Source organism: Cupressus sempervirens, chromosome 1 (genome assembly GCF_028749045.1).
Source record: "Cupressus sempervirens isolate cs-2001-9-10 chromosome 1, ASM2874904v1, whole genome shotgun sequence".
NCBI lineage: Eukaryota > Viridiplantae > Streptophyta > Pinopsida > Cupressales > Cupressaceae > Cupressus > Cupressus sempervirens.
The window spans coordinates 874,983,981-875,056,069 of record NC_143118.1 but is presented as its reverse complement, the minus strand read 5'-3'; the positions used below and the strand labels follow the sequence as shown (position 1 = coordinate 875,056,069).

General features: G+C 34.5%; 1 protein-coding gene across 9 annotated transcripts; it reads left to right on the top strand.

Annotated features, from left to right (window-relative positions):
- Positions 1-17,358: 17,358 nt before the first annotated feature.
- On the top strand, positions 17,359-29,625 carry LOC149580611 (BTB/POZ domain-containing protein). Of its 9 annotated transcripts, none has more exons than XM_089792301.1 (5): positions 17,359-17,478; positions 19,293-19,476; positions 21,067-21,218; positions 28,519-28,637; positions 28,832-29,625. In XM_089792301.1, exons 2-5 carry the CDS (start codon positions 19,358-19,360, stop codon positions 29,432-29,434), a joined length of 993 nt encoding a protein of 330 aa, XP_089648427.1. In that variant the 5' UTR covers positions 17,359-17,478; positions 19,293-19,357; the 3' UTR covers positions 29,435-29,625. The 9 variants fall into 9 exon arrangements, with proteins under 9 accessions (XP_089648427.1, XP_089648452.1, XP_089648437.1 ...); XM_089792326.1 differs by having other exon boundaries at positions 17,362-17,478; positions 21,067-21,212; positions 28,522-28,637; XM_089792311.1 differs by having other exon boundaries at positions 17,383-17,478; positions 19,341-19,476.
- The last annotated feature ends 42,464 nt before the right edge of the window (positions 29,626-72,089 follow it).

Below are 72,089 nucleotides of genomic sequence, written 5' to 3'. Positions count from 1 at the left end.
TTTATTCACTCACGCCCATGCAAGTAGAATCCCTTGCAATGCCCACATCCCACGCTGAAGGAGGTAGCGTATTGAAGATGTGAGCCCACGTGTTTTAAAAGGATCTCACAGCTTCAGTAGGTAATTTTCAGAGTAGACCACGCAATATAGAGAGGAATCCATCTGAAGAATATTGAGGCGGCATGTTGAGGAAGAATTCCATGCTAAGACAAAGAACCAGCATATGCAAGGAAGCCGTGGGCAACAATGGAGGCAGGAGATTCTTAACCGCAGTCAAAATCTGAGTAGAACGCCTTAAGTGAATAAAAATATATCAAAAAAGAAGATAAAACAATCCATGCATTAAAACAAAGCACCCACGCAAGCTAATTGAAAATGCAGAGAGGGAACTCAATGCAAAGGATATAGACTGCAGGTGAACTATTTTATTGTTGAGAAGACGCCAAAGTCAAAGTAACAACTAGCAGATAAGAAACCAAATGCAAATGGAGGCAGCGGTAGAAGTATAAAGGCTACCCATGCATAAAATAAAGAGGCGTATCTAGCGAAGTAGCAAGCCACCATCATACAAAAAGATCATTCACGCAGAGAATGGAGGGGAAAACAACGATAAACATTATTCCCACATTTACTGTGGAAGAGGACAATATAGTTTTTAAATACCATGCAACACATTATTCAATATGAATTCAAGTAAAGGCCTTTTGTAAAGGCAACTGCATGGTATGGGTCCCATTCATCCAGCCAGTAGGAAGATAAGTATAATTTTAAACAAATCCGCAGTCTAAGTTGGTGATGTCAGCATGATTTGAGGCATCGAAAAACCAAAAATCCGGCTAGTTCGCCAACTCGCTAGCCAGAAAATCTTGGTAACTCCGGCTAGCGAAGTAGCGAGGTCGCCGAAAAACCATAAAAATCTGGCAAGATCCAAAATGTTACGTGGGTCCCATTGTAGTGCCGTCAGCAAATCAGATCGTGACAAGTGGCGGATGGTTGAGCGAGCAGGAGGTGATATGCGTGATCAGATCGGTTGCAATGAGATTGTGCCACGTGGCACATCCAGCGGTCCTCGCTTACTCGCCAAGTAGAAGATGCATGAGGTTTAATATAGCGAGGTAGCGACGATGACATGGCGTGAGTGACTGGGCAATGACTGTACATTGAAGGAGCAAATCAAAAAGTGCCACGTGTCATCAGCTTGGTCAACAGGTTTGACCCCGGATTCAAAGGATAGGAGAAAATTTGAAGAATGTAAAAAATAGTTTTTAATTATTTTATAAAAAGGTTTGCACATGAATGAGTTTTAAAATCAAAGGGGATTTTTAATAGATGTCTGAAACCTTAGAATATTGTTAAATTTTTTAAAATTTAAAATCAAAGTTGCAAACCTGAATATTTTCTACCAGGGGAGCATTTTTCAAATTGAGATTCTGGGTGTTTTCGAGAGGCTAGATATGCCTTATCATATACCACCGGAATCATGAGAATCCAAATTTTCCATTTTTGAAGTCATTTTTTGCACAGGTGCTTCCTGGTTTGAGCTATAGCCAGAAACGTGAATTTTGGGGTTTCCTCAATGGAATGGGTAAAAAATTGAAAATCCAGTTAAGGGATCAGTAAAACTTGGAAAGAATGCAGTTGGAGTTCACTTTTCTCGCATTCACCCAATTTAACCCGATTTTTGCCAGGCATTTCAATGGGTAAATTAGATATTTTGGTGACTCAACAAGGTTTCATCATTTCAGCAGAGATATTGTGCAAGTCAATAACAGAAATGATGAAACAAGATCAAATCAGAATGGGAGATGGAAGAAAGAAGTTTTTCAGTTACAGAGGATTGGATTTCAAGTGGACACCTGGCAATTGCATATCAGATCCAGGAATTCATTTCTTGCTACATCTTTCTTTCTTTCTTCATTTATTAGGGGTTCCAGTTTTTGTCACTGAGAAACCAGTTGGTTCCAGTTTCTGGGAAGAAAAAGTTCATTGCTGTGATACCATTAGGGATTCTAGTTTTTGCACTATGAGACCATTGGTTCCAGTATTTTGACATGTTTCCATGACTGTGACACCATTTTCTTCAGCAGAACTCTCATGTGAATAGCATTGTAGAGATAATATAGATAGTTCTGAGATATTAGGTTGTTTCATGTTTTAATCTTATGCATCTGAATGTATAGTTTCAAGGAAAGGAATACATATGAGCAACAATTTCACTAGTTTTGTTCTGGTTCTTGTCTCCTGTCTCAGCAATCTGTAAGTCTTATGTGGTTTTGGAACAAAGATTTGAGACCCATTTGCATCCCTTTTAGGTTGTATGTTTGATGTATTTTGCTGTTGGACCAAAGGGCCAAGTAAATGCTCAATATGTTTAAACAAGGTTATTGGTTGTTTGAGAAGGATATTTTGTGAGAATGAGACCTGAATGAACACTGATGTCTGAATCACAAGGTGGTTGGATAGATCTGATGTCTGGGTATATAAGATATGCCCTGATGTCACAGATGTATGTTTTGAATTCATGGAATTGTCCAATGGATTAGGCACTGATTAGTTATAGGATCACTGGTTATACTGTTGCATTTTTGAGGTTTTGTTGAATCAACATCTTTAATCAAATGAATTTCCCTTTCATGTTGAAGAGCTATAAACAGAATGCCCTCACTCAGCTTATGAATTTCATTGTTTTGCATTTAGCTACTGCAGATATACGTTATTTCATAAGTTATTAGGAGAAATAAGGGTTTCTATTTGCTTTGTATTAGATTCAGTGTATGCTTTGACAACTGGTACCATATAAGGAATCTAGAGGTTCACCCGCCTAGGTTTTGCAGAGCCTGAAGTGCAGAAGGAGTATAGCCTTATAGTTGGCCTGGTGTCTGAATGGATGTGTTGATAATGGGAGTTAGCTGCCCCTAGATGCATCTTGTTCTCATCAGGGTAATTGGAAATGGGTAATGTTTTCAAACACCAACAGACATCATTCCCTTGGGGTTTGGCCTTTGGAATTCATTGCTATGTATTTGATTTTAGTAGTTTAAGAACTGATATTATTTCAGCAGTGGTTCAATCTTCAGTTTGCATAAATTCCTTCTTGTTCATGTTATGTGGTTTTAAATCTATGCAAAGACATTAAAATCTCTATTAGCAGTTGGTTCAATTCTTGGGCATTTCCAGGGTGCCCATTACAGCTGTAATTTACCCATCCTTTTAGCAACTTAGTGGAGTTTTTAGCCTTTATGTTCTCTAAAGGCTAGGTGGAGAAATAAGCATAAATTGATTAAATTAATTTTTTATAAAGTCATTAAATAAATTAAAATTAAAAGGTGACTTTATATTTAATTAATTTAATTTTCTAGAAGCACAATTAATTATTGTATTGCAAGGGAGAAGTTTCTAGACAGTGCATTAATTATTGGAAAGGGTGAAGCCTCTAGTAATTTAATTTTTTAGAAGCACAATTAATTATTTTATTGCAAGGGAGAAGTTTCTAGAGAGTGCATTAATTATTGGAAGGGGGAAGCTTCTAGTAAATGCAATTAATTAATATTTTATTTCCTTCTAGAAGGGTGAAAGAAAAGTATAAATAGAGGTGAGAGCCTCATTGTTTAGCATCAGATTATGGTGAATTGCATTTGATAAGAACTTAGATGTGTGAGTTACAGATTTGTTCTTGGCATTAAAGGATGTCTATCTTCTCTTGTGAAATTCTATATGTCATTTCCTTAGGGTTTAGCCTTTAGAATTCATTGCTATGTATTTGATTTTATTAGTTTGAGAACTGATATTATTTCAGTAGTGCTTCAATCTTTAGTTTCCATAAATTCCTTCTTGTTCATGTTATGTGGTTTTAAATCTATACAAATACATTAAAATCTCTATCAGTAGTTGGTTCAGTTCTTGGGCATTTCTAGGGTGCCCATTACAGTGGTATCAAAGCTTTCTTGCAAACTGTTTGACAAAATATCAAACAACTGAAGTATAAAAGATTTTGGGGTTTGAAGAAGTTATAACCTGTTAGGGTTATTACAATGGTGCCCATTACAGTGGTATCAAAGCAGTTTCTTGCCATCCTATGGGGTAGAAAATTTATATTATTGTAAGATTTTCTATTGCATTTGGAGTGACCATTACTCTAGTATTTTCTAGTCATGGACAGACATAAGAGGACTGACAATTCTAGAAGTCAGTGGAGTAATGATGAAATTAGCACGATGATAAATGCTTTACAAGAGGGTATGGAGAAACTTGAGCTTTATCAACAAAAATTGAGGGAGAGCTTTTCATATCCAAAGACAATTGAAAGTGAAGTGACACATATGGTTTCTACTTTTAGAAGGTGAAGATCAAGGTTGCAGGGAAGGACATTTGAGTTTTCTGCAATAGAAATCCCTGATGCAAATGAACCTATATTTAATATGACACTTGCTAGTCCTATCTGTAGTGTTGATGATGGACTTACTCTTGGAAATGATTGAAAAGATCATGAATGAAGAAAAATAGAATTGGTAAAGAATGTTTCAATCATTGTTTTGTCATTGAAGTCAAACTTGCTACTTGCAGGAATAACAATTTCTTAAGTGATTCAAATACTATCAATTGGTTAATTGATAAGGAGGTGGCAATCAATAAGATGTAACTAGAGTACCTAGAGAAAGGTTGAAGTTATGATGTTTTAATGAAGTATAAGGATCAGCTAAGCCATTGATGAAATAGTGTATTGATGACATACTCTAAGATATAGAGGATGGACACACTGAGAGATATCAAAGATGTAAGGATTAATTAAGTTCATTGGAGAGATCCGAGCAGATTCTCAGTTGAAGCCGAGCACGTTCAACTTTAGTGTGTGTCGAGTGATCTTCAGGTGCCGAGCAGCCTTCAAGTGCCGAGTGAAGATCAAGTGTCGAGTGACTTTAGGTGCCGAGCAAGATACAGGAGCCGAGTGATATTTAAGTGCCGAGTAATATTTAAGTGCCGAGGAAAGAAAAAATACTATAGGTACCGAGCGCCAGTAAAATAATAGTAGGATCCGAGTAACACAAAAGGAGCCAAGCATCAGTAAATCAATGATGCCGAGTTGCGGCATTATTTGTTAAAGTCAAAGATTCGCTAGATCAGTAGCGATAAGATTGTTACATCGAATTTTGTGAATTAGTTGGATGATAAGGATGATGAGTAGATGTCACAGAATGTTATGTAAACCATGCAAACTAATTCAAGGCAAATGCTAATAGATTTATCATGAAGTTTCTAGAAGCAGCAAATTGGAGGGAAAACAATGTCATTTTCTCAAAAGATTTGAGTGGGAAATCGAGAACTAAACTTCTTTATAAGGAGTTACAGGTTAGAGATCAATCGTGCATGCATGAGAGGGAGTTGGTCATAAGTGTGATCATGTGAAGAAGCCAAGAGGAGTAAGAACAGAGTATCAAGACTTTGAGTTGATCAAGCGACCATAGAATGCATTGGCATAACAAGTGAAAGAACTCGAGGAGATAGATCTTGAAGGGTAAACAAGCTGTCACCACTGCAAAGGAGGAAAGCCAAGCAAAGAAGAGAACTGAAGAAGTGATCTGAAATCTGCACAGTTAGGGTTGCAATCTGTATCAGGTCAAATCCCTTCTAATATTTTCTTACCATTGTATTAGATATTGAAATCCTTATTGCTAGGTTAGCTTAAAAGCTAGGTGGATAAGCCTCAGGAAAAGGATAAAGAGATCCCCATGAGAAGGACAAAGAGATCCTTAGGAGGAGGATAGGAGATCCTTAGAGAGGGATGAAAGATTCTTTTGAGAAGGTAACTGTAAATCCTATAGACTTGGTTGAGCCTACTAGCTCTATGTAAATCCTTTAACAGGGTGACATTCCAAGTTGAATGTTCTTAAATCCTTTAACAAGGTCACATTTAACAATGTGTTGTAGCCTTTAACAGGGCAGGCCTTTAACAGGGAAGACTATCAGAAGTGGTTGAAATCAATTGTGTAGTTATTTTTTGGGTATCACCCCCACCCCAGTTTTACCTTCTTATTCCTGGAGGGTTTATGGGTTATCAAACCCTTAGTGTTATGGTGTGATGCATGTTTACTTTTCATAATTTCTTAATGTTTAATTGCATGCATGACGATTTCAGTTATGTGCCATTAAGGATTTATAGAAAAAGTTGTATTAGACATCCTTGGACCTTGAATAACTGATTCACCCCTCCCCTCTCAGTTATTCTAAAGAATTCTAACAATTGGTATCAGAGCTCACTGCTGATTTGTTTCAAGGTACTAGCAGCAGGAAGATCAAAATGTCCAAGAGAGAAGTTCTCAAGCTAAACAAAGACAATTTTGTTGCATGGAAATTTTTGAAGAAGCTACACCTCAGATCAATAGGTGACTATGCATAGACCTCAATCACAATTGAGCATGTAGACCCTGCAGGACCCTTCACTGCAGATGACATGAGCAAGAAGAAGGAGCACAATCAAGCAATGTTAGATATTGCTTCAGCACTAAGCTATGCCGAGTATGATGATATCAAAGGATGTGATACTTCACATCAGATGTGGGAAACATTATCAAGAATCTATGGAGGAGATGATAATGTCAAGAGAGCCAAAAGAGAGAGCTTAAGAGGAAAATTTGATGATATGAAAATGGAAGAAGGAGAAAATGCTGCTCAATGTGGTGCAAGAATGAAGGAAGTAGTTAATTTCATAAGAAGCCTAGGATGATATTTAGCACAAGAAACAGTATGTAGCAAATACTTGAGAACTTTGCTTCCCATCTATGCTATAAGAGTATGAGCCATCCAAGAGCTAAGGTGTGTACTAGGAAACACATTATCATTTGAAGGAATAATTTGAAGACTCATTGCCTTTGAGCTATCCAACTTTGATAACTACAAGCCAGAAAACTTTGAATCTGGATTCAAAGCCAAGATGACATTAAAAGACAATGAGGAGATGCAAACAAAGAAAAAGAGTGGAAAAGGAAAGTATGTATCTAGTGACAACAACATTGATGAAGATGAAGTGGATCAATTGGAGGCATTACTAGCAAGAAGATTTCACAGAGGAAGAGGCAAATTCAAAGGTAAGCTACCAATCATTTGTTTCAATTGTAGTGAAGTTGGTCACATTGCAACCATATACACACAGAAGAAAAACTACATTGATGGAGGCAACTTCAAGAACAAGAAAGAGGACAACAAGGACTACAGAGGTAAAGGCAAAAGATGCTACATTGTTGAAGAATACTCTGACGAGAATGATGATGAAGTAGTCTATGTGGCTATGAAAGATGAATCAGATGAAGATGAAGCAACTGCCCTGGTAACCTACATGAACAAAAATGACAAATGGATCATAGATAGTGGATGCTCTCATCACATGACTAGAGACAAAAGTAAGTTCATTACCTTTACTCAATATGAAGGAAATAGTGTTAGATTTGGTAACAATGCACCATGCCAGATCAAAGGGAAAGGTAGTATCAAGCTTACTAAAAAGATATCATGTGATAATGCATACTATGTTGAAGGCCTGAATTATAACTTGTTAAGTGTCTCACAGTTAGGCAATATAGGATGTAAGGCTGAATTTGAAAAAGGAGTTGCTAAGATTTATGATTATCAAGGAAGTCTAATAGGAAAAGGTGATCAGACTAAGAGTAATTTTTTTTACCTTGACATGGAAGATGCTTCTTGTCTCATTGTTCAAACTGATGATGTATGGTTGTGGTACAAGAGGCTATGTCTTGTAAATTTTGACAATCTGATAAGCATCAGCAAAATGAAGAAAGTCAAAGGTCTACCAAAGTTGAAGAAACCCAGGATAACATCATGTGCAAACAATGCCAACTAGGGAAGATGACCAAGTCAACTTTCAAAAGCAAGACTTATACTTCTAATGAAATATTAGAGTTAATTCATACTGACTTGTGTGGTCCTATTGAAACACAAAGCTACAAAGATGACAGATACATAATGCTATTTGTAGATGACTATTCAAGAATGATGACAGTCATGTTCCTGAAAAAAAAATTAGATGCATTTCAAATGTTCAAATGGTACTTGGCTAGAGTAGAGAAAGAGACTGAAAAGAGCCTAAAATGTCTCAGATCTGATAGAGGAGGTGAATTCACATCAAGAGAATTTGAAGAGTTCTACAATGAAAGAGGAATCAAAAGGCAGACATCAACACCCAAAACTCCACCTCAGAATGGTATAGCAGAGAGAACGAATAGATCAGTTATTGACTGTGCCAAGACTTTAATGATGGAGAAAAATGTTGCACTCAAGTACTGCAGAGAAGCTGTAAGTATTGCAGTCTACACACTCAATAGAGTTCAAGTCAAGAAAGGTATAGATGCAACACCTTTTGAATTATGGTATGGGCATTCTCCTAATGTAAAACATTTCAAAATATTTGGATGAAAATGCTATATATATATAAAGAGTCTAGAAATGGAAAGTTTGATGCAAAGAGTGAGGAAGGCACATTTCTTGGTTATTCTACTAGAAGCAAAGTTTATAAGTGCTTGAATGTTAACACTAACAAAGTAGTAGAAAGCACAAATGTGTAATTTGATGAGCTTGCAGAAGTTCAAAGTGTTGAGAACACCAAGAAAGTAGAAGAATACAATACCTTTGTATACTTTTATGAAGGTATACCTAATAATGGTGAAGTTGCAACTCAGAATGACAATCAACAACATAATCTAGTATCTACCTAGTCATAAACAGTGAATGCCAAACAACAGACACATTTAGAAGCTGAGCTGCAGAATATAGAAAATTTTCATTTAGATTTTGAGAATAGCCAACATGAAGGAAATGAACAAATACCTAATGAAGATATACATGAAGATTCAGATTCTAAAAGAGACAATATGCAAACAAGGAAAGAACCAGTATTGGCAAAGTATGTAAGAAGAAATCATCCTACAGATCAAATTATTGGAAATAAAGAGGCAGGACCAATGACAAGGGAAACATGTCTGCTCAGCAAAATGAAACCAAAAATAGTAAGTGAAGCCATAACAGATGATGACTTGTATAATGCTATGAAAGAAGAAATAGAACAAATTGAGAAGAACAAGACATGGACCTTAGTCTCAAGACCAGTTGATAAGAATGTGATTGGAACCAAGTGGGTGTTCAGAAACAAGTTAGATGAGAATGGTGAAATAACAAGGAACAAGGCAAGACTAGTTTGTAAAGGGTATGCACAAGAAGAAGGACTAGACTATGGAGAAACTTTTTCTTTAGTTGCCAGAATGGAAGGAGTAAGGACCTTACTGGCATATGCAGGCTTCAAAGGATTTAAAGTCTATCAGATGGATGTAAAGTCTTCATTTCTGAATGGTATACTTGAAGAGGAAGTCTACATAGAGCAACCAAAAGATTTTTTTGATGAAAAGAAAAGAAAAGAAGTTATGTAAACTGCATAAGGCTCTATATGGATTGAAGCAAGCCCCTAAAGCTTGGTATGAGAGACTTCACAAGTATCTAGTGCAAATAGGATTTGAAAGAACTGATGATAACAACAACATGTACATCAAATCAGAAGAAGGTAAAGATATTCTTGTATCTAAAATATTTGTGGATGATATAGTCTTTGGAGGAAAGGAAGCACTGTGCAAAAGTTTTGCTGACAAAATGAAACATGAGTTTGAAATGTCTATGTTTGGAGAAATCAAGTTCTTTGTAGGATTGCAAGTACATCAACTAAAACATGGCATATTTGTGACACAATCAAAATACATCAAGGAAATACTCAAGAAGTTTGGATTAGAAGACTCCAAACTTGTTAGCACACCAATGGCAACATGACATAAGCTATCTAAAAATGATGAATCAGCTGAAGTCAATCAAACAAGGTACAGATCCATGATTGGAAAACTACAATATGTTGTACATAGCAGACCAGACATAACACTAGCAGTTGGAATAGTGGCTAGATTCTCTGCTAATCCTAGAGAAAATCATCTCACGGCAATAAAAAAGATAATGAGGTATCTCAAAGGAACTGATGATTTTGGCCTATATTACAAAAAGAATGAGAAGTTTGAGCTCAATGCATACACAGATGCAAATTGGGGAGGAAACATTGATGATAGGAAAACCACAAGTGGAGGAGCATTATTCTTAGGTAAGAGGTTAGTTACTTGGACTAGCAAGAAACAAACATGCACATCTCAGTCCACTACAGAAGCAGAATATGTGGCAACAACAATCAATTGTACAAACATTGTGTGGCTCAAACATCTATTGAAAAGAATGAAAGAAGAAGTAACCAAACCTGTGATACTGTATTGTGATAATACAAGTGCTATAAACATATCTAAGAATCCAGCGATGCGTGCAAAAACCAAGCATATTGCAATCAAGTATCACTATGTCAGAGAATTGGTGGAAGAAAAACAAGTGAAGATGAAGTACATTCACACAAAGGAACAAACTGCAGATATCTTCACCAAACCATTGCCCAAGGATTCTTATGAATATCTTAGAGGAAAGTTGGGGGTAATGCCCCTAACTCAAGCAGTCTAAAGCAACATAGAAGCTACCCTGCATCAACAGGAGTAGATCATTGAAATATTAGAAAAATGATGCAGAGGATGACAATAGGAGCAGAAACTCTAGATCAGTCACAAGCATGGTTTCTAAGGGAGAAAAACATGAAGATGCAAAGCCTCTATGTAGCATGTTAAAGATGCTACATCATTGTCATTTATGTCAAAGAGGGAGATATATGAGAAACTGATCAATACAAAGTAAGAGGAGATATATATGAAGGATCAGGAGTACAAAGTAAGGATGCAGCAGTCCAGAGGGAGAAGCAAAACAAAGGATTCAAATTTTGGTGGTAACTAAGTTGATCAACTTAATCATTTGATCAGTTTGGTTTGCCATCAATGCCAAAGAGGGAGATTGTTGGAAATGATTGAAAAGATCACGAATGAAGAAAAATGGAACTGGTAAATAATGTTTCAATCATTGTTTTGTCATTGATGTCAAACTTGCTACTTGTAGGAATGACAATTGCTTAAGTGATCCAAATACTATCAATTGGTTGATTGACAAGGAGGTGGCAATCAATAAGATGTAACTAGAGTACCTAGAGAAAGGTTGAAGTTATGATGTTGTAATGAAGTATAAGGATCAACTAAGCCATTGATGAAATAGTGTATTGATGACATACTCTAAGATACAGAGGATGGACACACTGAGAGATATCAAAGATGTAAGGATTAATTAAGTTCATTGGAGAGAGCCGAGCAGATTCTCAGTTGAAGCCGAGCAAGTTCAACTTTAGTGTGTGCCGAGTGATCTTTAGGTGCTGAGCAGCCTTTAGGTGCCTAGTGAAGATCAAGTGCCGAGTGACTTTAGGTGCCGAGCAAGATATAGGAGCCGAGTGATATTTAAGTGCCAAGTAATATTTAAGTGCCGAGGAAAGCAAAAATACGATAGGTACCGAGCGCCAGTAAAATAACAGTAGGAGGCGAGTAACACAGAAGGAGCCAAGCATTAGTAAATCAATGATGCCGAGTTGCTGCATTATTTGTTAAAGTCAAAGATTTGCTAGATCAGCAACGATAAGTTTGTTACATCGAATTTTGTGAATTAGTTAGATGATAAGGATGATGAGTAGATGTCACCGAATTTAATGTAAACCATGCAAACCAATTCAAGGCGAATGCTAATAGATTTATCATGAAGTTTCTAGAAGAAGCAAATTGGAGGGAAAACAATGTCATTTTCTTGAAAGATTTGAGCGAGAAATCGAGAACTAAACTTCTTTATAAGGAGTTATAAGTCAAAGATCAATCACGCATGCATGACAAGGAGTTGGTCATAAGTGTGATCATGCAAAGAAGCCAAGAGGAGTAAGAACAGACTATCAAGACTCTGAGTTGATCAAGCAACCATAGAATGCATTGGCATAACGAGTGAAAGAACTCAAGGAGATAGATCTTGAAGGGTAAACAAGCTGTCACCACTGCAAAGGAGGAAAGCCAAGCAAAGAAGAGAACTGAAGAAGTGATCTGAAATCTGCACAGTTAGGGTTGCAATTTGTATTAGGTCAAACCCCTTCTAATATTTTCTTACCATTGTATTAGATATTGAAATCCTACATTGCTAGGTTAGCTTAACAGCTAGGTGGACAAGCCTCAAGAAAAGGATAAAGAGATCCCCAAGAGAAGGACAAAGAGATCCTAAGGAGAAGGATAAGAGATCCTTAGGAGGAGGATAGGAGATCCTTAGAGAGGGATGAAAGATTCTTTTGAGAAGGTGACTATAAATCCCATTAACTTGGGTGAGCCTAACAACTCTATGTAAATCCTTTAACAGGGTGACATTCCAAGTTGAATGTTCTTAAATCCTTTAACAAGGTCACATTTAACAATGTGTTGTAGCCTTTAACAGGGTAGACCATCAGAAGTGGTTGAAATCAATTGTGTAGTTATTTTGTGTGTATCACCCCCACTCTAGTTTTACCTTCTTATTCCTGGAGGGTTTTTGGGTTATCAAACCCTTAGTGTTATGGTGTGATGCATGCTTACTTTTCATAATTGCTTAACGTTTAATTGCATGCATGATGATTTCAGTTATGTGCCATTAAGAATTTATAGAAAAAGTTGTATTGGACATCATTGGACCTTGAATAACTGATTCACCCCTCCCCTCTCAGTTATTCTAAAGAATTCTAACACTTACTTCACAAGGACATGCAGTTGTGTCAGTGACAGCAGAGGATATTGACACCAATCTTTAGTATGAAGCAATTTCTTCCTCAGGTTGGATCAAGACATGTATAGAGCCACCCAACTATGATGTTGATGATGTGGGTGTTTCAACAGAGTCAGTAGATGTGGGTTTATGCTCTAGTATTATTGATTCACAATCTGGCATTGAGTCATGTGTGTAGAGATAGGAGTCCACATATGAGGCTTTGTTAGGGGATGACAATGCAACAATAGTGGAATTAGGAGCATGCGAGGATACTATCATATTAGTAGCCACTTCTGTGTCATTTGAACCATCCAACGAGGAGTTTAGCAGTATGCATGCAGTTGTTGATGTGTGTTCTAATGATGGTGCACATGTTGATGATTATGAGTTTTCATCAACTACAGATTCAGTTTAGTTTTCACCATCAATAAAGATTTAGTTTTGTGTTGCAACAGTTGGTAATGTTCCTATGTCCATATATTTTGATGTGGCTACACCTATTGCTGATACAGTTGGCATGAGTGCATATGGTTTTCTTGTAGCTACATATTTTCCAATGCATGTTGGTGATGATCAGGATTCTAGTCCAATATATATTATGTTGGTGGATACAAGGAAGAAGAGGTTATATAGATCTTCTATGGAGTTGCCTTCTGGTGACATTTTGGCTTCTACATCATAAGCACAAGTTTTGGGTGCTAGGCTGCAAGACATGTGGTTGATCCTGATGATGTTGGTTTGTAGTTGGTTTAGTGTCCATAGTAATGTCACATACTACTTCATTTGGGATCTAGGTGGAAGTTGGCATTCATTGTGTTCCTAGATTACTTGAGGACAAGAAATTTCAAGGAGGTTGGACTGTAATGTCCCCATCTTTTTAGCAACTCAGTGGAGTTCTTAGCCTTTACATTCTCCAAAGGCTAAGTGGAGAAATAAGAAATTGATTAAATTAATTTCTTATGAAGTCATTGAATACATTAAAATTAGAAGGTGGCTATATATTTAATTAATTTAGTTAATCAATGTATTGCAAGGAGAAGCTTCTAGACAGTGCATTAATTATTGGAAAGAGGGAAGCCTCTAGTAATTTAATTTTGTAGAAGCATAATTAATTATTGTATTACAAGGGAGAAGTTTCTAAAGAGTGCATTAATTATTGGAAGGGGGAAGCTTCTAGTAAATGTAATTAATTAATATTTTATTTCCTTCTAGAAGGGTGAAGGAAAAGTATAAATAGAGGTGGGAGCTTCATTGTTTAGCATCGAATTATTGTGAATTGCATTTGATAAGATCTTGGAGGTGTGAGTTATAGATTTGTTCTTGGCATTAGAGGATGTCTATCCTCTCTTGTAACATTCTAGACATCATTCCCTTGGGGTTTGGCCTTTGGAATTCATTACTATGTATTTGAGAACTAATATTATTTTAGCAGTGGTTCAGTCTTCATGTTAAATTCCTTCTTGTTAATGTTATATGGTTTCAAAATATATGCAAAGACATTAAAATCTCTTTCAGCAGTTGGTTTAGTTCTTGGGCATTTCCAAGGTGCTCATTACATCTTGTGGGTATCTTCCCCACCTAGGTTGTTTCTGTAATAGGGTTTTCCTTGAGAATAAAACCTTGTGTCTTATTATGTTGGTTTATATCTTGCTCATCTTGTTATGCATTGTGTATTCTTCATTGATGATATAGAACAAAACCAATTCTCACACCCCCCCTCTCCCCTCAGTTGTGTTGTGTGGATTTTTATTGTTGAGTACAAGAACAAAACTAGGTCCAAATCATACTTTGAGAGTTTTGCAAATGGGGTTGCAAGAAGAGTGGGTTTAACCATGGAGGAAACTTTGTAATTAAGCATGCTCGAGCTAGAGTAGTATTGGGATGGGTAACCTCTTAGAAAGTATTGATGCTTCATCTTTGTGGGCATCACTTAGATAGAATGAGTAGTAAGTGTTCCATTCATTCTCGTGAGAGATGGGTTCATGTGAACCACTACTCATGAAATATGGGTCAATGAGTTTGACTATAAAACTACACATTTGAATTGTGATAGTAATATCACAAGGTTATCACCTCATTAGTAGTTGGAGGTAAAATGCTTAATAAATGTTCTCTCTTTACAATTCTAGACCACATTGTTTGTACTTGGAAACATGAATAAGACACAGGGTCTTGCTATATTGGGTTGAATTGAAAATTATTTTTTTGAATGGAGGACTTTCAATTACATAAACTTTATATGACAAAGTCTTATTGTTTTTAATTAAGAAAATAGGTTTGAAAGGGACCCTAAAACCTAAACACAAAACATATGTAAACTAAACACTTGCAGAACAAATCTGAAAGATAATCATTAAGCTCAATAAAAAGACATAAGATTTATACACAACAAAGCTAAAATAGAATAGGGGTTTCCAAACAAATCAGAAACCCCACAAAACAAGTTGGTGGTCAAGATAAGAATAAGCTTTATAATCAAACCATCCAGTCAAAGTTTAAGATTTTCCCAATACCCCCTTGTTGAGGAAATTAGGAGAAGAGTGAGGGGGAACCTCTTTGAATATTTTCCTTTAACCATGATCCAACCCCCCTCAATCTTGGTGGCCAAAGAATGCTAGACCAACGAATAAACATACCTATCAACACCAACATGCCCAACATTAGCTCTGATAGGCATAGTATTAGAAACACCAAAAACACAAGTATCACCCCTTTCAGAGGCCAATCAAACACGGTCCACTTCCTTTGTCTTATTTGTAGGAGTCACAATGAAGCCACTTCCAACCAAACCAACATGTCGGGTTGGACTAACAGTGTCATGCAGAATCTGATTAGTTGCAACATTAGAAATTTCATTGCAAAGCCAATCACATGGGGAATTTCATCAACATCCTTAAGGACAACCACACCAATCTAAGTAGAATAGGGAACAACATTAGCATCTTGATGAGACTAGGGAGCAATTTTAGACATTTGGACCATCGTATATTGTTACTTCAAAGCCCCCATCCACCAAGAGGGTTTCTTAGATTTGATATTTTCAACCTCACACTTTTCCACAACATGCTCAATACTAAAACACTTCCTTCATCTAAATGGGAGTCCCTCATAATCTAAAGGTTGAATCCAAGAGCCAATCGAGCTACAAAGCTTAATCTCCATTAGAAGGCCTTTAGTAGCATCAATATCAACCAATATCCTTGCATAGGTAGAATGCATTATATCAGAGGATTCAAAATCCATTGTTAAGAAATCACCTAAAGCCTCCCCAACATCCTCTAGTATAGAGTCGTGCCATTGATGAAGAGGGAGATTAGGAAGTTGAACCCATATAGCCATTTTACAAAAAGATTCAGTGCCAAGGTTAAAGTCCTTATGCCAAGAGTTAACCATCAAAGGGAAATTGCTTTCCCAAGAGAAGAAACGATCACATAGAATTGCTTTCCTATCATTCACATCATCAAATCCAACAATAGAAAAACCTGTTACCAAAGGCAAAAATCTAGACAAAATTAGTAAGATATGGGCTCCAATGCTTTAAGATCTAGGAATGGAGATCTTTAAGAGAGGGCCAAAAGCCCCTGAATCGACAAAAGAGTGAGTCCACCTAAAGAGCCTCAGTTCATTGCTCAATCTTTGAAATAGAATCCTTTTTCAAATTAACTGAAATAGGGTTACAAGAGGGAAACGGTTTATATATAGGTGACTTAGAAGTGACACCCAAGCCTCCACCATACCGCACATAATGAACGTAAAAAGGCCCATTCGTACCCCCATAACCTCCTTCCACATCCCAACTTCTTACAATATAGCAATATCAGTAGAGGGCAACCCATATCCCCCACCCAAAGCCACAACCTTAGGGACCAAGGGAACAAAAACAACCCATCATTGTTTAGCCATCCCACCATCAAGTTCATAAGCTACCAACATAGGGGAAGATGACCCTACAATCACTGCACCATGAAAGCCCACACTATTAGCGGACACAACCACAAAAACACAAGCACCAACATTCCCACACACCTAATATTTTTCGAGCCTAGGTTTAGGAAAACATGCATCCGTGCCATTAACACTTCCTCTTGTCGCAAAAAAAGCAGCGGTCATTTGACCGAGAGCAAGATCAGATCGAGGAGTGAGAGCCATTCAAAAATCTCAAGCGCCTAAATAGTCAACCGAGTCTTAATGTTATACATATTATATTACATTCTTTTTGTTCTCAATCTTGAAAAATATGACCCCTTTAAGTGATTAAATGCACAATACCTTTAATTCAGATTAAGAATGATTTAATTCAAAGTATTAATTGTGCTTCTTAGTTCTAAGATAGAAGCTTAATAGAAGTTGCATTGAAAAATAAAATATACACAAGACAATTATAAATCTTGCAAGAAAATAAGACCATTATCTATGAAGCACCAAAACTAATCCATTTATTGTGATAATTAATTTATTAATAATAAAAAATATTATATTTATTAATAATAAAATTATTATATTCATTATATTTTAATTTAAAATTTCTGAAATTTATTTTTTCTTAATTAATTAATTATAATAATTAGAGCAAATGGATTAGTTTGGGTGCCTAATCGTTTCCTAATTTAATACGATACTCTTGATGAAAATTCGATCTAAAACGCAATCACCTAATATTGTCCACGGTATTTTGTAAATATCCCAACTCAACTGACTCTGAAAACAACCCAGCAATAGAAAAGATATTTGTGCTGTGCCTCCAGTCTGTAGGTAAGCAAGTTAATAGCGAACTCCCAATAAATATCGCGTGTTCAGAATGTGCAAATGTACCGAAACCCCAGACCCCACTATGTTTGGGCATCGATTCTCGAATCCCAGATGCATAGTTCTTCGCCCCTTCCCAAAATTTAATAAATGGGCATCTTGAATTTTTGTGCAGTTTTCGTCATCTTCATTTGTTTTTCCGTTTCTTTTTTCAAGCAGTTTTCCAAAGAGTCTCTCTGCTAGAGTTTGGCGGGTAATGCTTAAAGATAAAATCCAATTTAAGCCCTAGACGACTGACAGTTTTGAACAATAGTTTATTGCAATCTTTTGACCAGGTGGTTTATTGACAGTGTCGATATGTGTGCCTTGAAATTCAAGTTCAGCCAAAAAAAAATGCACATCTGGAATGAAATCAGAAAGCAGAATGTTCAGATAGTTATCGAATGTGTTGGTCTTCTAATGGGTACTGCCTTCTCCACAATGGGCTAGATTTCTTTGGCCATATGATTTCCTCTGCTGAATTTGATTATAAGGGCGGGTTTCTTTTTCTACAGGACCTCATTCGCATTTGGCTGACTTTTCTTACCTCTCCTGTATTTGGCTAGATGGCTTGAGTTTTTCGCCCGCTAATTATTGCCTATTCTTTGATTGGCTTTATATGGGTTGGGTTTTCCTTGTGAAAATAATTGTTTTCTCTGCATTTGGGTAGATGGATTGGACTTTCTGTGAGCCAATTTTGATAAGATGGGTCATTCTAAAGCAACCTTTCTCTAGTTTTACTCTTAGCTGCCATGGCCTACAGTATTTTTATTGAATACTTTTTCCAAGCAGTTTTCCTTGAATGGGCCCCAGCAGAGATTTTAGACTTGCCAATGTAAGCAAGATGAATGCTAAAACCTTTTACAAGTCTTCTAATGCGTTCAGTTTTGTCAGGTAAAATTGATTCTGCTTGTCATCCTTCACTGAAATCATTTCATTGCAAATTTGATGGGCAGCAATCGTTTTCAATTATGTTATTATAGGAAGGCAGATCAAATCCCTTCGGCCATTTAGCCATGCAACACTGAGTGCAAAACAAATCCTTTCTACCAGGAAACCTTCAGGATATCTAACAAAAACAAATATTCTGCAAAGTTTGGCCACATGGGTCCTTAATGCTCTGTCACTTTTCATATACCTTTAGTTGCAAGAACAACCAACAAACAAATAAGATGGTAATGGCGTTTACTACTTCTCTAGCAGACACAACTGCAAGTGCTTTTGTTCGTTGAAAGAAGTATGCTTAAGTGTAGTATAAGCCAAACAAGTATCTCACAATCCTAAAACACTGAAAAAAATAGAGACAATCATACGACAGCGGGAGAATAAATGCATTTATTAAAATTTAAGACAGAAGATTGGGAGGGATAAAGTAAAGTGTTTTCATTGATTATTTGCGTTTCTGTTGGCGTGTGGAGAATACCATTATTCTCCTAGTGTGGGGAACAAGGGAAGGCCTGGTATCCTTGCAAGAAAAGCCCCCAAGATTCCAATTTAGCCTTGCATTCCTTCCTTTCTTTTGTTATTTCACATTCCAATTCTTACTCTTAGAACATTCCAAATCTAGCCAATGCTAATTATAATTAATACCCTTTAAGTTTGATGTATTTGATTTTTTGAGGAAACCTCGATCTACCTCACCGGGGAGCTTGGTTTTGTGTTTGTATTTGGGTTTTCGATTGTTTATGTATAGCTGCCACATTGGGGATATGCATTTATGCTTGGATTTGTTAATTGATTTATTGTTGTGTATCTTACTTCTGTCACGCTGGGGAAGTCAGGTGTTTTGTTGGAAAATTTATTTGACTGTGTTGCCGAGGTTGGTGCAGCACTGGCTTTTTCAAGGATGGGCGATCCTGGTTTCAGGATCGACACCACGGCTAGGCTCGCCCAGTGGAGGATAGAGAATTTGGCTTCTTTTACGTATCGGAAGTCTGATCCGTTCAAGATTGGATTATGGAATTGGTAAGCTTTCTATCTGTTTTCCAATATAATTTTATCACGTGTATGTTGTACCCATGCTCACATAAATGTTTATATCTACAAGAAATTACACCCAAGTGATGTGAGAAAGCGCAAAGTTGGGGGAAGTGAAATTAATTTCTTGAGGCTCTTTACAGGACAAGGCCGAGGGCTTTTATCTGTGAAGAGTTCTCTCTACTTATTGAAAAGCAAGGGAAATGATGATCAGTAATGGAGAATAGAACTAACATGTGCCTCACATGGGTGTTTGGATTTTTCCGTTGCTTCTTTGTTAAATCAACTTTTTGAGTCATGGTCTTGAAGAGTAAGTCTGAACTTGTATGTTTCATTTGGAGATCTTGAAAGTGTGGATGTTTCTGAAGATTTCCTTTTAGCCTACTATATCTATCATCTTAATTATAAAGAAACATCCCGCTTCACTGATTTTGTACTCGTATAGTTTTGGACATTATTTTAGGCTTTTCATTTATGCTTCACTGTTTTAACAATCAATTTTGTTTTGAATAATTGTTTCTGTTCTGATGTCAGTGTGACTGAATTTATCTGCAGTTATTTGATATGCATTACTGCGTTCATAATTTGTCTATGACTACTTTTATTTCAGAAAGAATACTTCTATCTGATAGGAACCAAACTAAATTGAAGTTAGCTACGAAAAACCAAGGCCATCATTATTCTTGCCCCTTTGTTCACTTAAGTGGTAGCAGGATAAAGAAAAACTCAATCCTGTAGCTATAGCTGCAAACCCATATGTAAATAAAAAAGATTCACGACAGATCCTTCAACCCGATTCTGATCAATTCTGACTTGATTGAGCATCTATAATAGGTTTATTTTATGGTGAAAAGGATTCTGCTCTAAAGGAATGTGGACTTTACAAAAGAGGTATAATTGAAAGTCTTTATGATTAATTGTGACTGTATCTGCCGATCAAATTTGAGTGACAGTCCTCTTCATATTTGATGGACAAAGTCCCCAACTTTAGATAAGAAAGATGTTTCTTCACATGCTTGTTTATAAAATCAGTGGTAGCTCTCTTTCAATAATTCTGGAATTTGTGGTTATAGATCTCGCAGCAGCCTTGCTTGTACAAAAAATTACTTTACTTTCAAGTGCATATTTACCTCCATGCCTTTATTACTGGGCAGAGCATGTTCATTTGCAGCCATTTTATAGAGGCATTATGTCTTACAAAGAGGAAAACACTTGTCTGTTAGTGCTTTTCATTGCTCACCACCAAACAAAGAATTGGCTACCAGCCTGCAATCATTAGAAATAAGAGGAAGGCCCTTGTATTTTTACTTTTTTTTGTCATTCCAAGATTTTGGTTTTTTTCATATTATTTAATTATCGTTGTCCCTTGAAATTTGATATCTGTCTAATCTGGGGCAGCCACATTATGGGGTGGTGGGGTGATTGAATGACACTAAGATGATTTGTTTTGCTCCTATTACCAAGCATTCATTCTCCTTGTGATCCATAAGCTCTAGCAAACATTTATATTTTTAAATATGAATGGGGTTGTGTTAGACAGAGACCTGATTTGCGACAAATTTGATTCCTATCTTGTAGGCACATTTCAGTGGAGAAGAATAAATTTCTCTATATACGGCTTTTTCCAGAACCTTCAAGATTGTCAAAGGAGCAGCCTCCAATGGCATCATTTACAATTCAAATTATGAGCTTGGGAGGAAGTCGTCGGACTTTAACATCTCCAGGTATGAGTAAGTCTTACAAAGGCATTTTCTGGTTTGCTCACAAATTGTTTTTATAAATATTGGATTTTTCTCCATTTGACCAACTATATGTTCTTTAGCAGCTCTAGTGTTTTTGACTGGCATTTATTTCAAACAGGGGAGTTAAATATGTCTAACTGGTCTAGTAGGTTACCTTCTCTAATGAGTTGAGATTCCAAACTTAAGAGTTTAGGGCTCTCCTACCCCTTAGCATCATCCAAATGAGCAATTGACCTAGTCAGCTAGCTCTCAAATTGCATTTGGATTTAAATCAAGCATACTGGTTCTATAGAATTTTGTTTTAGAGGATGTAAGTAGATTTTGAGAATTCCCGTGTTTGCATTCATTGGATCATGTTGCTATTTCTAAAACTATATTAATTTTGCCATCTGTACATAAAAAAATGAAAATAGTTCTGGAGGAGTACCATAGGCATTTTAATGCAATCTCTTTCAATGAAAAAGTTCAAATACAGTGCATACACTGTGAAACCAATTGAGGACATGACCCTTAAAGTCTTAAGCTCTTAAAAAGAATCAATAATGTTAATATTAAGAGGCTGGATAACTAGATGTCATAATTTATTTAATTTTGAACATGTAATGGTAATCATATTTTAATTTGCATAAGTTGGACAGAACAAAAAATAGTTTGCATCGGTTGATGCTATTTAGCGCTAAGAAATTCTTCTGTTCTGTTTTCATGTTTCATATTCAACAGAGAAAGCATGGTCCTGATATAAAGTATTTGTTGTTTAGACCAATATAAGATGCATTTCTTAAGACCAATATAAATATTGCATTTACAAATATCTGGGCACAACAATGAGAGTTGACTTCAGAAATCTGAGAATGTAGAAATGATTTTATGCGAGGCAAGATGGAAGCAATCATCATGGGATTGGTATTGTGTAATGGGGAAGTGACACACACTGTGCTTATATGCAGAACAGTGCAATAGTTGGTTGCTTCTATCATGGTATTAGTAACTACCACCACAAAATCTTGTCTGATCTCATACTGACTATAAGCTAATCGAGTTAGGTTTTTTTAGATGCCTTCTCATGTAAGGAGATGGTATAATTTAGGATGTAGGACCACCAACCTGGATATATTGTCTGGTAATAGTGTGATAGAGTAGGCTCTGAACTGGTGTCTATTCATTGTTGTGTCAATTGGACTAACATATACATGAATGGCTCGTTACAGGTCAGTCAATATTAAATCTCTTAATGCAAATTTTGTGCATACGTAGGCTAACATGTGCTAAGACATAAGAATAAAGAGCCTATTCCACATATTTCTGCTTTTTGAATATAGAGTAGCCCAGAGTAGTCATTCCAGAGGTCCCATTCAAGTCGACTATCATGTGTGTTCACTGATGTGATTACGGGATAATTGACATGTTGGCTATCATGCATGTCCACTGATGTGATTACGGGATAATTGACATGTCAACTCTCATGCATGTTCACTGATGTGATTACGGGATAATTAAGATGTCTATAGCCAGAATCGCGACATCACTCATGCCTTAAGGTTGAGTACACAATCTGGATTAGATGCACTTATTTTGAAAACATAAGCTCCGAGATGCTCATCATTTTTACGAGGTTCTATGAGTACATTGAAGAATATATGGGTTGCTAACTTGCTGGGTATACACCTCTTCTAGGATGTCATGTTGTGATGTGGAGCCTAATTAGGCTCATAGGTTCAGTTTGTCCCACTTTATTCAGCGTGGTTTCCCCCTAGTACGGGGGTTTGGGGGCAGTGACCCAGGTGCGCTCCCTGTCATAGTATAGGGTGGGGTTGAGGGGCAAAGCCCCCGTGGGGTTTTTTGGGGGCAACGCTCCCGAAGCCAAAAATGAATTGACTATTGTAAAAGGCGTAGGTTGTTATTTTTTTATTGGACGACTTATTCTAGCCCTAATTTTGTAAGCGGCAAAAAGCTTGTATAAAGTGGCTTAGGGTTAGGGATTCCATAATGTATGATGAGATTGTAGCTTCTTGTGGCAGTATTGAGCTGTAAGGGATTGCGGATTGTAATCACTGGATAATAATAATATTGGACATGTTGGTGGACGTAGCCCAAGGATTGGGTGAAACACGTTAAATCTTTTTATCTTGTTCTCTTATGTGCAATTTATTATTTTTTGATATTGGTTATATTTGCATGTAATTGTTATTTCTGTCCGTGGTTAACCCTAACATGTCATTCCATGGAACACACACATTTGTTCGACTAATCTAAGCCATACTTATTTTGTTATCACTTTTCTATTATTTTTGTCATAGTGTCAGACACAGAGCTTCCTGCAAATTGAATACCTTGGTTATGTGCAAATCTTACAGTTATCAACCTTGACTTATATTTGTTAATAGACCTTTCTACCTATGTTATATTCTGCAATCCCAATTGCAATGCGTAGGCTTCTTTTCTTCTGGTGCTACTAGTATCTTCTATGTTGAGCTTCACATTATTGTAATTTTACTCACTTTCATCCATTTTTCGTTTTTTTTATGCTTTCTAAGCCATCTGATTTGTTAAACTTTTCCCTTTAATGTCACCTTTACCTGTTGTAAAGATGGTTGTAGCTGCTGGTTTTCCAATCGTTCCTGGCAGATGCTCGATTCTTCCACAAAATTTGATAATTGACTTGTCCCATCTTTTGACTTTTGGACTGCCTTTACTTTTCATTATGCTTAGTGCTACTTTTGCCTTCTGTGATCATGTTGCACCTAGCCAAGTTGATTCTTTCTTCCTAATGTTGATTATCATATATTCAGCTGCAAAAATTTATTACCTGCTTTTGTGTTCTAGCTTGCATCACACGTTGCTTGTCTTCAATCAGTTATCCTCTAGTTCAACTCATTTTTGTGAGTTGCATTGCTGCTATCTTATATTGGATAAATAAGATTTTGATACCTACAAAGTAGGACACATTGTGAATTATGGAGGAAACAACACTGGTTCATGTTTGCTAGATGATAATTAAGGCTCACATGATATTCATAGACACCTCTATGAGAGGATGTAGTAGTCATTCCATGTTCTTGGCACAAATAAAATGATTTTGTACATTAGGTGCTTGCACATACTTTATTTTCTATTTTATGCATGATTACTCTCACATTTGGGCCCCGTCAGCTCTTTTTTCTCCATTGTATTCAGGATTAGATACTTTTCCTTTCACAACATGTTTGATAGTTGACCTTCAAAGACAATTAATTGTAATTCCACCATACAACATCTCAAATTTGGAAATCCTAAAAGATTTAGGAAGGATAAATTGTTAGCATGAATGCTGATGGTATTCCTTTGGGGGAGTATCCTAAGCATTGGAGAGCATGTGGCAATATTGACATGTTGCATTCATAACTATGTTTGTCATTGATGTCAAAATAGCAGTAATTCTATGAAGTCTGACAGAGTAGTAGACAAAGATCGTGGTTATACGGACAAAGTTTTGATGTTTTGGTGATGCGTGGTTAAGGACATGTTCCACACTGTCTTGATGATGAGGTTAGGTGCATGTAACATAAGTCCAAGAAATATGAAAGATATACATGATTTACAGAGAATAGTATTGAGACAGAGAACTTGAAAAGAAGTTTTTGATGTTTGTATTGTATCTCCTAACAGAGATATATGCAGGATATGCGAAGTTACATAGTGACAGAGGACAGTTTGATGATGACATCAGTGAGTGTGCAAAGTTTGGAGTCGCACGTGTGAGAAGTTGCAAAGACTGAGAGTCAACAATGTTGTATGATAGCAAAATATTGTGGTCCTATTATAATTAGTTTGGAAAGCCTCAAGACCGATTCAAGAAATTGTCTTGAGGACTTGGTATAAAGGAAAGCATTTTCCTTGGTTGTTAAGTGTGATTGTGATGTGCATCATGTGTGAAGTATACAAACAAGAAGTAGATTGTTTGGTAAATGCGAGTAAGCTATCCAAGGGATTATTGGATGCGAAGTTGGTGATTTGGTATTGAGATTAGAAGGAGTAGAAGTCTGGTTGACAGGATAGAGGAAGAGGAAGGAGAAGTGCAATTCAATTCTAGTATTCTGCAAGGAATAATACAAAGATCATTTGGATAGAGGGCTTGTTGGTCTTGCCTCTGAAGCTGTTTGGATAGTGGGTCCATGTGCCTTCTACAACTCCTAACAGGGTTGGAATTTCTAACAAGGATATGTATGAAATGTTTTCATAGACTCGTAACAGGGTCCATCCTTTAACAAGGAATATTTATATTAGTACATCATCTTGTGGGTACAATCCTCATTGGGGTTTTCCCTCTAATCAAGGGTTTCCTCAGTTAACATATCTGGTGTTATTGTGTATGAGTCTTGTTATGGTTGCTGATTATATTTTTCATATGGTTAAGGTTTAATAACGTTGAAATTGTGATAATAGTTGGATAACTGATTCACACCCCCTACACACCCCACCCCTCCCTCTCTCCCTTTTAGTTATATTGGTGGACTATATGGTCTAACAAAAATACCTTGTAACTATGCAAGCAAAGAGTTTTGGTATAATTCATCAGAGATTTCAGATTATCAACTTTTTGTGTTTAATTTATTGCTGTAATCAAGCCTTTAAATATGAACTTACACATAAACCACGCGCCCAAACTTGTCAATTTAATTTGGACTAAAGTTCAAGAATAATGTTTTAGAAGAAAGTACTGATTGAAGGCACGGACAAAATGAAAACTTCAACCAAATGTATTCTGTAAGTAATGCAAGAATTTATTGTTTTGTCCGAAATAGACCTATGAAATCAAGATCCAAGCATAGCAATAGGAGGGCCACTTACCTAACTAATAGACTTCGCATGAGGGTTATATAGTTATTGGAGGAAATTAGAAATATAATTTTTTGTGTGCTTCAATTATTTGAATTTATTTTTGAAATGATGAGATAGACATGACTCATGGCTGTAGTCTCGAACCTAGTGAGCATTCCTGTGGGAGTTTGTTTTGTAGCACAACTTAAATCTTATAGAACTGATATATTTTTTTATTGCAAGGAGTCAATGTTTAAGCAGAGGGAGGGCTATAGATATGTTTGAGCAATCCTTTTTTATTTTTGGTCATATGGGCCATGAGATTTCTGGTCAATTTATTATTGTCATTTGATGGTTGGACCTACTGATTACAATATAATAAAATTGGTCAAGGTGAAGTTAAATATGGTTCAAAATGAACCTGATCACACTTTTACTAGTTGTGATAGGCTTGAAGAAACTCACAGGACAATTATTGAGCACAAGAAACCGGGCAGGAGTCTTATAACACAGCCCCTTTCTATTTAATGTAGTCCTTATGTTCCATGCTTATTATTGGCAATGATTACATGAATAGCCCTTTCTTATTTAATGTAGTCCTTATGTTCTGTGCTTATTATTGGTGATGAATATATGAAAATGGAATAGGTGGGATGAAGGAAATGCAGGCAGCTATAACATAGAAGTATGCAATGAATTCTTGTTGTAGGTGTATATTGTTCCACTAGAAATTATTCGACTGATACTGGGCTACAATGCACTTTTTGATAGTTGCATACAATGAGAGGTTTTGAGAGATGATTGGGATAGGTCACTGATACTATTTCAAAGAAAATGAATCATGCATGAGAACCTTCCTGGGAACAAGTAATTATTGGGTCATATTGTGGTGAGATTTTTCCCATCACAATCATTTCAATGTGGTTTTCAGGCTACCCAAATCTTATTAATTTGACTGGTCAACAAATCGTGTCTAATGCGTACATAATGTTACGTGAACAAAGAAAAGTTGAAATCAGCCCATGTTTCTCATTATTGTTGTTTTTTCAAGGCTATTTCTGGCCTATCCCATTTTATAACTTTGGTCATTTGTGTCCAAATTGTAACACATACGTAATGTTATGTGAACAAAGAAAAGTTGAAATCAGCCCATGTTTCTCTACATTGTTGTTTTTTCAAGGCAATATCTGGCCTTTTCCATTTTACTTTTTGGTACTTCGCTCATTTGTAACAACCCTAAGAAATTCGTAAGAACCGACACAGGATAAACCAGACCTAGTTATACAGTTTCATGTGATTGTTATTTACTCTCTACTATGATGACAATTGTTTATCTCTTACACCAAAGTTTTACAGGCATACATTGTGGTTGCATCATCCTTACATCATGAGGGTTGAAAACTTTTATCATATGATACCAGTATCATGACAATAATAAGAACAGTTTCTGGAGATGTGCTAGAATGAAACAATAATTACTCAACATCTAGGCATTGAACAATAAGACCCTTAATCAGGATCCATGCATATAGTGAAGATGAAGACTACTTTGTGCTCCTTCAGAGATACATGTATCATCATCAGTAGAACCAGGAATATGACTTGGGGATCCGTACAGAGATAACAGCTATTGTGCTATTTGTGTATTGAATGAGTGTTATTCTGCTTGAAATATTATTCCCGTCTATCTTGTAGGTGCGTACATGCCCTGACGTAGAGCCATGCTGGTAAATCCTGTGATACTAGTGTAATGTGATGAATGTTGTTTTTCTTAATCACAATAATATTTAATAATTTTAAGGCCATTTTAATTTTTATACTTAGAAACTCTTTTGCGTGCAAATAACTGACATAAGTTTGTATCCATTATAGAGATCAGTACCAGATATGTTTCTTATGATAAGAGAAATGCTTATGTAATTTTGTAAGCTTTTGTCTTAAATGAAGCCATTATGAAATGAAAAGGTTATATGAATATGTTTGAACTTTAACACTGGTGATGTTGATTTAGTTTATTTTTACTTCTAAATGTCCTTCAAAATCAGATGACACTAGAAGTGCCTCTACAACTTTGACCTAGTTCACGTAAATGAAATGTCATTGCAACAAGCTACAAGTTCATGATAAGAATAAAATATTTTCTTTTGTATATATGTGTCCTCTTTTGTAATTTCTGCTGTCATCAATTATTTACCATTGTAGAAGTGTAGAAAACATTGCTAGATAATTCTCCTAGTTTTTCCTGAAATAGAAAATTAAATCAGCAGACTGCAATGGATATTCTTATTACTTATTCGAAAGGTTCTTTAAAACTGGGATAGCTAAACTAATGGAATATAGAGAGTAACTTGAACAAATTGCTGCATTGCGTATTTAGTTGTCTTTATAATTACTGATTGTTATTAGATATCCTTATTTTGTTTAATTATAAATTCCTTGAATCTGGTGTTGGTTCTTATAAATTGTTCCCTTTTCATTGTCTTTCTGATAGAAGTCACTAATAAGGTACTCAAGAGTGGCGAGGATTTTGTTTGGCCAGTTGAATTGTCGTTCAATGGAAAATTTGTTATTGATGTAGAGTTCGCGGATTTGAAAGTTGCATCTCCAAATGTAAGAGCTCAACTTATCTTTTGCTTCATCGTTTAAAAATAAAAATAATTGTGCACAAATATTTCCAGAGCGAGATGCCACTTATCCCTTCATGTGGGTTTTCATCATCATTTGTATTTTTCTGGCTTTCAGATTATGTTCTCATCTTGCCATAACAATGGCATAATGTTAAACATTTAGATTTTTATGTGCAGGGTGTTGAGCCTCGTTCAATTTGGTCCAGTGAGGAAATAATCTGTGGCCAGTCAGAACAAAGTGCCTTGAAGTCTTTAGGTCGCATGTTAGGCGATGGATTGCATTCAGATGTTACTATAAATGCTTTTGATGGAAGTGTTGGAGCTCATCGTGCTATCCTTGCTGCTAGATCACCTGTTTTTGAAAGCATGTTTGCTCATGATTTGAAGGAAAAGAAATCTTCAATAATTGATATTGAAGACATGTCCATTGATGTATGCAGAGCTGTTTTGAGCTATATTTATGGATGCCTTGGACCTGATGAGTTTCTAGAACACAGGTTGGCTTTGCTTCGGGCAGCAGATAAGTATGATATGGGCGATCTAAAGGATGCTTGTGAAGAAAGCCTTGTGGATGATATTAATTGTAGAAATGTACTTGAAAGACTACAAAATGCTTTCTTATATCAACTGCCTAGACTTAAGAGGGGTTGCCTGAAGTATCTTGTAGAATTTGGTAAAATATTTGATGTTCGTGAAGAATTGCTCTTGTTTCTACAATATGCAGACAGGGATCTCATTAGTGAAATTTTTCAGGAGTTACTAAATTCTTGGAAGGGTTGATGATGCAGCTTGTATTATCACAGTGGTAATTCATACACAGATAAAATGGCCATTGCATTATATTAGTCATCAAGGAGTTCAATTCTTATATTTGATCTTTACGACAGCTCAATGAACACAGGTGGCAATGTAAATACAAAAGCTATCCACTCAATGCAAACTAATTAAATTTGATTGAACCTGCTTACAAATTCCACTCTTGAAGGTGTTGCGTTGCCCAAATGTTGTCTTGTTCTTGACATTGAGTATGAGATTTGTGGAAGTTTTCTAAAAGAAAAATTAGATTTTTCTATCCTCTTTTAGTGAGACTTGGATCTTGTACCTTACAAAACTTGCAGTTGACATTAATTATAACTAAATAAATGGTCTACTCTGTTTTACTTAGTAACATGTAAATTAGTTTATCATCTGTAATGATGTCTATGAAACCATAGGCTGGTTATGATGAATATTAGGAAGGGCTCTAACAAATTCAAGCTTGTTGCCTTGGCTCTTAGTAAAAAGCTATGCACATTTACAGGTTGTCTGCCGCATCCGTTATTGCTTCTTGGCGAGACTGTCTCCAGTAAGATCTATTTTTTCATGGATCTTGCTGGTTTTCTTTTAACATTTTTTTTTTTTGCGAGATTGCCTTCTCCATCTGTTGGGTTTAGTCGTCTCCATCTATTGGCCTATGTTCAATAAATTTTCTCCTTCCAAGTAAAATCAGGTGACTATTTCTTATATCTAGGAAAGACGGTCAGAAAAAAGTGTCAAATCTGAATGTGAGCAAGTTAAGAGGAATGGATGTTATGGGGCAAGGTGAGAAGTGTTAATTTCTTATAAACCAGTTACAAATTAACTGCACAATAAATTCATACAAAAAGGTTCTATTTGATTTATAACAATTAATACTCTGGGTTAATTAATTGAAACTAAATAGTGGAAGCAAAATAACAGAGGCCAAATACCCATAGACAATAATACAAATATACCTAAGAAACTTCAGCTTGGGGAAAAACCTGCAACTATTAGGTCTTCTATTCAGCCTAACAACATGCTTTTTCTCAAAGTCTAATAGAATACCATTACGAGTTTGCTATTGGAATTTTACATATATAGATCCCAACCACCCATAGACAATAATAGAAATATACTTAGAAAACTTCAGCTTGGGGAAAAACCTGCAACTATTAGGTCTTATATTCAGCCTAATAACATACTTCCTCTCAAAGTCTAATAGAATCCCATTGCAAGTTTGCTATTGGAATTTTACATATATAGATCGGAACCTCTTAACTTGCAAGAAAAGAATGTTTTCTTGCTTTCTTAAACTTTAAATCATATATAAAATCACTTGTTGTTTTTCTCAAACTCACATACTTAGAAATATTCTTTTAATGAATAAAAACAAAGAAGTAGTTAAATATCCAACCCAAGTTGTTTTAAAACAATTTTTCTCCACCTTCCAAGCTAAACAACAAAAAAATTAACACTTACTCTTAGTGAGGAAGGTGTTGCCTACAACACCCATCTCATCCTTGAAGAATAAAAACTTATTCTTCACCAAATCTTTGTCAGTATATTTGCTATATGTTTGCCAATAAGAAAGTAATGGATTTCCACTATTGAATTCTCCACTCAATCTCTAATGAAGAAAACTACAACTACATTTTTTTTTTTGGTGAAAGCTGGCAAGCCACCATATATATATATAAAGCTGGTTCAAGGGCTTGTGAAGGGAAGAACTCAACAAGAAACCCTTCAGTCTTTACCCAGATTACAAAAGTTGACTGATATATCGCTGTACAATTCAACAAAACTGATACTTTCGCTAAAAATTACATTTGTGAATAATACAAATTCACACGAAGAACAAAATTGTGAAGTTGACAACTTAATGCCCCAACAACCATAGCCTCAAATTGACATGCAAAAGATGATTATAGAAACACCTCCACTATACTAGCATCATGTTATATCCGATACAATGATCACCAAAAATCCAGCTGAACAAGTATGTAATCTATCAATACGGTTCCCACTCCATCTAAGAAGGTTCCTAATCTACCAAAAGGTCCAACCTGCCCAATGGGTTATCAATCTGCATAATGTTGATAGGCTGCCGAACTGAAGACCCCACCATTCCAAATAGTGCCAATACATCATGATCATGCATAAAAGTTCATCAACTGCACTAGCCTTAACTTTTAGTGGTCCACAAGCTTGAGGCAATAAATTACCTCTATAGCACCAAATTAAATGCTCCACTTGTCCTAAATTACCCACACCCAAAGCTTTGGAAAAGGAGACCACAAAATTTTGGAAGTCTGAATTACTCTTATCATGCAAAAAACTACTCACCCCTGCATAGGGTAACACTCCCATTGTTAAAACATACTCACGAAGAGCACTCCTAATACCTTCCATTCCAAGCAGCTTACCAAAACTAAGCCTATCTGCAATACGCTCCACCAAACTCAAATCTTGAAGGAGGTCAGTAACATACATAAAGAAATGAGATAAAATATGTGATGGGAAAAAGACTTGCGGCTGCATTGAACAAAAAGTTGTAGAACTCATAATTTCTTTGAAACAATGCATGCAAACATCACAATTGATATTCAAAGCTTCCTTTAGCTCATTTAATGGCACACTACCGAACCATGGGAGTTCACATTCTTTACTTGAGATGAACACTCTATAGTATTTGCGCACACTGTCCTAAATCGCCATGGCCCCAAATATAGAATGCACCAATAAAACTCTAGGCAAAGCTGTGTATTTAACAAGTTTCATCATGATAGTAATTAATGAAAAATTAAAGCCACTTTTTTTTGCCTTGCACAAATAGATTGCAAGATTGTCGCAATAGTTATGCAAAAATAACTTCAATCTCACAATCCTCTCTACCAAGAAAATAACTCTCATTGAATGTATAGACAAAAAATTGTTCTAAAAACTATCCTCGAAAGAGAATGAAAAATCACAACAAAAAGTATAGCAATTTCTATTTATAAGACTAATTGCCTCTGCTTCCCTTGCTTAAATTTTCTTACTCCTTTTGTAGTTTCTCTTGGAAATATCTTCCACACAATTTATCTAGAAATTTCTTCCTTTATGAACTCTCTTCCCTTCAACATATCAAGAAAATCACTTCCTCTTGGTATATCAAAGAGATCTTTTCCTCTAGGAAATATCGTCCTCAATGTCTCCACGCAACCCATCCTTGCTCCTTGGATCCACACCATGCAAACTCAATGCCAAAGGATGATCTCCATAGCTGCCTTGCAACCTATCTTTACTCGATCACTGGTTGCCACAACTACAAAGAAACTAGAGACAAATCTTTTTATTTCCCCTGTAATCTGTGTCATATATCTTGGCTCTATATTCAAAGTTCATAGCTTTGATACCATGTTAATTTCTTATAACCTAATTATAGATTAATTGCACAATAAATTCATAGAAAAAACTCTCTGATTTATAACAATTAATATTTTGGGTTAATTAAGTAAAACTAAAAAGTAGAAGCAAAACACACACAGACAATCATATAGATGTACCTAGGAAACCCAGCTTGGAGAAAAATTTGCAACTATTAGGTCTTCTATTCAACCTAACATCAAACTTTCTCTCAAAGTCTAATAGAATCCCATTATAAATTTGCTTCTGCAATCTTACATATATAAAGCTCAACTGCTTTACTCAGCTTGCAAGCAAAGAATGCTTTCTTACTTTCTTATGTTTTAAATCATATATAAAATCACTTGTTTTTCTTAAACTCACAAACTTAAAAATATTCTTTTAAAGAATAAAAACAAAGTTGTTGCTAAATGTCCAACTCAAGTTGCTTTAAAACAACTTCTCAACACCTTTTGAGCTAAACAACAAATAAACTAACAAAAAATAGCACATAACAGAGTGAGTGGACTCCCACTTTGCTTGTTTCATAGAAAAGAAATATCAACTTTGTTTTCGGAATGAAGCTCAAAAAACACACAAAATTTTGTACATATTTTTGTTTTTTCCGAAAGGAATGGTCTCTTTATTCATGAGATTATTAAAATTATGGACAATGCTAAGTTAGTTGTGTAAAATAAACTCATAGAAACATCTCACTTTTTATAACCAAACTTTTCATATTAGTGTTTTTTGTCCTTAAAATAGGGCGAATGCATAGTCTATTCATTCTATGAAATATGAAATAAAAAACAAAAGGAGCTTCTAGCTGTCATCTTTAAGATTCCTAAGAAAAAGCTTTATTGTGAGGTTTTCACTCCTTTCCTCTATTGCAAATGGGGACTCCCTCTTTTTATTTTGTGACAATAGTGGGGGTGGGCTTAGGTGGCATCTAGTGGTTTTAGTTGGCAACATTTTTGAGTCTCTTAGTTTGAGAGTGATTTTTGGCAAATTTTGGCATACTAGGAAGTAATGTTTGTCTAGGGTATGAGCAAGTGTTGAGAGAAATTTGTTAGGAATATGTAATTGAAACCAAAAGATTTATGATGAAATGTCTTAAAACCCTTAGACATCCTTGTTCTAGCTTCAATTTGACCTTAGAAAGCTAGGTAGGTTATGGAGGGTTAGAGTTTTGAGGACATGTTGAATCCTAAAATTTGGCCATCTTGAGTTATTTTGGAAAAAAGTCTAGAATTTGCATCTTAACTCTAATGAAGCTAACACCTATTTCAAATGTAGTGTATTTGTAGGACTAGAGAACGAGTTAATATCTAACATACTATGAGCAAATCACAAACTCATTAAACATACATTGACACCCTCTAGTCTACCATGAAAGCCAAATAAACAAAAGGAAGTAACATAAAGTTAGAAACCCCCTCTTTCATTTGTAGCTCCCATGTCCTTCTTTCTTCTCCATATGATGTAGCTCTAATTGCTTATAATGCACACAATTAGGAAGCAAAATCCTATGATAATGATATGAGATTACTAGAAGAAGTGATTTAAGCTTGAGAGAGCAAAAGACTAAGGACGTAGGGACTTAGGGCTTAAAGGTCCTAAAATGAGACGAAGAATGCTCAGTTTATAATCAACACCCAAGATGAGAGCATTGGACTTGTCACCTTGGATATGCGACTTGGCAAGAGATTCCTTTGAGAATCCATGACACACATGATACAAGATGCCAAATGTAGGATTGTGTGAAGCTTGGAAGTCAAACATGGCTATAAATGGAAGAGGATCTATGATGCATCATGTGACACCTCAAATCCACTTAAAGCCAAGAATCTATGACTATGGAAGCCAAATATGGACACAATAAGAATCTATGGATTATGACATATCTTAGCCAAATGTAAATGGAGAATCCACGATGTGTCATGCCCATGTGTCATGACGATGTCAATATTATGTGGCATATTTGAATTAAAAATCCATTATTCCACACAAATCGAAATTAGTAAAAATAGAATTAATGGTGAAAAATATGACTTAGGAAATTCTGAATTTCTATGGTTTGTGAATGATCAATCAATTAATTAATAAAATTAATTAATTGAGGATGATAATTAGGAAGAATAATTAGTAAAATGACATAGGATTAAATTATGGGTTATTTAATCCTATAGAGAAAATTAGTAAATGATTGGCCAATTTGATTAAATAAGTGTGATAGTATCTTTGATGAAAATGTGACAATTATTGAGATTGAGAAGGATGATGATGGGTAGACCAAAGCCATGGTTAAATTGATTGACTGATTAAAATTGATAACATGCCAAGGACACATGACATGAATTAAGGACATGTAACACTTAACCAATATCGTAAATACTATAGGATCGAGATTGACTAATATGGTTGATTATAATAACGTCAATGGATTTTGTCAATGTTATTAAGATGGTTTGATGATTTCATGATCCGACAGTGAGGGACTTGACAATGTCCATGATCAAATGACAAGAATGATGGTTTGACCTAACACTGAGAGCCATGACAGTACTAAGGTTAGATCGATAGGTTTGATAGATTGAAAGGTTTCCAAGGCACTGAAAGCCACAACAATGCCTAGGATTGGACAAATGACGATAGATTTGGGATTTTTGACATGTTTCAAGTTGATTAAGATTGATTTCGAGTAGATTTGGAGTGATTCCAAGTTGATTTGATATGATTTTGAGTTGATTTGATATGATTTTTGATGATGTTGAAATGGTTCCGAAATGATCTACAATTGATGTGAAAGAGGATACAAATAATGAAAAACACTGTTGAGATATGATCAAGTTGGCTAAAAGATCAGAGTTTGTGGAATGATAAAATGGGATGAATTAGTATGAAAATGTGATGAAACCATAGATGTGAACCATTTTTGAGCATCTACATTTTGCCTCTCTTTGATACAATGTGATTTAGAGCACTGTGTCAAAGAACACTGATGAAAAAGTCATAAAAGCATGCCCTAGTAGGGGTGATATATATGGATGCCCCCTTGAGAAATTGATTGAGATAAGCATATGATAAGTCAATTTGTCAACAATGAGAAGACAAAGCCATCGCAACTGACAGATTGTAAATTGGAGCTAAAATGTGAAAGTTATGAAGTTCATAATGTAGAACGGGGGTCGATCAGGGGCCCCAGAGTATTTTCAGGGGTTATCACTCAAGATAATGACAAAATAATGAAAATGATAGCTCAATTTATTCACAACGAAGATACGAATCCAATGCAATTGACAGATTGCAAATCAGAGTTGAAACACAAAAGTTATGGGCTCTAGAGTGCAACATAGGGGCTTTGGGAGTAGTTCGGGGCTTCTAATTGCCCCAAGTGTTCCTAGGGCACACTTGGTGATTCCAAGTGCATATCCCACCCTAACAACTTGTAAGATCAGAAAATGGGTTGGTATCTAACATACTATGAGCAAATCACAAACTCAATAAACATACATTGACACCCTCTAGTCTACCATGAAAGCCAAATAAACAAAAGGAAGCAACATAAAGTTAGAAACCCCCCCTTTTATTTGTAGCTTCCATGTCCTTCTTTCTTCTCCATATTAGCTCCAATTGCCTATAATGCACACAATTAGGAAGCAAAAGCCTATGATAATGATATGAGAGTACTAGAAGAAGCGATTTAAGTCTAACAGAGCAAAAGACCAAGGTCCTAGGGACTTAGGGCTTGAAGGACCTGAAATGAGAGGAAGAATGCTCAATTTATAATCAACACGCAAGATGAGAGCATTGGACTTGTCATCTTGGATATGTGACTTGGCAAGAGATTCCTTTGAGAATTCATGATACATATGACACAAGATGCCAAATGTAGGATTGTGTGAAGCTTGGAAGTCAAACATGGCTATAAATGGAAGAGGATCTATGATGCATCATGTGACACCTCAAACCCATTTAAAGCCAATAATCTATGACAATGGAAGCCAAATATGGACATGTGTAAGGAATAAGAATCTATGGATTATGACATATTTTAGTCAAGTGTAAATGGAGAATCCACGATGTGTCATGCCCATGTGTCACAATGATGTCAATATTATGCAGAATATTTGAATTAAAAATCCATTATTTCACACAAATAGAAATTAGTAAAAATGGAATTAATGGTGGAAAATATGACTTAGGAAATTGTGAATTTCCATGGTTTGTGAATGATGAATCAATTAATTAATAAAATTATTAATTGACGATGATAATTAGGAAGAATAATTAGTAAAATGACATAGGATTAAATTATGGGTTATTTAATCCTATAGAGAAAATTAGTAAATGATTGGTCAATTTGATTAAATAAGTGTGACAGTATCCTTTGATGAAAATGTGATGATTATTGAGATTGAGTAGGATGATGAAGGGTAGACCAAAGCCATGGTCAAATTGATTGATTGATCAAAATTGATAACATGCTAAGGACACATGACATGAATTAAGGACATGTAACACTTAACCAATATTGTAATGCTACAGGATCGAGATTGATTAATATGGTTGATTATAATAACATAAATGGATGTTGTCAATGCTATTAAGATGGTTTGATGATGCCATTATCTGATACTGAGGGACTTGACAATGTCCATGATCAAATGACAAGAATGACGGTTTGACTTGGCACTGAGAGCCATGACAGTACTAAGGTTAGATTGATAGGTTTCTGAGGCATTGAAAGGCACAATAATGGTTAGGATTGAACAAATGATGATATATTTGGGATTTTTGACATGTTCAAAGTTGATTAAGATTGATTCTGGGTAGATTTGGGGTGATTCTGGGTAGATTTAATATGATTCCGAGTTGATTTGATATGAGTTTTGATGATGTTGAATGGTTTTGAAATGATCTGCAATTGAGGTGAAAGAGGATACAAATGATGACAAACATTGTTGAGATATGATCAAACTGGCCAAAAGATCAAGGTTAGTGGAATGAGAAAATGGGATGAATTAGTATGAAAATGTGATGAAACAATAGATGCGAACCATTTTTGAGCGTTTACAATATTTAAATGTTATATTTGTATAAATTCTCCCTACCCTATCCCAAATAGAAAATGATTAAGTGTTGGATTGTAGAGTAAATTTACAAGTAGATTGCCAGAACTAAGTTAGAATCTAACTCTCTTTGGGCATAATTTGCCAAGATGGGAAAACTTATGTCACCTTCAATCAAGCCTCCAATCTGTGACTTAATGAAAACTTTTTGACTTGGATTCAAAATACAATGATGACTAGATTTAGAGATTTTAACAATTGGAAAAATTCACGTTGTTGGCTGAGATTGCCCAAGTAAGGTCCCAACCCAACCCTCTTTGGGCATTTATGCCTAAACTTCACTAGTTTTTGCCTCTCCCCCAAATCCTTTGATACATTTTAAATTTGTATGAAAAATTGACATATTTGATGAAAATAATTTGAAAGGGATGAAATTTGAATTTTTTTTGGACTTAAATCTTTGTTTTGTTGACTATGAATGCCCAAAACATGTCGGTATTTGAAATTTCTTAGGCATTTTGCCCAAAATTCCTAGATTTTCAACCTTCCATTTATGCTTAAACCATTAGTGCCTTTCATACCCTTTCATTTTGAACAATTCTTTGATTAAGGCTACAAAACATTAAGAGTTTAGCAAATCTGGTCGAAATGATTGAACAAGGATTTCAGGGGTTTGTGGACTTAAAGAATTTTTTGGTTGTGGCTATGATTCCCCAAAACATGTCAAAATCTGACCATTTTTGGGCATTTTTTCCTACAATATTGTTAGTTCCAACCAATACTATGAATCAGATTTTAATTATTTAATTTCATTGTTTGAAGGCTAGGTTAACACTCTTTGGGGGACATGCCTTTTGGCTCAAAAATTGCCTATATAACAACGTCAGACTAATTCATTTCTCCAATAATTCAAGCCATTTCTTTTCCACGTAAGGCAACAAATTCCTCTCAATAGGCAGTGAAATACTTCTTCTTATAGCAGTGAATTTCTCAGGAATAAGACAACGAATTTCTCAAAAATAAGGCAATGAATTATATTAGAGGTTACTAGTGAGTTTTCTTATTAGAATTGGTAGCAAAATATATCCTTGGGAGGGCAGAGAATTACGACATAGAGGTGGTGGATTGACATGAGGAGTAACAGATTAATCTAAGAGAATAAAGATCTCTCGAAAGAAACACATTCTTTGATTATTAAGGTCGATTTCTTACAAAATTTGAGAATATAAGGTAGTAAGAAAGACTAAGATCTGGGTATATTTTGTTGTAAAACCTGTGTATCCTTCCAAATTTTCATATAATATCATTTCAAAAATTTGCAAGAGGAAAAAGTAGCTTTTGTTCCAAACTAAAGTGAATCCATGATCAATGGTCTTTTAGTTTGATTTGATGCAATTTTATTTTTTGAAAGCATTCATATTTCTTTCATCTTTTCATGAACTTAATGCATTTTTCTCTTGTTTTTCAACTTGTAAGTCCAAATTAAGATCAAGGTGGAATGTAGCTACATAAAGATGAAGTTCAAGATGGGAACAAGTTCACAAATGCAATCAAGTTCAACTAGATTTACAGTTTCAAAGCACAAGTTCATGTTTGAAGATGAGGATTAGAAGGTTTACAATGTCTTTGCAAGTCAAGGCTGTGAGAAAATTGTCAATCTCAAATGTTGAAAGTTGCTTTCTAAGAAAATATTAAAAACACGTATTCTTGAATAGATTTAGAAGATAAGGGTGTTGAGGTGGCACTGAGTTTGTCTCTTTTAATCAAAAAATCCAAGATTCAAGCACCAGGAATCACATCATGCCAAGTTTCCACTCTTCTCATTGATTGGAAAAAGCTTTGTAATTTTCTCATTGGCTGATGATTCAGTGTCATCTTTTTCTTGGTTGTAAATTTGGTAACGCTAATTAGGGTTTGTGGGAATTAATCTCAACCCTTGATCTGCAATAAATCTTGGCCCTTTATTGTAATTGGAGATGTATAAAAGGCCAAGGCCTTGTCATTTGTAAGGGGTTAGAAAGTTAGATTCATTAGAGAGGAAGTAAAAGCTAAAAAGCTAGTAGTAGAAGTAGAGTAGGCTAGCTAAGGGAGAGATTTGATGAAATTGTTTCTATGATGCTTTTGAAGTAAATTATAATTCATTGTTGATTTTTTATGGAAATATTTAATATTTCTTTGAATTTCCTCAATCTTTCACTTGGATTAGATTTCTTTTTTCATTTTGAAGTAGTTTAGTAGAATGATTTTTTTTTTGAATGTTTACTTTCTTGATTCAAACAAATTCGAGCCACTAGCCTATTGTTGATGGTAAAAGTGTCTTGCGTGATAAACTGATGATTGAAGACACTTAACTTCAATTTATATCCAATCTTTAGTTTGCATCCATTAATAGAATTGACTAGGGAACATTGATTTGAAAACCATTTGAATCTTCCTTAGAAGCATGCACTAGTTAGGTGTGTTGGCTCCTGATTTAATAGTTTTGGAAATAACCAAGAAACTAGACCAATACATCTAAGGTTAGCAAATTCCTATGATGGATGCACTTGACTGCAGTCTTGGGCCAACTATAAGGATAAATCCTTCTTCTTCTTCAGGCTCTGTTAGACCTGGGTGGGTGGACCTCAGACTCCTTATGTGGTACTAGTGTCAAGGCATACAACTGAATCTAGAAAATAGATAAAATTCCTAAATCTTCTATGTTTATGCAAGCATCCATGGATGAAATAGCTACTTAATAGAGCACATGAACCTGATAAACTTAAGTGAGGGAAAACTCTTTTAATTCTTAAATACAAAGAAAAGATATTTTATTAAGATTTGTATCTTAGCATAACCCGGGTATGCAACAACAAAGAACATGCATCCTTCAAGCTAACTAGTCCCTTATCCATTGGGCATCAACTAAACCTTAACATGCAGATGGATACCTAAATTATACTCATATATTTAGGCATGTGATCTATCTATTTGAATTGCAAACAGACATCAGTCTTCATAACAACTCTCGTACTTATTGTAAAATCCTTCTGGTGTAACCTGCAACCCTACCAGTATAAAAAAGAATTTACTTGGCTCTTTGTTCCAACAACAAATCTATTCTGATATACAACCTTAAGGGATTGCAACTGAATTCAAGACCTTGGTTCTCAAACACAAAAGATTACAGATAACATAAGAAGGAGATGAGAATCAGAATAAAACTAAGAAAGGTGAAGCTCTTGTATTAATTTCATTGAAAGTAATACATCATCTGCATATCAAAACTCAGAAAATACACAAAGAAATGATTGTGTAATATAACAATGCTTCAAAAGAGATACAATATGTTGTTCATAACTGAAGAACACTAAGAAAATGGTATCACAACTATGAGAAAAATCTCAAGAAATTGGAACCAGACTAGTCTCACAATCCACTTAAAATCTTCAAAGAATTGGAACCCTTATTGCAATAAGTAGAAAAGGAAGATATATAGGAGAGAAAATCTTTCTGGGTCTCTAATCTGAATTTGACATGTGTCCCACTAAAAGAGTCTTCAATCTGGAGTTGTTGAAATTGAACTTCCTCATCTACTTGCACTTTGAAAACCATAAATGATGCCAAAATATTTGATATATCTCAACTTAAAATATGCAAATATCTCATGAAGGAATATCAAGAAATCATCACAATCTATACTGAGGCTCCAAAAATCTGATCTCAACATGCCACATTTGCTTTGCTATGAAATTCATCATTGTGCAGTTGCCAAAAAAAAAATTGCTTCAACCACCTCCAAAAACATTCAATTCATCCTTAAAAATGTTAGAGAAGTCAAATCAAATGAAAAAATTTAAATTTGATTGCAATTTCATCTGCAACATTAAATTTACACCTCTTCTCTGTATAATTCCCACTGCAACTCTTTGGATCGCTAGATAAAATTTTTGTGCCCTAGCTCTGAAACTTCTTTATGCTTTATTAATTTCTCGCAATTCTATAGTTCAAATAATGGCGAGATTGTAGATTATATTTAAGCATTTAAATCACACGAATGAGCTTTGCACCATATTTAACTCTTAGTAACCATTACCTCAAGTTGCATTAGAATTTCAAATCTCATCTGTCAATTTTCACCACATCAGGTGGATCTAATTCAAAGAGCAACGAACTTTATGTCCTTAGGAGTGGGGCCACATGTCACATTATCGCTTACCTACATTGCTTATATTTCTTGCATCTTAAAATAGCAGGTAAGCGCTAGTTGTTGATCAAGACAAGATCAACGACTACACAAATTTATAGTTGACTAAGGGCCAATCAGCTGCACTGACCAATAGGAAAGCTCCATGTGAATTTGTGCCTCCTAAAAACTCCCACGCAAGAGGGTCCCATATCACCTCCAGAGAAAATGAATACTTGACATCATTTTCTCCATGTGTCAAGCTCATGCATTCCCACTTTCCTTATTGAACGAGCATCTCCACATTGCGAGATTTCGCCAACTGTTGATCTACAAAAGATCAATGGTGACACTAATTATACCTTTAATCGTTATGAGTTTGGAATAGTGACATCACCATGGACACATGTCTGCATGGCGCATACCCGCATTCCTTATTTCTTGAGCAGTTTCTTAATGTGGACGTGTGTCAGCCCTTGATCCTTGAAAGATCTGCAGTCTAACAAAACTTCAGTTGATCTGGAAAACAAAACACTTTATCTACATAACTGGTAGTACATATCAGCAATTTTTTTACAGCTTGGCACACTGCAACACACACTGACAATTGTTGGCCCCACCTTGCTACGTGTCACCAAAGCACATGCCCACATTGTTTAAAAGCCTTGCATCTCAACATTGCGGAATGTGACATCCGTTGATCTAAACAAGATCGATGATCACACAGAAATAATAATACTTTGGGAAATTCTCAATAAAATAATATGGCCAATAAGTTGTTTTAAACGAGCTTTTAATAAAAACATGCTCATGTAGGCCCAACCTTAGGGTAAAGTGATATATCTTCAAAATCATTTTTATGAAAAACTGTTTCGAGGGTTTTTTCAAAACTAGGGTAAAACAAGACATGGCACTAGGGTTTCTGAGAAATTCTTTGAAGACAAACCTCGAGAATTAAATGGAATTTCAAAGACACAAAGACTAGGCTATGAACTAGGGAAATCTAAGGATTCTCAAAATATAAGGAACAAAACCCTATTTTGCAAGATTTTAAGATTCATATGATTTTTCACTAAAATTTTCCATAATTTTTGCATTGTGAAAAATCAAACCAACAGGGTGGAGTAGTTGATCAAACTACCTCCACTAGAATCCAAGTCATCCATGATTCCTTTCATTCCTAGTTAGAGGTAGAGATAGCAACAAGTTTAAGTTGGAGTGAGAGTTGGAAGTCAAAAGTTATATTTTCTCTACACAGTGGGAAGTTAAATCTTCACAAATGCAAATATTTGATATCCATTGAAATAGAGTAATCCCTAAGTGATTACCAACATATCAAATTATTTCACTGAGTGATTATCTACAGATAATAGAACCTTCAAGTCTTTTCATGATCTTACACTGTAAGCTTAGTATAAGAGATGACCTTATATCAAGAAAGGAATGAGTATTTAGTGTTTCACCTTAAAACATCTAGTAATTGATTCTACATATTATAGTGAATTAAAACTCACATCAACAAACTTCAAGAAAGGGAAATACTATATAATCCATCAAAATGATCTATTGTTGTCATAAGGGTTTGCAGAGGCACACACCTTGAAAAATCCTATTACATAACAAAAAAAAAAGATTATAAATAGTTAGTCTAAAGTTTTGAAACCACCACACTACCTTACATGTTCATCTCAACCATAGGCTTCTAAGCCACACCACAATTATTCAAGGGCTTTCGTCAGGAATGTATGCTTGGTAAAGGGATTCAAGGAATATAGAGAGTGTGTAGATATTTTTCTCTTCACGGTCTAAAGAAAATAAATTGTCTTACATATATTATTTAGGCTAGTCAAGAAATATAGACATAAAAGTAAAAATAATTTAGATTTCAAGTTAGTCACAAAAATAACAATTAAATACATAAACACATTAAGCTCATATTGCCCCATATTCGAACATGACAAATTTTGAACTATCAAAAAGTTGGCAATGGGTTACTCTTAACAAATATCTTAAGTTCATACGTAGCAGATATTTTTCCATAAGTAGTCAAATTTTGATATTTCAATCGGGATTAAAATATGTAGTTTTTAAATCAAACTCATTAGATCATGTTTCATGAGTAGTGATTCACAAGAATCTATCTATCATTATAATAAATGTAACAATTAACACTCATTGGATTTGGGTGATGCTCATAGAGGTGAAGTACTGGGACTTCCTGGGAGGTCACCCATGCCAATAATACTCCATCTCAAGTGCGGTTAACTATGAAGTTTCCTCCATGGTTATACTTACTCTTCTTTGAACCCCATTTGCAAAACCTTCACCAAGTGTTGTGCCTTATGAACCATTAATTAGAAATCCCCTTAAGCTCATCAATTGATAACTAGAAGATATTTTTCCACAAGTCAAATTGTGATATTGCTATCACAATTAAACTGTGTATTTTCTTGAGTCAAACTCATTGGCTCATGTTTCATGAGTAGTGATTCACATGAATCCATCTCTCATGAAAATAAATGGAACACTTAACACTCATTGGATCTAGGTGATGCTCATAGAGGCAAAGCATTGGGACTTCCTGGGAGGTCACCCATAATAATACTACTCCAACTTGAGCGCGCTTAAGTACGAAATTTCCTCCATAGTTAAGCCTATTGGAAATTTGGCTAATATAAAGTATTAGGGTTTCTATTTATGCAACATATAATCTACTTTGAGATGGTAGAAGCTAAGATGAAGTTTAAAGTACACAATTTTCTTAAGTATGATGAAGGTAAATAGTGAACAATTCATTAGTTTGGTTTGATGTGCTTCACTAGAAGCACTTGAAGAGTTGCTCTCTAGAGGGAAGGTAGTATGGATAATATATGACATGCATTTAAGAGCTCTAAGAGCAATATTAAGTTTTACAGGTTTTGGTGGATTTACTAGTTGTAGGATTTCGGGAAGAATAGAGCAAACAATAGTATAATGACATTTTGGTTAAGGGATTATTTTGGTTTAATAGAATAATTGCTTAACAAGGTTTGGACAAAATCCTAGATCTCACATGTGGAAAAACCTTATTTGAAGATTTGGTAATGTGCAAGGTATCACAAGGCTGACTTATGAAAAGTTTTTGTATAAAGGAAAGAAATTTTGTTAAGTGAAGTTTGGCATTGTATTGTAATGATATAATGCTAATTTTGGCACTATGTATGTTTGATAATTATGCAAATTTGATGTTAGAGCGTAGCAAAGAAGTTGTATGTATGATTTTGAAGAAGAACTAGAAAGAATGATTAGATATAGAAGATATTAGCATAGTGAAAGGTTTATGTATCTATCTCTATAGATAAGCATTGTACAATTGTATATGCATGTTTGGGCAGTGGGCTCATTTTGCACCTTTTTTATTATAATAACTACTCATAATAGGGTTGAGTCTTCTAAGAAGGATAGATACACTATATGGATGTAATAGACTCCTATTAGGGTCAATATATTTCACAATAAACTTTTGATTAGTGGATCATTTTGTGGGTACTATCCTCACCAGGGTTTTCCCTAGTTAATAAATAATGATGTTATGCATTTCATGGTGTTATGATTATGTTTACTTTTTAGTTTGATCATATATGGAAGTTTAAATATTGTTAATAATATCCATAGTTGGGAAAAGTTTTTGGAACAACACCCCACCTCCCCCATGCTCTTAGTACTCCCTATTTATAACAATTTCTATCAAAGTATAGTTACTTGGAGAAGCCCTAGCAAATTGAGTAAGATCACTATGGATTTGGAACAATTGTAGCCAATCTTGAAGAAGCTCTTGAGGAACTTGATATAGTTACAAAAGAAATAAATAAAATAAAGATCAAACTTAAAGACACACAAGATTTCATATTGAAGTTGAAAGAATAGATTGAAAGCACCAGAAAGAAAAAAGAGTCAAATGATTAGATCAAGGATCGTGAATAAACTCCAAGGATTAATAAGGAGAATAAGATTCTAAAACATGAGCTTGGAATTACAAACTTGAAGATGAGTATGATAAAGAATGAGAAGAAATCTCAACTAGAATTGAGATCTAAGAATGCAAGTCTAAAATCTAAACTTACTAATCTGACATCTAAACTTGAGACAAAAAAGTTACAATATGCAAAAATTGAGGAATACAACATTATCGTCAAAGGAGAACTTACTCAAACTAAGCATTATCTTGAGGATTTATATTCAAGCATTGAAAATATTGATGAGTAGACTATGACACAAAGACTTCTCGGAGACAAAATATGAATTGGATATGTTGAAAGAGAATCATCTAAATGATCTAAAATTACTAAGGAACAAGATCTCTTGAACCAACAACCTAATCATCAAGAAGATCTGAGTGAAGAAGAACTTAATCAACTTGAACAACCTAAAGATATAAAGAGGCAATTCAATGGAAGATGCTTTGCATGTAATCAACTTGAACACATGAAGAAGGATTGAATATGTAAGTATTCTAAGCCTTTTTCTAGTTGTTATAATTTCTTATTTATGGTCATAGACCTAATGAATGTAGGAAACCTAGAATCAATAATGGTATGCATGAAAGAACCAACCCTACAACTATTAAACCATTGGGAGAAACAAATATTATTAGGATTGGAGTTATGTGTTATAAGTGCAACAACTTTGGAAATATTTCTAGAGATTGCATTCTACATACTAATCAATTTGGACTTAGATATGGAAACATAATTATAACATGTTATATTTGCACCAATATGGGACACACAACAAGATTTTGTAGAATAAACAACATGAGATCACACAATATGAGAACACCTAATCCTAGAAGAAATGTGAACAATGATACTAGAAGAAATAAAAGTGATGAAGGGTGCTCTCCTTAATACCACAAACACACAACAAAAATGGAGAAACAATTTTTTTTAAAGAGAAAAATATATGGGCTTCTTGTTATCTCCATAATTGTGGAATTACAAAATTTTGAATTACAATATACAAACCCACATGGGAGTCTTCATTTACAACAATTTGCAAAGACAGAGATGTGACTATTGGCTAGACCTTCCCTAGACAACCTTTGAGCCTTCCCTATATAGTCATTTTCCACCATTTGGGAAGGCTATAAACCCAAATTCCTAACTCTTGAGGTTGACCAACCTCATACTATATTATTTTATTACACTTTATTACATAGGATTGACTCAAGAAAATTTACAAATTACAATTTTGGATGGCCCACTTCTAGAGACCATAATTAACAAACCATTGACCTATTGGGTTATTATAACCCCATTCCAAAATCCTTGTTTAAATTTATAATTTGAATGATTGGGAAAGCATCTATCAATTGAGGTTTTCCCTCATTTTAGAGAAATTTAGACCTTCATCACTGAGCCTAAATTTTGGATAGCCAAATTTCATACCAAAAATCTGCACTAATACATACAATATGACAATGAAAGTCATTTGGCATGATGAAATGTCTAAGATGAACCTCTACACATGCGATTAGAATAATTTGAGAACATAAGATCAACTTACTATATTAGAAAAATTCTACAAATAGAAAATCTACACAACAACAACCATTGAAAACAAAAAGTAGGAAATAGAAATATTTTTGGGTGATGCAAGATTGCCCTTACACCTTGTAGACACCTAAAATTGTCCAAATCCCTTTTCAAGACCAATTATATAAATATTTATTATTTATTTAATTCCCTTGCCTTTAATTAAATAAATTTACATTTATTTAATTATATTTGCCTTTCCTTGATTTAAATAAACTAAGGTTTATTTAAATCCTAGCCTTTCCACTTGCATCCTAACCCATTCACTTTAATTAAGTACTTCATTTACTTAATTAATCTCTTTCCTAATCCCACTTGGAATTATATATTACATTTAATCCTATTTGAGCACATGGCTCCTAACTTTAACCCTCACCTAACCTCACTATCCTAATCTAACCCATGCTTCTAAACCTATCCACCATTTAATCTTGCTTACTTTTCCTAATCACCTTGCTAATCCACTTTTAATCCTAAGTGTGTGCTCACACATGTGTGAGGAATCCTCACATATGTGTGAAGAACACTCACACTTCCCACATTCCTCATGCTTTTCACACCTCTTGTACACTTGTCCTCTTGCATGGAAATCAAGTTGTCTCACACATGTGTGAGAGACCATGCTTCTCACACCAGTTGCCCCTATCATTGCCTGTCACATCAAAAGTTGCTCACACATGTGTGAGCATCTTGTCCCCTTTGAATGGTCAAAAAACCTAATCCACATGGAGTCTACTTGGCCTCCACCTCACTAACACCTCATCGATCCTAAGAAATCCTAGCCCTTCATCTTGCATTGAATCTCAACCTCTATTTTCCTATAAAAGGAGAGCCCTCTCCTCATCTTTTCATATGAAGCACTATCTACCTCATTGTTATGCTATAGGAATTGTGAGCAACCACATCCCATAAGCAAGGAAATAATCAACCACTTGGTGATTTCATGAGGTTTGCATTGGTGTTATTTTGAATGGTTTAATGCTCTTTTTATTTCATGTCATTCTTTTTTACACGTTATCTTGCATATTTTGAGGTTTGCATGAACTTGTAGGAATAGGCATTAGTTGCTTAGTGTTTATTTAGTTTATTACATTTTTATGCAATACACACCCAAGATGATCTTGCATCAAAAAGTATGAAAGGAAAACAAGTAGAAAGCCTTAATAAAATATTTGTTAGAGATAGAGCACTTGCAAGTACTAAACTGTGGGTTGAAAAGACAAAATACCCATTTGCGAATAAGATTGGAACAATGCCAAGTACTAAACCCCCCACACCAACTTGAACAACCACTTTATAAGCTTAGAAAAAGGGATATTCACTAGATATTGATTAAATCCCTTGATGGAAGAATTAAGTTCCACATAGCTAGTAGTAGCTTAAAATGAGTAAGATGGTGCTATGATTTAGAGTGCAAAAGAAGTTATGATAATATGTGAAGTTGTAGATGAATTTAAGTCTACTTGATTTGATATCATCTTTTTTCTTGTGCGTACTTACACAATTAATGAAGATGTAAATTTGTAAGGATTTAAGGGTTTAAATCAAGTTAATTGATTACCATTTGAACAATTGAAGATTGTGAAAGCTTAGCAGACTAAATTAAAGATGATTTGGAATATTTTTTAAGTGATTTGAAATTTTTTTTTCAAGCCCTAATTTGTGATTTAAATTTATTTATCCAATTTTTGAGGTTATAATTTGAAGTGAAATTGAGCAAATGTATACTCTAGTTGTTAATGATATAATTGAGAAACCTAGATGCAAGTTTAAGAGAAACCTATTTTGACCATTGGAAGATGACCCCATTGGGGCATTTTTGTAAGTGCCTGAAGGAGTTTTATGCATTAAGGATTTGAGGGCATACATTCATAGTAAATTTGAAACCATAGGAGACATGGGCATACTCAGAGAATTTGATAATGTTTACAACACTAACAAGACTTTTGAGGAAGGTTAGGAACACCTAGGGCATCGAAACATTTCATAGTTCATATTTTGTGAGGAATTTACAAATGAAGAATGGTATAGAATAATTTTGAGCATAATTCATGATGATGTATTTTGGGTAGGAGATGTACCAGTCAAATCAGAAGTGACATAATTCACGAAGTGACAAGATTGTATAAAGAAGGGACGATTCGTATCTATGAAAAGAATGTGAAGAAATTAGTTCATCTGAACACTAAAACTTAGTTGGAATGACAAAAGTAGGATGTTAGGCAAGGTTAAGAAAAATTATGTTAGATTCATTAGAAAAATTATGGGATACAAAATGAAATATAGTTCAAGGGAAGATGAGGTATCAACTAGATTCATCCATGCTACATGAAAAATATGTGTTAACAAAGTGAAAGTCAACGTATGTGAAATCGTGAATCAACAACTACTTGAAAACATTGGAAGAATTAAGAGGGGCAAGTATACATTCTTTATATTTGAATCTTTGATTACATGTCTTTTCTTTCATGTGGTAAAGGGATGTCCATATATGTGTACTTTTGAATAAAATTCAAAAAAATGTACTATGGAGTTGATAACACACTGATTTAAAATATTTCTATGTGAGAAGATAAATGAAAAAATTAGTTTAATGATAAAATCATTTCAAATAGACATGAAGCAAAGAGTAAGGATTCCAAAATCTATGGTAGTGAAGTACAAAGATGACATCTATTTTATGATCTAAACTAAAAATAAATGTATTGAGGTTGTAGAACCTAGAGTTATATATGTTGAACCACTTAGTTATGAGATAATTAAAAGAGATGATAGATGAATATGTCAAATAAATTATTGAATCTAACAAAGATGAGAAATGTGATAGATGGGGAACATATGAAGAGAAAATGATTGAAGTTGAGTAGTAGTTAACTAACAAAGTGAAAAGAAAAAAGTGGATGGAGTAATGAGTCATATCTTGGAGGATTATAAGATGAGAAAGAAAGAATGAGAAGATGTTAGCCAAGAAGATTTTGATATGAAGGATAGTGGACAATCAAACATCATGTTGGTTAAGTCATTGTTTATAGATGCTACACCTAGCACCCCTATAGATTCAAATAGATCACCTATTGCACCATCACCAACATATGATACACCTTTGGTAGAATAAGTTAAGACACCATTAGAGGATTATGTGAAGATTAGTAATGTTAGATATTCACTTGCAACACGTACAAGGAGATTCAGTAGGACCACGACATTAGTTATTCAGACAACATCTTTACAAGAAGAGATCAAATAGGAGAAAGATGAAGAAGTTCCTAAAAGGTATATGAGAGTTAAGGAAATGGTAGTTGGACCCAGACCTGAGAAAAAACCAAAGATAGTAGTTTCTTACTAATGAAATAAAAAGGACCAAGAAGAAGCACTAATTAAGAAGATGCAAGGGAAAATTTCATTTCCTCAAGACCAACCAAAGAAAGACTAGCCAGAGCAAGGCCATCGTACAAGAGGAAGAAATGGAAGCCAAAAATTGGTAAGATGAATGAAAAGATTATGAATGATGGTAACTTGGAAAATTTAAGGAAATCTTATGAAAATTATGATGTCAACCAAAAGAGAAATCTAGAGGTACATGTTATTAAATATATGATCAAGTTTAGGACACCTCTTGTTAGTCTTCAAGGGACATTTTGTTAGCCCTCACTGATAATGTAATTGATGATGCTATTAATGAATAAAAAAGAGTCATATTAGTTATTATGTTGTTATTACTGTCAAGTACTATTTGGCTAGACATTATGCTAATTTAGTAGAGTGTTGTATCATTTGATTGATGAAGAGGATTTGAAGAAATTATGTTGAAGACATAGTTGATAAGTTTGGTATTTAATGAGCACTTGAAAGAGTTGGAAAATGATAATGTAATGTTGGTTTGATTGTTTTACAATCAAGTAATATTATAATGTAATGTGCTACACAAGCTACACTCGATGACAAGGTTAAAGAAATAAGACAATATTGATCGAGTGATATTTTACTTGAGTGAAATGTTATGTTCAGTGAGTAACAACAAGAAGATCAATATTGTGGAGATGGAATATGAGGCCAAATTTTGTTGGAATTCAAGAATGTTCAAGATGTATAAAGGCACAAGTCAAAGTTTTTTACAAGATCAATGAATCAGAAAATACAATGAAGATATGATGATGTAAATTGAAGAAGGATAAGGATGAGCACAAATTTCTATGAGAGTTCTATTTTTTAAGTGACTAAACACATTGTATCTGAGATTGACGATTGTGATTAAGTGACAATAGTTGGATGAATCTGGAGACACATATACAACTATTTAAGGAGTTGAATAAAGTTTTTGGTTGCTAGATGGATGTTGAAGGTGATCAAAGGAGAAGATAAAATTGTGAAGTTGTTGAAATTGAAAGAAGCTAAGGTGAACAAAGTAGAGAAGGAAAAATATGAAGCATATTTGAAGGAGTGTGAAAAAGTTAAGGTGTGAGTCAGCTAGTAAAGATATCATACGATAGAGATGACAAAAAAGACCAAATAGAAAGGAGATTTGAACAAGCAAGGTAGTGCTATACCTAACAGATCATTTTTATTGTTACTTTCTAATCATTGTAGCAAAAAAATCTCTTAATTGAGTGGACCTAACAAATCTGTGAAATACTATATGGAAACATTGATTAGTGGCAATTATAAGTCCTATAGACTAGGCCACTCTTTAGACAAGATCAAGGAGTGATAAAGTCTAGATTATCTTTTGGTGTAAATCCTCTAACATGGTCACATTGACAATGTGTATGTACAAATTTAATAAGGTTTTATCCTAGCATAGCTCACTTCAGAAGAATGAAAATTTTGGGTTGTCGACCCCACGTGTTTTATTCCCTTTATAGGGTTTCCATGTAAAAAATATTGGTGTCAAATGTGTGAATTTTGTTATGTTGTAAGTTAATTTTCATGTTATTTACATTTTACTACAAGTCAGTGAAAACTAAGTTAATGTTCGGTACTAACTAAGTTTTATTAATTTCAATCAGTTATAACAGACATAAAGATATAAGTTTGGTTTAAATTGATTGAGTGAGTTAATTGTGAAGTTGAATGAATACATTGAGTGAATGTTTATGATGTTTATGAAGTTTTTTTGGTAGTGAAATTATTTGAAGGGACTGTTTTCCAGATGACATGTATGAGAGATTAAACAAGTCAAGGCTTAGATCATTAAAATAAGAGAAGTTAAGAGAGCTTTCTATTCATAAATGTTATGTTGTTGATAATTATGAGTAGTTAGAGAAAATTAAGAAGAAATTTAATCCACTCCTGAGAGACAAAATGAGATCAATAAGATTAATGGGCGGACTATATGAACGAGTGAAGGAAGAAATGGAGAGAACAGTTTATCAAGTGTTAAGTGAACCTAGTATTTTTCTACCACTAGCAAAAATAGAAGAGTAGTCACAACAAGATACCACTATTATGGATACAGAGAAAAAACCATTTCTATAGATAAGGTGGAAAATACTTCAATATATATAGATGGTGTAAAAATTACCATTGGCACAATAGTGGACCCTTTTAAAGACTACTTAGAATTTTCAATTGTCAATTTGATCAATTATAATGTTGAAGGCTACTCTAGTGATGAAGGAGAAAAAGTATCTTGAAGTGAAATAAAGTATAGGTCATTAGGACCTAAGTATTTAGCATATTGAGGAGACATCTAAGGGACTATTTTTGAATTGGCCCTATCCAAGTTTGACATCTTCATCACCTAGCACTAAGAGTGCATACATTAGTTCAAAAGAAGAAAAGGAAAAAGAGGAGAATGAAGAAGAGAAATAGAAAAAAAGAAACAAGAAAATAAATAAATGATGCATGTGAAACAAACCATAGTTGAGAAAAGTCATACACAAAATTAGATAACTAAGGCTAAAACATAAATACTTGAAGAAATAAAAAAGGAAATACAAATTATAGTGCTAGAGACAACTCTTAAGGCAACTAATTAGATTTTAGCTAGTACTTCAAAATAACCCTTTGAAGCACTAATTTTATATTTTATAGAAGATATCACAAATATGTTTTCTAGGAACATGGAAATTCATAAATATATTCAACTATCAAATTTCTTTATTGGGAAGATAGCAAAGGATTTAGGAAAATTGAGTAAGAATGCATAGAGATTTCTTGAATTTGTTAGCATGAATGCTAATGATATTACTTTGGGGGAGTATCATAAGAACTGGAGAGCATGTAGCATGATTGAAATGCTGCATTCATGACTATGTTTATCATTCATGATAACATAGTATGGTTTCTATGAAGACTAGCAAAGTAGCATATAGAGATTGTGGTCATATAGAAATATTTTTGATGTTTAGGTGAAGTGTGGCTAAGGACATGTTCTATACTATGTCCTGATGATGAGGTTAAGTGTGCATCAAGTAAATCAAAGATGTATATAAGATATGTTTGATTTACAGAGAGCATACACAGATAGAGCGAACTTGATAAGTATTTTTTGATGATTGGATTGTATCTCCTATCAATGATAGAATTATGATATGTGAAGTTATACAGTGACAAAATATAGTTTGGTGATGATGTCAGTGAGTGTGCAAGGCCTAGAGTTGTACCTATGATAAGTTGTATAGACTGTGAGCCAATAGTGTTGTGGGATTGCGAATTAATTAATTATGTTAATGTGGTCCTATTATAATTAATTGGAAAATCCTCAAGGTTGACCCAAGGAATTGTTTTGAGGACTTGGTATAAAGGAAAGTATTTTCTTTGATTGAAGAAGTATGAAATGTGCAAAGTGTGTGAACAAGAGTAGAGTATTTGGTAAATGTGAGTAAGCAATCCAAGGGATTATTGGATGTGAATTTTTTGATCTAATATTGATATTAGCAGTAGAAGTCCAGTTGACATGATAGAGAAAGAGGAAGTTCAAGTACAATTCATTTCTATTATTTTGCAAGGAATAATACAATGATCATTTGAACAATGGGTTCATTGGTCTTTCCTCTGAAGCTATTTGGATAGTTGGTCCATGTGCCTTCTACAACTCCTAACAAGGTTGGCACAACTCCTAATAGGGTTGGAATCTCCTAACAAAGACTCAAAGTCTCCTAATAGAGACTAATATATAGTGAATGTTTTTATTCACTATTAACAAGATCCATCCTCTAACAAGAAATATTTATATTAGTACATCATCTTGTGGGTACCATCCCCAATGATGCTTTTCCTTTGATCAAGGGTTTCCTTAGTTAACATATATGGTGTTATTGTGTATGAGTATCTTGTTATGGTTACTGATTATATTGCTCATATGGTTAAAGATTAATAAGGTTGATAATAGTTGTAATAGTTGGATAACTGATTCACCCTACCACTCAATTATACTGGTGGAATTTATATTCTAACAACTTTGGAAGATCAATGGTGAGTCACTTTAGAAAAGATAGTCCTAAGTTTGATGGGTTTAACTATGACAATTGGAAAAAAAAGTTGAAGACTCATCTTATATGTATGGGTCTAGGATATTGGCTTTTGACAAAGAATGATAAAGATATTCTAAAAAAAGAGAAGCTTGAAGAATGCAAAGAAGTAGAAAGAGATCTGTTTATGTGTAATATGAGAGCTAGATAAGCCTTGTTAACAACTCTTCTTGAGAATGCATACAATTAGGTAAATTCACTACAAACATCTTACTATTTGGAAAGCATTAGAATCTATTTTTGAAGGATATAAACATACAAAAAGAGTAAGATTATAGAATGTGATATGCTTATTTCAAGATGCTAAAATATTGGAAGATGAATCTATAAGAAGCTATGTTGGTAGGATATCTAAGATTGTTGTAGAAATAAAATCACATGGTGGATCCAAAGAGGAAGATGAGATTCTGTGGAAGATTTTGAAAACTTTGACACCACCATTCAAGCAAGTAGCACAAATGATTGAGCTATTAATACCCTACACTAAGAAGTTCACTAGGGAAACTTTTCTTGGAAGATTGGAAGCAATATAAGAAAGTTTGAGAGAGTATGGAGAATTTACAAGAGTAGAAACCACTTTTAGTGCCTTGAGTGTTCATCCATGCTAATCCAAAAGTGCAACTACTCATGGAGATTATACTAGCAGCAATAGAACTAGGTCTAAAGAGGACAAAAATATTGAAGAAGGTATAGCCTTGCTTATGAGAAGAGAACCAAATGATAAGAAAATATTTAAATGTTGGACTTGTAATGAATTTGGTCATTATGCATCTAAGTGTCCTAAAAGAGAGAAACAAAATAAAAGAATTTTCAAGTCTAGAAAATGCAAATGAAGATGATGAATCTGAGGAAAGAGTTTAGAGTGAAAGTGATGATGAGCTAAGATTTGTAGCCATAAAAGAAGATGATCTTGATAAAGAAATTAGAGAAGAGAAAGCTATAGTTTCTCAAGTTGAATAGAAATATGATTGGATTATAGACAGTAGATGTTCACATCATATGAGTGGTGATATGAACAAGTTTGTTAAATTCAAAAATCATGATGGAGGTATTATTAGAGTTGGAAACAATGCAACCTATCACATCACATGGATAGGATCTATTAATCTTGATGGAAACACTAATACTGATGATGTTTACTTTGTTGATGGGTTAAAACATAACTTGTTGAGTGTTAGACAACTAGTGGATAAAAGTTATCAATTGCAGTTTACAAAGAAGACTTGTACCATCAAAGATAAGGATGGTAAGCTAATTCAAACTAGTATAAGATCCAAAGGTAATGTATTTCAATTGAATCCTAGTGAGATGACATGTTTGGTTGCAAAAGTGGATAATAGTTGGTTATGGCATAGAAGGTTTTGTCATATAAATTTTGATAACATTGTGAAGGTAGATAGTGTTAGAAATAGATAATACTAAGAGGAGGGGGGGTGGTGGGGGGTGAATCAATATTCTACAAACTCTTTCCCACAATTTGATATTATTAATTACTTTTCAACATGCATATGAAAGTAAACCAATAATGCTAAACAATAAATAAAACCATACACACAGAGAATTCATAACACCATAATTTTTTAACTAGGAAAACCCTAGCCAAGGGAAAACCCTAGTGGGGATGACACCCATAAAATGATCCACTAATTAAAAGAATCTTGTTAGGATATTGACCCTATTAGGAGTATATGAATTACATATAGTGTCTTAGTCCTTGTTAGAGGACAAGGCCCTGTTAAAAGCCTTAACCATATTAGGAGTTGGTAATATAATTACAACTATATGCAAGAAGAGCCCACTTCCCTCACATGCAATTATACAATATAGTGCCTTTATACAAAATGAGATAGATACAAAAACCTCTTTATCGTTGACTATTGTACTTCATATAGCTCTAATCTGACATCACAATTTGCATCAAAAATATCTTATACAAGATTTCATATCATAGACATAGTTTGAATACTCATCATATACTTCACATTCATATTATATCACATTTAACACACATCACACACTTTACATGAAATAATTGTTTACTTATACTCTTTTCTTCCACAAAAACTCTTGTGCAATGGTCTTGATGCAATCACACATTATGCTAAGTTATGGTAAAAATCTAGGATGCCATCCCTACATAAATAAGTAATTATTTTGCGACCAAAATATTTTTTAACACATTATTCCTCTATTTCTATTGTACTATGTTTTGTTGTACATACTACCTTTACTAGTGTTTGACTTGTAAGTTTGTTTGTATTGTCCATACTAATTTGTGCACTTAGGAATGTCATAATGAAAATTTGTTATACCTATCCTTAACTTTACACATGCCAAATATCTTTGTACCTTTTGAAATACTAGAAACCATATCTGCACTACTAGTCAGACTATCTAACACTTCAATATTTTTCTATCTTTGACTATATAATCTTCAATTGTATATCCTACCATCTCATCCTGAGATATATGTTGCCATAAATGACAAACCTAACTCATCCTACCCAGCCATATTTCCAAAAATACCCCCCTTTGGCATTGATGGAAACATATGGGAAAATTGGCCAAGTCCCAAAATGTTATACGAAAAGAACTTTTCAAAACTGGGCTTCAAAACTTTACAAAATTTCAAAAAATTACAAAATTATGTGGATCATTACACTTATAATGATCTTCCCTATAACTCCTAATACAATATAATACTAAGTGAAATTACCCCCCCTTAGTATATAATTATTTCTATACATATTGTTTTCTATACATATTGTTACTCTATATAACTCTATACAATTTTCTTTCTACTCCCCCTTTGACATTAATGACAAAGGTGTCAAAAACTTATTTACATGTCACAATTGTGATTCCATACCTCTTCTTAGATTGACAAGAGAGAAATAAAGTCACACAAACTGACTGCAAGACTCTTCATATTCTTCTCCCATGAGTCCTTGACTCCTTTTGAAATGTTGACAAGAGTGCACAATCAATAGGATGCTATCTCCACTACATTAAGATTTGAGCACACAAAACTATCAAAAGATGTCTTGATTGACATACATTCCTACAACTAATGCTCAATTGTGATTAATTTCATAGATAGGTGTTCTCTTAGAAGTGAGAACCTCTTTGTTATCCTTGATTTCCTATCTTCTAGTAGACCTAACCTATGCTTCAATTTATTCAATCTGCACACCAGGTTGACTTAACTAAATGGCTAATGCTTCTACCTTTTCTTACTTCCCTTTAAGCTCACCATCAATGTGTTTTGTGATATTAAAATACATCACACATTTTGAATATAGAGCTTTTTGTTAAAGCTCACATATCCTTAATGTTTTGATGCATACATCAAGAGTCAAAAGTCATTTATGATGTTCTAATAGATAGTGTCAAACATCTATGCATCATACTGGGTTTGATCCTGTGCTATCGTAACCTCTAAAAAACTTATGAATTTAGCATCAAATTCTTGAATCACATCTTTGGCTCTGTCCTTAGGGTTTGGATCAAGTGATTTCACAATCACAACTCCTTGCAATTTGTTAATTACCATCATAAGATTTTTCTATAAACTCTTGACCTGTTTGTTCTTGCTGATAATCTTACTAAGGGATGATATCAACTTTGATTGATCATCATCATCTAAAATAGTAAGTGCACCTAAGATGAGAGATGTGCTGGGTGCACTTTCCTTCTCAACCTCTTCTTCTTTATTCTTCCTCTGATCTTCATCTTCTCTTTTCCTCATCCTCATTCTTCTTTTCATCTTCCTTTCTTCTTCTTCTTCTTCTCTTTGTTTCTTCTTCCTCTCTTCTTCTCTCTTTTCATTTTCTTTTCTCTTCTTTTCATCTTCCTCATTCTTTCTCTCCTCCTCCTTATCTAAGTTGGAGTAATCAATGATATTGCCAACAATGTTTGGCCCAAGATGCTTGAAAGGATCTTATGTGATGTTTTGATGTAGGAGCATCCTACATGTAAGAGCAATCTTGCATCACCCAAAAATAATTTATTTTCAATCTTTTCTATTTTAATAATGACTAGTAGATAGTGTGGTTACTATTTATGGGAACTTGATATTTTTAGTAAGTTTTTCATATTAGCTTGGAATATTCTGATTTTCTATAGGAAGGTTCATTTTAGAGTTATAAGCCTATCATAAAAATCTCATTGCTCTAGTTTAAGTATCAAAGAAGTTATTGTAGATTTTTGGTGGAAAAATTTACAAAAAAATCTTTAGGCTCACCATTGGAGGCCTTAGAGTTCGGATGAGGTCTGAAAACTTGACAAAAGGGTGCTTGCACCATTCCAAACCTATAGATTAGGAGTTGGAATTTCCAAAAAGTGGTTATAATAGCCAATTAGAGCAACGATTTGAGAGTTATGGCCTTCCAAAGTTGAGCTATTTTAAATATCTAAAATAATTGTCAAAGATGTATTTAGCTGATTCTACATGTATTGCTAGGGTCTGTTAGCCCTAGATATTGAGTTTCATTGTCTAGAACCTTCCCATGTGGCATAAAATTGCCTATTTAAGAAAGGCCTAAACATTGTCTAGGGGAGCTCTATGGGATAGTTCATAGCTTGTCTTGCAAATGATTGTAATGAAGGTGCTTATGTGGGTTAGCATATAGTACTTGTGAAATTTGTAATACTGCATTTGCAGGGCAAATAAGAAGTCCATTTTTTTTCTCACATTTTCTATTGTTTCTTTGTTTCTATTATGAGTTTATGGTATTAAGGGGAGCGCCCTTCATCACATTTACTTCCTCACTTGTAGTGCTAACTTGCATAGTATCCATTCCAATGGAGATATGCAAAGATAGACATGCCATCTAAGTGTCCTTATCTTTTTCTACTACTATTGCTAGAGTATTATGTTTAAATAGACATAGGGATTGCTCCCCCTAACTTTTTGCTCACTTCTTTGGGTACATAAGTCATGCAATTAACAATGGATTCTTTTGTCTCTTTGTTTATCTCTTCATAATTTCCTCCCATCAAAACAATAGATCTTCTTTTATTTCTTGGTAAGGGATCAATACCCTTCATTATATCTTACATGTCTTTATTACTATTGACTTCACAGAGCTTCTTGATCATGTTTTCTCTTATTTTCTTATCTTCATTTACAACTCTTCTTCTCCTATTTAACAACCTATTATATAGTCCTTTGGTATATCTCTTTGTACATCTTCAAATATTTTATTCTCCAAGATCATATTTCTTACTATTGCATTCTATAACTAAATTCTATCCATATTGCTATACATGCTATAAAGTTTATTCAATTTAATGAAATTGTTGCCATTAATGATTTACATATTCAATTTTTCTACCTTTGGGTTCCAAGGCTTCTTTCTAGTGGTTTTCCTTGCTTCAACAACTACCTATTATGTAGGTCTACCCTCTTTATCTTTAGATTCATTAGATTCATTTGATTCAACCATCTGCAATGTATTTCTTCTCTTTCTAGTGTCACTTGACAGTTGCTTGGTCCTTTTCTTGCTAGGTGACTCAACCTCTTGTTTCACCTTAGTGAGTCTTTCTGATTTCCTTTTGGCTAGAGGAGTAGATGACTTAATTTATACTATCTATATATCCTCTTCATCAATCTTCTTTAGTGATTGAGCAATAGTGGGTTGCACTTGGGCTACTGCGGCATAGGGAGAAGTAGGTATCTACGAAGTAGATCTTGCTACTATTACTCCCTTTGAGAGTCATGCTATATAAATAAGAGTAGCTACCAATACCTTAGTTTGACCACTAGCATTCTTCTCCAAGGCTATATCTTTTACCTCAGTGAATTCTTCTCTTGTCATTCTTGATTTTTTGAGAATTGATTCAATTTTCTTCTCAACATTCTTCTTTTTATCCTTCTGCAGAGTTTTCTTTCTACTTCTCTAATCTTCTCTACATAAGTTCCCCATCTAGAATTGTCTTTATCCTCCTTAGATTCAAGTATGATCTTTGCATACCCTTCAATTATTTCTTCACTTAACTTATAGCCCATAGGGTCTATGAACTTAACTCTTAGCACAATTACCTCCATGCATGTTACTTCTATTTCAACCATGAAACACATGTCCTCCTTTTAATTTTCCACAAGTGAGGGTGGTATCCTATATCTCTACTTCATTGCAATTTGAAATTCTTTCATCATTCTACCGATGTCTTCAACGATATTCTCCTCAGACTATTTTCTATAATGATTTGTCACCAACCTTATGGTGCACTAATTCTTGTTGTCCTATTCCCTATCAGGAATACTAGGGAATTGGCTTATCACTTGGAAGAATAGGTGTATTAGTAGAGATTCAAACTTGAACATCACACTTCTTGTCTTCTTAAGTTTCTCTATGTTGTCTAACAATTGATGCCTCAGAATGTCACACATAGTAACCTTTTCTTTTTCAGATGTCATTATGTATGTTGCATGTAGGAAACTAGCAGGTACTAAGGTTAATCTTGAAATATGATTCATCTTATATCCAATGATCTTGCTTATCACTCTCACATTTTTCTACTTTATGAGGTCAATCCTCATATTCTTGCCATTTGATTTGGTCTTCAAATTAATCTCCACTAAATTCTTCACATTATTTTCATTAACTGGGTTTTTGCCCTCATTGCATAAACTAGTTAACCATTGTATCATGTCATTTTCAATCATGATAGGCACATCTACAAACCAAAACATTCCTTCATGAATGTGTCTTAGAATAATTTTTCTCCATTCATGGTTGTCAAAGTCCATATAGAATATATGACTAACTATGTTCAACTCCTTTAGGTGTGTGAACTCTTGTTTCAATGACAAGTCTCCTTAGCATTCTAGGTCTAGGTCCTTATGAATTTCATTGTCTCTAATGTTCTCATATTTGTAGTGAATGTATGATCTGATATCATCTACATGAAGAACATTCTCTAGAACTTGCAAAAGTGCTCCTAAGGGATCATCAACTTGAGATATGAATAGGTGCTTCTTAACACATATCTCGACCTCTCACTAACATCACCAAGAGTAGGATTCTCCATTTTAGCTGATTCAAAAACTTCAAAAGCTTCTTAAAATACATGAATTTTGTGAAACTAGGGATTTTTCCACTTCACACTATGAATGCTTCAAATTTTCCTTTACTTGTTGTCAAATCACTCTGAATCACTCCTTAAATCTTCACACGATCGAATGGTACCCAAAATATTGTTCACATTCCTTAAATATTTCAAATTAAACTTTGTATTAATTGTGTATCTACCAAAATTTGTAAAGTTGATACTCTTTTAACTAGTAAACTTGGTTGTCTTTGTTCTCCTTCATTTGGTCACCAAATAACTTGTGCTCTTAACTAGAGCTTCCCTAGGGTCTTTACTACCTTTTTATAACTTTGCAACACTCAAATTGACTTCTAAGTTTTGTTCCATCTTTCTGGTGCTTAATTCAAATAAGTTGAATTACACACCATGGCTGATTTCATTATTACTTCAGGTACATAGAAAATTTATTCTTCTAAAACTGTATTTGAACTTTTTGGATCATTTTCTCTTACAAATACTTCCTTTAATTCTTTAAGATTCTCTTTAAGTGCTTCCTTTTGATTGTTAGTGCTACCATTATCATTTCTTCTATTGCTCCTTCTATAGTTATGATTCCTATTGAAATTTTTTCTATCCATTCTACAAATTCTCACTATATGTCCAAAGTTATTGCATAACTGACATATAGGTACATTTCTTCTCTGATTGGTTCCATGCTGATTATCTAGTGCTCTATAATTCCTTGCAATGTGTCCAAGGTTATTACATTTGTAACATAAAATCTGGTTCCTTACTTCATTAGGTCTTTCTCTATCATTCAATCTACTTTGTGATCTCCTTCTTTCATTACTTGTAGGGTTAGTATCCCTAAACATTGTACTATTTCCATTATTACTATCAAACTTAGGTTTCTTACAATCTACCACTTTATGTCCAAAACCATGACAATTATAACAATAGAAATTAGTGATAGGTTTAAAAGACTTACCTATGAAATTTCTCTTCATATGACCAACTTTAGTGCATATAAAATATCTACCTCTAAATTCATATCTAGCCTCCTTAGGTAGTTCAACTTGCTTTGTTTATTTTTTTCATCACAATCCTGAGGTTGATTAACTTGCTCGACTTCTTTAGATACTTCTGTAGATATGTTTGTGATAGTGTAAATAATTAATTATTATTACACTTTACTTATGTTTACTTAGGATAATGTATTTTTATATTAGTTGTCATGTAGACACTTAGGAATATGCATAGTCATATGAGTTCACTTAAGCATTTGAGGTCATTTTGTGACCAAAAATTGCGACCAAAAATTGTGACCAAGTTTTTTAAATGGGCAAATTTTTGTTTTTTTTTAATAACTAGCCCGTGTTGGTCACAATTGCAACCAATTAGTTTTTTCGGAATTGTGACACACAGGGAAGCATAAAACAAAAAAAAAAGGGTAAAACATTTCATTTGGCTTTTACGCGAGGTTCATTTGGCTTTGGCGCGAGTGAGGGTCTCCATCAACATTGGCTCTGCTACAGATCATTTTCATTTGGCTTTGGTGTGAGGGTCTCCATCAACATTGGCGTGAGGTTCATCAACATTGGCGCGAGGGTCTCCATCAACATTGGCACGAGGGCACATCTTGGCGCGATGGCACATCTTATCTAGTGCGTTTGATTGTAGAAATTTTGAGGGCACATCTAAAATTTTGAGGAGTTCCATGTGATTTCCACTTCCACACTTTTACTTGAACTCACATTGAATGCATACCTCACCTGACCTCTTGATTTCCTTCTCTTCCTTTCACACTGAGATACTTGTGTTGGTAATAATGGCAGTGCAGCAAATGCTACACACTTCAATTTCACTGCATTTACCAAAGACATTGGTTGTTCCTCTCTACTTTATTATACTCAATTCAATATCTCTTGCATTTTGACATTTATATATAAAATTAAATGGGCCATACTGAAATAAATGAAATCTAAATGGTTTCAAAATTCAGCTTCATTTCGTGCAGATATACATTGAATCTTATCTTAGATGTGGGTCCATTTTAAGACACATGTCTATACATTGGCAAAGATTTGGAATGCCTTGGCACATTCCTCTGAATTATTGTGTAGTGGATAAGATGGACTAAGCTATTGAAAGAGATTGATGGTAAATTTTGTGGACTCTAATTTGCATGAAACAACTGCGTATTACAAGTGGCTTCTACAATGGAGGACAAACTGTTTTTGACTCTTGTAAAACAACTGGCTTCTATCATGGAAATTGGGGAAGCTAAATTTTAGGGGCTTCAAATGAAGCCAAATATTTGAATGAAGGTCCCAAGGGGCTTCACTCGAAGCCTCCATGCTGATATTGGTGTGGGGGCTTTGAATGAATCTTAGGGCTTCATTCGAATCTGACATGCAAACCTCGTTCATACTCCTAATAATCGATCGAAAAAGATTTTAAATCCAACATTTTTTCTTTTTTGTCCCATGGTTTCATGTATGAGTTGGTGGACTAGGGTGCTAAGAGGGAAGTTAGTAACATCATACCTTGCATCAACATCTCCGTCTATGGTGCAGGAGCACCTAACTCTTATGAAGTACAACTCAGCAACTGTTTGACAAGCTTTAATAGTTAACATGTAATGGTTGATTGGTGTCAAGCTACTGTGTATGCATTAATCCCGATCTTGAATGCAAAAGAAACCGTGAATTCACTAAATAGGGTCAAACTTATTTTTGTTGATTTAATAGATTTGATTTGAGAATGATGGTCTAATGATTTGAGAGAAAGAGTTGAGAGACAAATGGAGAGAGAGATATTACAAGTGATATAAAGACTCCTAGATAATATTCTTGAGGAAAATGTGTATTATAGTCCTTACCATGTTTTCCTTTGATCTACCAAAAGGATGGTGGCATCCTGCAAATGGCATGGCTCTTTCTACCACTTGTATTATCTCTCTCTCCATCTGTCTGTCCATTCTTTCTCTCAGATCATCTGACCAACATTCCCAAATCAAATCTTGACCCTATTTAGTGGATCCACAACATAAACTTCAAATGCTTCTCCTATCAAATATGTAGATTTCACAATAGCTAAGAAACATAATTGTAGGCATCATGGTCACAATTTTTTGGAAACGTAATTGGGTTGTGTACCCAAGCAATGCAAAGAACCTTCCACACCTTCAATTCCAAGTTGAATTCATCTATAAGAATGATTGCTTGCCAAAATTTGCTGAATACATCTATAGCTCATGAATACAAGGTCCTCCAACAAATGTATTCAACAACTGTTGGCAAGCGATCATTCCTAGCTCATGAATACAAGGTCCTCCAAAAAATCTATTTAACAGATATTGGCAAGCGATCATTCCTAGTTGCTTTTGTTTTATAAGGTTTTTCTCAATCCCAACAGGTTGTAGTTTCATTTTCTAGATGCACTTCGTCGCTTGGGTATACAACTCAATTACATTGATTCCAAAAAAATGTGACCATGATGCTTACAATTATATTTCTTAGTTGTTGTGTCCTAAGATCCCTTATGAACCTTTACGACCATTTACGATCCCTAAGAATAAATCTTAGAGCTCTTAAAATATCGTAAAGGGTCATAAGAGACTCCTAGGAGGGGCCATGATGAGCTTCCACCTTCACGTGGTTCCCTGTTAAGTAGAGAATGCTATAGTTTTCACAAAACAAAGAGAAGCTCAATAATTTAAGGTCTTAGTCCATAGACAAATTAAATTAGACTTATTATCTAAAACACATAAAAAACATGCACATAAACATGGTAGGCACTAAATAGAGACAGTTGGAAGGGAATTAAAAAAAAGATTAAGGATTATGTTATTTTAAGAAATATTTAAATAGCAATTATAAATTGAGTTAAATCAATAAGTATTCGTTTCTACCTTTTCCAATATAAATTTAAATATTGAATGGTCTCTCCTTTATATCTTAATCCTTCAATACTCATAACTCTTTATTGCATTTTTTTTGATCATTCACTAAACTTAATTAAATTATAATTATATTACATGTTATTTTAGTTTTTTTATATTTTTACTTTTTATTTTTATTATTGAATGTCATGTCAAAAAGGGGACATTATAGTGAGATGCATTACAATATAGCATAATAACAAGAACATTATTGAAACAAATTGATACAACATTCAGATTATAAAATCAGACTGCTGCAACAACACACATTAACCTAATAGAAAGCATAGAATAATATTCCCACAATGACCTAACATTTACCCACTGAAGTACACCTCTTCTAAATAATGTAAGATGCTGATAACACGTTGATACTGCCATCACACATGTCAAATTAGAGTGATACACACTAAAAGCCACCCCATTCAGTTGTAGCTAACATCTGGATGCACACTTATAATTGATGTCAATCAGAATATTGAAGGTCTGGAATAGGGCATAGTGGCTATTGATACAGTAGGTACAAACTCGTAGAAAGCTTACCAGATTCACAAAAGTCTACATAACTAAGACTTAGCATCAAAGGTTCTCCCTAGGCACCTCGAAACCACCGAATATTGGCCCCAAAATAGGAGCCCTTCATCTTCAAGCTCTCACATACTTGCTCCACTTGGTACAACACCCCATAAAGGTCATCTATTCACTTTCAACTTGGATAGCCTATAATATGGTCTTTGTATACAATTCATTTTTTGTCGTTTCATTATATGGTTTGAACAAGTGTGGAAAAAAATCAGATTTTTATTATGAATTTTCTGTTCACCAATCTATGTTAAACTAATCAGCAAGGTCACTTTCATAATACTTTATGAACTGGATGCTATTCACAAGGTCAGTTTCCTAATACTCACTATAGTACTTGCTATTCAATTGAGATAGACACGGCTCATTAGTTTGTTTATATTCTCTTTGGATTTTGTTAAAGAAGACAACTGAATGCTATATGATGAACTAAAATTTCTGTGGTGTCAACAGGCTTGTGCATCTCTTGAGCCAAATTACCAGCCCCAGTGACATTTGTTTTTGTTCAAAAGAGGAACCATACTAGACTATTTGCAAACAACCATGCAGATAGGCATTCTATAGATAGACTTGGGAACATCTTGCCAAGTCTTCAGTACATAATAAAGCAACTAAATTTCATAAATTTTTTTTTGATAGTCGATTTGTTTAAATATTTCCCATCAAAAATTACTTAGTACATCTCATCTTTTTTTTGCACAGGAGCTTGCAGTTCTGAAGAATCTAATAGCGAAGAATTTGAAGAAGATATTGTAGCAAAGGTATATTTGGTGTTCTTTTTAAAGTGAAAATGTGATTGGAAATTTTGTATATTGTCATATTTCACTTGCAGAAAGGTCAAATTGTAAATAGAGGTGAAGTTGTATGGATTTAAGTTTCTTCTTCATTATTTATAATGCTCTCGATTCCTCCTTTGTAGCTGTAAAAATACTTGTTTATTTTCACCTTTCTAGATACCCTTTACCAGGTTCTTCAAGATTCCAAAATATCTTGGGCTGACCCCACTCCAGCATGTCCTAACTCCTACTTGGTTCAGAGACCTAACTCCTTTTTATATGTGTCTTCCTCTTACTACTCCATCTGCAGGTTGCAAACAAATCATCCTTCTTCCGCCAACGAGTCATTCCATTCAAGAAAGACCATGTCTGACGATATCAATGCACAAAAAAATAGGGAGGCAATTGCTAGACTGCGGTCTAACTTAAAAAGAAAAGGTGATGGAAAATGTTATTGTCCTTGCAAAATGTGTAAGGGCTTAAAGACTCGAAGATATCTAATCACAATAGCTGAGCAACATTGTAGGCAACATGGTCACATTGAAGGGGGAAACACGTATCGCCCATTGGTATGTATTTTAATAGTTTATAAATTACATGAGACATGATTTGATGATGACATCATGGTCATGGTTAATATAAGGTCATCATTTTCATATAGGTCAACATCCCTGAGTTTCATGTTATGGACCATGACAATTCGAAGAATGCAGTTTTCCAAACGAGGGAACATGGAGTTGTGAATATTGAAGTAGAAGGTAATGATACCATGAAAGAAGATCAGGATGATGAAGATCATGATGATCAAAATGATCACGATGATCAAAATGATCACAATGATCAAGATGATAATGATGATGATGATGATGGTGATGATGACACAGAGTTTGATGTACCTTTACTTGAGAAGGTAGAGCAGCCCCTATATGAAGGCTCCAAAACAACTCTTCTTGCCGCTGTATTGCTATTGGTGAACTTGAAGGTAATGAATGGTTTATCCAATGTAGCAATGACACGTATGTTAAGGTATGCCATCTTCTTTCATTATTTTACTCGTAGTTCCCTTACAATTAACATTGGGTTCGTGTAGCAATTAATATTCTTTAAATTAAGAAATTATATTTTTGGTCGTAGGTTGATAGGTGAGTGTTTGTTACCACCATCAAACATTCTACCTCGCTCTTACCGAGAATTATCTGCCATCATGAAAGATATTGGAATGGAGTATCAAACAATAGATGCATGTCTGAACGATCATATTATATATTATAAACAACATGAATTTGCAACACAATTCCCTACTTGTCATATTAGTAGATATCAATAAGATTGATTAACAAAAAAGGTGCCTCGCAAGGTTCTTTGGCATATTCCCATTATTCCACGTCTGCAACGATTATTCAAGTGCAATAGCTTGGTACAATTTATGGATTACCATGCACGCAATAGAAATCAAGATGACATTATGCGAATGCTTGCAGATGGTTCAACATTTAAGGAAATAGAGGAAAAATGGCCACACTTTAAAGAAGAACCTCGTAATCTCAAGCTTTCATTGGCAGTAGATGGTGTCAATCCTTATGGAGAGATGAGATCTACTTACTCAGTGTGGCCTGTTTTTGTTATCAACAATAACATACCTCCTTGGTTGTCCATAAAGAGAGAGCACATAATGTTGACATTGATTGTTCCAGGTATTTTTTGATTTAGTGGTCATCTAAATTAATTTATTATTACTAATCCATCAAATGGTCAAAATAATTAAGTAATGTTTTTGCTCATTCAACTAGGTAAGTACCAAGTCAAAGATATCAATGTATATATTGAACCCCTTATCGATGAGTTGGTGGTGTTATGGAATGGGGTTACTATGTATGACATTTGTAGACCAATAGGACAAAGACAATTAAAATTTCATGCAATGCTTCTATGGGCAATACACGATGCCCCTGGGCTAACACATTTTTGCGGTATGTTCTCTTCTTGACACCTCTTTTTTGGTATGTCAAAGTTAACACATTTAATCCAATTATACACGATCTTGTAGGTCTTCAGACAAAGGGTAAATTTGCATGTCCAGTTTGTGGTCCAAAGACAAAATCTCATGATTCAAAAAGTTTAAGAAAGCAGGTGTTTGATGAGAATAGACACTTTCTGCACAGAAATCATAAGTACCAAATTACCGAAAAACATCTTTTCAATGGTCTAGAAGAGACTACATCAAAGCCATAGAGAATGAAACCTCACCTATGGAAGTTGGCATACAATAAAATAAATCGTCGAGGTCATGTCATTCCATTTGATGCTTTTTGTTTCATATTTATATTTTGATATTGTGTTTTGTTTACTGATGATGTGATTGATGGTTGTGAAGGTCATCAAGACATCAATGTCCAACTTCCAAAAGGACTAAAAATTTATCCTACACAATTTACTAGGTTGGCATACTACAAGAAACTCCCAATTGTGCATTTGTTTGATCCTATGCATATTGGAAAGAATGCAACAGAGACATTATGGAAAATATTGGATGGAAGGCGTGACAAAGATCAAATTGTCAAAACTTGTAGTGACATTGAAGAATCCAACCATGCAATGAAAAATGGTATTCGACCAAATAACAATGGAGATCAGATTGATACAAGTGCCCTTAGTTGGTTATTGTCAAAGCAGCAGAGCAATGCTATAAAAGAAGTCATAAAAAAAATACAATTTCCCATAGGATTTGCTGCAAACATAAACAATGTCATATCAAATAAAAGTGAATTTGGGCCAGGGTTGAAAACACACGATTGGCATACATTTATTAAGGTAATTCATGTTATTTTGTATTCACTATATATTTACATACTGCATGTAGTTTAAATTGCATTCTTTTATAAAATATTGAAAAGATCATTTTACAAATATTGCAGTACATTCTAGCTCTATCTCTCCCACACCACTTTGCCAACAATGTCAAACAGGTTATATATGATCTTGGAAAATACATGAGGTGGTTGTCATCTAAAGAAATCAATAAAGAAGATATAAAATATTGGAAGAGAAAAATTCCTCTTCTGATGTGTGAAATGCAAAAGTGTCTACCTCCAAGTTTTTTCAATGTACAAGAACACTACCTCATACATCAAGTTGAGGAGATTGAATTGTGTGGACCTGTACCAACCAGGTCAATGTGGATGGTTGAGAGGCACTTGAAATTTTTGAAAGGCTTGGTTTGACAGAGAGCACATCTCGAGGGTTCTATGGTGGAGGAATATATGGTATACCAGACCATGGTGTACATTACTGAATATCTTCCTAATTTTGTAGCAAACATCCATGTAGATCGTATTTGGGATCCCAACTCAATTAACAAATTCAAAGGGGAGTACTTGATGGGAAAAGGTAGATCGAGGAAAGTGAGAGGTAAATCTAAGATTTTATTGTAGTTAATTAATTCATATAAATCTTCAATATAAGTTATTTTTAATTGGCGTATTTATTTGAAATAGGTGGTTGAGAGTGGGATGCAATACATTTGTATATTGCGAACAATCTTGATTGGATGATGGAATGGATTGAACGATGTCAACAAAATGGTTGCTCATTAACATGGGAAGGTGTTGCTTCATTGGTTACAGAAGCTCATCATAATGGAGATTCCAATGTTATGCCGATGGTAGTTGATCTAGTAAATGGTTTAAGAGGTGGAGAGGTACGTAGAAATTTATTAATGATCATAACTCGACGTATGTTTCGTATCAACTCACGATGCAAATAATTTACACAGACTTCAAAAATTGCAGGTCAAGCACCACAAAGCTATGTACTATCATGGCCACAAATTCCGCATAAAAAGGTTGGATGACACAAAGAAAACTTGTGATTCTTGGATAACTACAATTTTCAAGGTCATCAATATATCATCTAGAAGCGACATACATCCTCAACAATCTCAAAATCAATACTATGGCATCTTGGATGATATAATTGAGTGTGAATTTAACACCTTCAAAGTAGTTCTATTCGTCGTCAAATGGTACAGGTTATGACTAAATCAAAATGATCTAGATAGAACGGTTATTCAACATGATAATGGATTTACAATGATCAATACAAGGTTGTTTGAGCCAGTTGGAGATGAGCCCTATGTTCTTCCAAGCCAATGTGAGCAAGTGTTTTACTCAGAGGTTCCAAATAAGCAGGGTTGGTCATTTTTTGTTAGACATGATCCAAGAGGAAGGCTAATAAAGTATAATGTTATGGAAGAAGAAGATATTGAAGATGATGAAGAAGCAGATGATGAAGATCAAGATGATGGTGATGACAATGGTGATGATGATGATGATGATGATGGTGATGATGATGATGATGGCGATGGTGATGATGGTGATGATGATGGTGATGATGGCGATGATGATGGCGATGACGATGGCGATGATGATGGTGATGATGGCGATGATGATGATGATGATGATGATGATGATGATGAAGAAGAAGAAGATAATCAATGACTACAAACATCATCACCCCTTCTATTGACAATCTTGCATTCCATATATAAGGTAAATTTGTTCATGTTTATGATGTTGCATATTGTTCATGTTGTCTTCTAAGTTATTTGTAGCATACACGTATCATGTAATTTTTAGCGAACTTAAGATAAATTAT

What these genes read in the sequence shown, in the direction of transcription:
- LOC149580611 (XM_089792260.1), top strand. Translation starts at nt 18,360, where the DNA reads ATGCTAAAACCTTTTACAAGTCTTCTAATGCGTTCAGTTTTGTCAG. An exon ending in AATGCGTTCAGTTTTGTCAG is followed by an intron (nt 18,406 to 19,292) that starts GTAAAATTGATT and finishes TGGGGAAGTCAG; the next exon opens with GTGTTTTGTTGGAAAATTTA. An exon ending in TCGGACTTTAACATCTCCAG is followed by an intron (nt 21,213 to 28,518) that starts GTATGAGTAAGT and finishes TCTTTCTGATAG; the next exon opens with AAGTCACTAATAAGGTACTC.